Genomic DNA, 53,720 nt, shown 5'->3' on the forward strand with positions numbered 1-53,720 from the left:
ATTTTGCCATGTGTTTTTCAAAAGCAAATCTGTCTCATTAAGTGAAACTTTTAATTCACTCTCTAAAATTGTATAAAATGTTGTGAATTAAATGTTATTTTCTTAACTCTTTAGCAGATCCTTTCTGCCAATTTTACATGTGTCAGCCCACCTGGCAAAAGTGGAGTTTTGCATTTGTCTCTCAATATGGACCATACAGGCCTTTCTGCCAGAAGCAAATGTTTCCACCAAATGGATTCAATATGTGCATTTAATTCAGAGCTTCAATAGCTCAAGTGACTTTTTTTGACTATGAAGTTTCTCGAGCTGACAGAAAAGTCTGGGGAATCATTTAACAAATAACCATGACTCACCATCTTGGTTTAACAACTGTCCTTTCCTCCCACATTTGCTTTAAGCTTTAAAAATTATTGCAACTAATAATAATAATAGTAATAATGATGAGTTATTTACCTCCTGCCTTTATTGCAGTAGCAACTGTGTCGCTGAATGTGGTGTGTATCTTACTGTTCAGTGTTGTATACTTGCATTTTACATGTGTGTCCATGAAGCACTGTTATTTTATATTTTACCAAACTATACAAAAATAATATGGCTCTGTATATATAATTACTTTTTGCTGTTTTTCATCAAACTTTTTCTTTTTTTAGGTTGGGGGAGGAGCAGAGGGAGAGGGAGAGAGAGAAATCTCTAACAGACTCCCTGCTGAGCATGGAGCCCGACACAGGGCTTGATCTCACGACCCTGAGATCATGACCTGAACTGAAATCAAGAGTCAGACACTTAACCCACTGAGCCTCCCAGGTGCCCCATCAACTTTCTTTTCTTTTGAGGTTTATCCAAGTTGATACATGTAGCTCTGGTTGGTCATTTTCATTGCTGTATCTCTCTCACTGTACAGCTCTTTGCGGTTCATTTATCCATTCTTTTACTCATGGACACTCAAAATGTTTCTGGTTTTCTCTATTATAACAACTGCTGCACTGAGCATCCTTGTCTGTGTGGTCTTGTGCACTTGAACCAGAGCCCATCCCAGGGCTTGTCCTTGTGGGGGAACCACTGGGCCATTGAAACAGCTGCCAAATTTTAAGAGAGAGGAAGATACACACACAAAGTCTTGGTCTTCTTCAGGAAGCAGGGTTAGGAAGGACCCTGTATCGTTTTATTACATGAGAGGGTGTGCTCCCCACTTCTTTTCACTACTTTTCTCTCAAATTTGAAAACTGGAAACCGTCCTCATTAGAGCCCAGATTGCAAAGAATTTGTTGGTCAGGACTCAGAGAACGAACTCCTCCTGATGCAGAACTTTCTTTACTCTCTCTTGAAACATGGGGTATTGATTTAGAACGCATTAAACAAGCTACTGAGGCCAATGAGCTTATTCAAGAAAGAAAATGTCTTGCTAAGTGCAATGGTAAATTCAAGATCCTGAATTGTTATGAGCCAAACTGAAGGATGTCCCTGGGCCATTCCTGGGTGAGCATGCTGTGATGGTATCTTTCCCTCCTTCTAGATCAATGTCAGCATATTCCCATCAGCAGATCCCAGGTGATGGATAGGTGGCTTCATTTTAAGAGTCTGTTGGTTACAGGAGTGACCTGTGGCCTTTGCAGAAGAGGTAAATAAATCCTCCTGACATTGCCCCCTCCTGCCTCACTCCAGCCTTGCCATAAATCAATCCTCCCAACTCGAGCACTTCCCAAGACAGGCAGACCCCATGAGGATTGGTTGCTGCCTAGTACCTACCCGTGGTCACCTGAAGTTTCGTCAGCCCCACATGTGAGCACTTGCTGCAAAGGTGTGCCACACCTGGCCCAGACCTTGGCTAGCTTCCCAACGGCTGTCAGGTCCCCAGCCCTGTGGCTTCCAAAGTGTACCGCATGCACTAGGTGTGACAGGTAGCATGAACTAAGGTGGCCTACTGCTAAATCTGTTGCATTTTAACCATTGTTCATTTTTAACCATATTTCACAAATTTTATTGTGAAGGGCAAGGCTAAAGTAAACATTGACGTTCCATCATTAAGTCATTCGTTTTAAAGGAAAAATACCAAATACATAAGGATGCATGTGTCTGTGGCAAATATTATGAAGATTTTATGCAAATGACTACATTTAGAAGACATTGCCTAAGCCAGAGCGTAGGCCAGCCTAGTATACAGTAAGTCACTGAGCTCACCTGAGCATTACACCTAGTGAGTGTTGCTTTGGGCACATGTCTTCAGTCCAGTTCAGAGTCTCAGCTTACCCACCTGGAAAACACAGGAGTTGGACTAGGTCAGTGATTCTCAGCCCTGCCTTCACCTTTTAGTCACTTGGGCAAATTTTAAAATCACTGAGGCCTGGCATTCTGCAGACCAACTCAGTGAATGTCTCTGGGGTTTGGGCCAGACATCAGAACTTTTTAAAAGCTTCGTCAGATGACTATGTGCAGGCAGGGTTGAGAACCAGCAGATATAATGATATCTGAACTTCCTTGCAGATCTAGGATGATTTGATTTTCTCATCCCATGTGTAGACTATAAAGTACTGATTCAGTAACAGTGGAGAAGGCTCATTACCCCCTCTAGGCTCAGCTGTAACGAGTGTGACATTTAACTGCTGTGAAGGCCTGGTCGGCACTGATGTCTGGAAGCTCCCTGTAGAGCTTTATGTGGGCCTTACCTGTTCCTACCATTGTGCATGGTATAGAGTAGGTGCTTAATAAATGTGGGATGAAATAATGGTAGATTGAAGTTCAAGAACACATTTTCGGGATCCCTGGGTGGCGCAGCAGTTTGGCGCCTGCCTTTGGCCCGGGGCGCGATCCTGGAGACCCGGGATCGAGTCCCACATCGGGCTCCCTGTGCATGGAGCCTGCTTCTCCCTCTGCCTGTGTCTTTGCCTCTCTCTCTCTCTCTCTCTCTCTCTCTCAATCTCTCTGTGTGTGACTATCATGAATAAATAAAATTTAAAAAAAAAAGAACACGTTTTCTTAGGACATCTAGGATTAATCACATCATCAGAAATTTTATAACCAAACTCACAAGAGGCTGATTTTTATGCCTGAAATCCAGTTTGTTTCTAAAAGGAGCTCTCAGGGTCCAAGAAGCAGAACCAGTCTTTTTCCCAGTGCAGTCTCTTCTTGGCAAATAAGATCAGAAGGTTGCTCAGTGAGCACAGAATAGATGTTGGATCTTCTAATGTGCCATTGTTACCAAGTTATGGTGATCCGATGGCCTGGCCTCCATTTCTTTAAGGCTATTTCTTTTTAATGGAATTCAGCTCTGCTGGTTATATTAGAAATACCTTTTTCCAGAACCAGAGTGCCTTGCAGACATCCTATTTTCCCTTTTCAGATATTCATGCAGACCACCACCCTGCCATTCACACTCATTACCACAACAGTCTCCCAAGTGTCAGTCTGGCTCAGGTTGAGTTTGGCTGCTTGCTAATGACATACTCAGGACAGGCACTTTAATCTCCTCGGTAAGGTCACACTCCAAGTCACTCTGCAAGATGGGTTACTTCTGGAAAGCTGTCCTGTAGGCAGCTAATCCCATCCTTCTTGCAGCTTGACTTACAGAGATGGCATCTGCTGACCTTTCGTTTTGGGAGCCATCTTATTTTGAGGGCAGTAGCGCTTTGTCCACCGTCTACAATTACCTAAACTAAAAATACTTTGGAGGGTGAACAATCTTCAAGGGGACTTTGTAACCTGGGCTGTATGCCTCTTATTTTGCTACCATATTTCAAGGCAATATCCTTTTTATTGAACTAAGCTGCATGTCACCTGCTGGACCAATATTGCATGTTATAGTTGTTTAGAAGCTAATCTTTATGCTGAGCCTTGTGATTATGTTGCCATATCCCTGCAAATAAACCCAATAATCACATTGCTTGTATTTCCCCTGATAACACCATCACCTCTTGGCCTCAACATACAGAATTAACCACCTTCCCTGTGCGTCGTGAAGGTGAGAGGTGCTTCTTGATGAAGAAGCACTGGCTTCTCTCTTCTCCCGCCAGTGTAAGTCTCCATCCTTCTGTGTCAGCCATGATCCTCCTACGTGCCACCACCATCTCCCAGCTAGTTGTATGATTGGTGAGCTCCCGCATGGACCTAAGATCAGGAGAAGAGAAATGGACTTGTGTTGCACAGCTGCTGGTGTTTGTCTAAAGAAAAACATGGAACTTGATGCTGAGGGTCCAAACTGAATGGTGGATTATGTTTCTACATCTTTGTTTGCCTTTGATTCGATGAGCTGTGTGAGTGTTGCTTAGTTGCCAATAGGTTGCCAGTCCCTTTTTTCAGGCACAAATGTGTTAGGCTCTAGCACTGGCTGCCCCCTGTTTTTTAGGGTGCTTAAATGAAAGGAAGCACTCTCTCCATATAGAAATGTTAGAGTAACCCGAGCACTTGCTCTATATCGAGGAAACTGTTGCTTAAAATAATATGCATTTTTGCCTCCTTTGAGTCTCATTGGACCAGAGGAGGTGCGTGTGTGTGTGTGTCCTGGCACACTAATAAAGCATTTATGGAAGCATATACAAGAAACTGGAAGCCGCAATTACTTTAGGGAAGGTGACTTGATGAACTGAAGTAGGAAAGGGACATTTTTTTTTAAATTTTAAAACCTTTTGTGCTGTTTTAGACTGCTTCATCATCCATTAAATAAGAGATCATAGCTGAAGGATCACACGGTCTTCTGAGCCCCTTTTCTGAGAGTCTGTAATTCTCTTGAATTGAGGATATATTTTGTATTCCTTTCTCTAATCTTTTTAGTGGAATTCAGCTCTGCTGGTTATATTAGAAATACCTTTTTCCAGCATTGCCTGAGAATGGTATTTTCCATGCTGTGAATTCTCTAGGTACATGAGTCTAATCCCTTTATATTGCTGAAGTTTGGAATAACTCTAATGGAATATTTATAAGTTATTTATATTTATCACGTACCTTCCTATCTCCCTTGCTTCTTTGCAGCTTTATTGAGATATATAGTTCAAGTACCACAACATTCACCTATCCAGAGTTGAGAGGCACTTAGCATATTCACAGAGGTGTACAAACATCACCACAATCTAATATTAGAACATTTCAACTCCCCAGAAGAAACTCCATCCCATTAAGCAGTAACTCACTAACCTATTTCTGTCTCTATGGATTTGCCTATTCTGGATATTTCACACAAGTGGAATCCTATAACATGCGGTCTTTTGTTTCTGTCCCTTTACACAGAGAGAATAGTATTTTGCCATTTCCTGACAGTTTGGGCTTCTTATCATTGACAATGCACTCTCAAGAACTTCAAGACTACCAAGGCAGGGAGGCTCTTGGTCTCTATACTCCATGGTCCATTGTGATCAATGGGACTTTGTCAAAGCTCTGCAGCCCAGACCATCAGGCATCCTCTTGGACACCTTGTCATATGACCTTGACTCTCGTTTTAACAATCATGTCCTTTCCAGTCCTCCCACTGGTGCAAATTTGATCTCCATTAGTTCATGACCTGGATGAGACCCCAGGTCCACCATGTCTTCTCTTGACCCAGGCTCATAATATAGCTCAGATGTGAACCTCTTTGGTGCATTTCTGTCCTTCTCCTGGAGTGACTAAAAAGGGCTGAAATCTTCCCATCTTTTATTGCTATCTTGAGTATCTCATATCATTAAGGCAGCTAAATTCCATCTTAGAGATAAATCCCCCACAAGTATTTTATGATCTCTCTGGTTTAAGTGGTGCTAAACCCTTTGATTCCTTATATCCTTCCTCTCCCCTTTCTTAAAATAGGCTGTAGTTGTCATGTCAAGAACTTTACCGACTTCCTTTTTTCTAAAATTGTATAATTGTGAAAGATACTTTCTCTTATTTCCCTTGAAGAGCAATGCATAATCAAAACGTTCTCGAATGCAAACCTCCAGGTGGGGGTAGGGCAAGGGCAGCCCCTAAGTCAACAGGGCACATGTCTGCCAAGTCCAAGAGAATTTGAATGTCTGGTTCAGAGAAAGGCTCTTTGACCTCTGAACTGTCCTGAAAAAGTAGAGTCTCTGTAATTGCTTCCTTTACCTTGTGGTAGGAATGGAGCAAAGAGGGAAGAGCCTTGGGTCTGGGTGAGACTCTCTTAGGGGTTTTTTGTCAGTTTGAGTCAGTTTGGCAAGGAGGGAGTTGTCACCATTCTGAATTTAGCTGGAGGAACATGGCAGGGTCTGGCCGGGAGTGTGTCTTGGTGATTTGAGATTTTGGGGCTTTTCTTAGGCTCAGTATCGGGATAAGCCCTGAAGTTTGGGGCCCCCTTGCCCCAAGCAGCTCTGAGACATCGTGGATCTGGACACCCATGAAAATTCATTCTGTGTCAGGGAAACCACCCCTTCTTGGCCTGCCTTGGGCAGGGAGAAGGTAGCAGGTCAGAGAGCGCCTGACATCGAGCAGATGGTGAGGATCTGCTTGCTGCAGGACCAGATCTCTGCAGTTGAGTCTGAGCAGTTGGTGGCACTGCCTGACAGGAAATGCAGAGAAAGAGCTTCAGCATAGGCTCAGCAGAGAAATGCCGTAACTTAGGATTGATGTGCCCCAGGTGCAGGTGAGTGAGTGGAGAGAATCAAGACATAGGGGATCCCTGGGTGGCACAGCGGTTTGGCGCCTGCCTTTGGCCCAGGGCACGATCCTGGAGACCCGGGATCGAATCCACGTCGGGCTCCCGGTGCATGGAGCCTGCTTCTCCCTCTGCCTGTGTCTCTGCCTCTCTCTCTCTCTCTCTCTCTCTCTCTATCATAAATAACTAAAAATTAAAAAATAAAATAAAAATAAAAATAAAAGACATAGGGGTAAGCCCTGCTACGGGAAGTGAGAACAGAGCCTGAGCTCGAAGTCGTTGCAGATGGGCCCCAGAAAAGAGTTTGGGTGCACCGTGCTCTGGATGACCTGGCACCCAGGGGCTCGGCCGATCGCAGATCTGAGCAGACTGGCAGACAGGACAGGCCCACAGGCCCAAGCCCACCTCCCAGGTAGCCAGAATTGAGGCAGTCCCCGCTCTGCTCTGGGCCTGCCTTGGACCCAGCAGGAGGCTGCGTCTCCATAAGCGGCCCGGCACTGCCCTCTGGTGGCGAACCCCACCAAATGCTCGCTGGCTGAGAAGATCCCCGCGGGAGTCTCGCTGCCTACAACTTCTTAGCAGATGCCCTGGGGGCGGCAGCTTTTGGGCTTTGGGACTAATTTAACTAATTTGCACCAATCCAATCCTGCTGTGACATGAGTACAAATAAGCAGGGGAAAAAATGCACGTTGTGCTGTCTGGTTCCAGCCGTTTCCGCTAGCCTTTAAGAGCTACCACTGCAACACAGCATGTGACAGGCATTGTGCTAGGTCCTGACCTCTAGGACAGGTGCTATAGCTAGCTCCTCATGTTACAGGTGACAAATGAGGCTCCGAGAGGTAGTTGCACCCATGTTGCAGGAATATGACGTTTGGTTCTGGGTGCACCTGACCCATTGATGATGGTATCCCACCTGGGGCTGGGAATGAGAGAGAGGGGAGTGGAGGGGGCAGGGGCACTTCTATTTTATTTATGTTTTACAAATATATTTTAATAATGAATACATATTATTCAGAGAAAGAGTGTGCACTCCAGAGAGTGCCAGCAGGTGGCAGAGGGAGAGGGAGCGAGAATCTCAGGTGGACTCCCATGGAGCACAGAGATGAGGCCCTATCTCACAACCCAGAGATCGTGACCCCAGCTGAAATCGAGAGTCAGACACCCAACTGACTGAGCCACCCAGGTGCCCCTCTGTATGTGGATATAGATATAGATATAGATAGATATAGATATAGATACAGATATAGACATATGTAGACGACATTCTGGATATAGCAGGTGACAAAGGGATACTGCCTGTCAAGCACATCAGGAAGAGGATAACCAGGAAGGCAGGGCAGGGAACAGGTACTGGGGCTCTTCTTCCCTGGTAGACACGGTTTTAGAGGAATATGGTAGCTGTTTCATGACTCCTGCAGAGCCAGGAGAACAAGTGGATCCCCTCTGTTTCTGCAGCATGCAGGCCCAGCGCCTGGAGAGTAGATTTCTCAAGGCAGATGTCAGCCACATTTCAAGGCATTTTGCTGCCACAGGGGCTGCCCCGCTGGTGAAAATGGTAAGGTGCAGGTGCAGGTGCAGTGCCACTGGAGGGGCTGGGAAATTTGTACAGGGGAACCCTTGCTGGGTAGAAGCTAGGTTCTGAGTCCTTAAAGCTTCTGCTGTCCCTCTGTGCCCCAGCCCGTGAGCCCCCCAGCAGACAGAAGTACCCTGGCTCAGTTGGGTGGAGCCTGGTGAGTGGGTGCCTGGGTTCCCACTGTGGGCCAGGTATCTTTTCACCTGCCAGGCAGGACTTAGAAACTACTGAAGCCTCAGGGGAGGGGGAGGGACTGCTCCCCCAGAGGTTCTGATGTCATCAGCCATGGGTGTGGCCCTGGGCCTTGGGTTCTCTAGAGCTCCCAAGTGCTTCTAGAGGGAGTGCATTTCTGTTGGTTTAGGGCCCACCTTGTTTCACTCTCTTTTCTTACACTGAGCCCTGCGGGGGGGAAATTGGGGTGGCTCCAAATGCTGTAAAGAACACTAGCTCAGGGCAGCTTGGGTGGCTCAGTGGTTTAGCGCCGCCTTCAGCCCAGGGCGTGATCCTGGAGACCTGGGATCGAGTCCCATGTCAGGCTCCCTGCATGGAATGGAGCCTGCTTCTCCCTCTGCCTGTGTCTGTGCCTTTCTCTCTCTCTCTCTCTCTGTGCCTCTCATGAATAAATAAATAAAATCTTTAAAAAAAAAAAAAAAAAAAAAAAAGAACACTAGTTCACCTGAGGTGGGGGTGAGGGGAATAAAAAGCTTCCTCCCAAAACAAGAGCGATAGAAGAAACAAGAGCCCAGCCAGCATGCATGAGGGAGTGGTAGGCAGCAATTCCCCTGGGGAAACAAGTTAAATCAAGCCATGCAGGGGGCAGGGGAATGTTCTAGAAGGCCAGGTGACACACAGGGCTGCTGTCTTATAACAGCAGAAACAGCTATTTCTATAGGCCTAGGCACTGGGGCACAAGCCACTGTGCTGCGGGGGCCCAGACTGGGACCCCAGTGAGGCGAGTGAGCGCTGAATTTGAGGAGACACCCAAACACTTGGTCATTGATAAGATTAATGATATTTCCACACAGTATTTTTCCAACTGCAACGAATGCACAAGAATCCACGATGAACCAAATATCAACGTTTTAAATTAAGACTGGATCAGTGTCACTCCCCCCTGCACTCTTTCAGAGTCACCCACCTGGTCACCTTTCCTCCCGCGGGGACCCAGGCGGCTGGCAGAGCAGTGGTGCCACCTAGTGGAGACCCTGGCACCGAGGTGCGGAAGGTGACGCCCAGCCCCCGTCCTGGGGAAGCCTGTCCCTGCGGCTGGTAGGAAACCCGACCTGGGGCCTGGCTTGGGTGGCAGTTGAGGAGGGGCAGCCAGGGACTGTGTGAACACATGGGCCAGAAGGTAGTGCTGCCGGGACCTTATTATTTCCCACGGGCCGGGCACCCCCAGGGCAGAAAGTTCCCAAGACCCCCAGGGTCAGCAGGGCCAGGACCTGTGGGGTGGCCTGGAAGGGGTCACATACCCTGTCACTGTTTCTGATTGTGACGGAAATGGGAAGGGAAAGCTCACCCTGGAACTCAGATTTTGTCACTGCCAGTCTGGCGTTTCTGTAGTAACTAGTTCTGCGTGTGTGCATGTGTGTGTGTAAATGTGAAAACGCACAGTATTGGAGTAGGAACCGTGGTGCAAGGTCAGCAAGGCAATAAGTCACAACTCCTACTTACAGGAGCCCAAGGGAATAAGAACATGTCCCGGGAAATGTGTATAGAGCATCACAGGGGGACCAGTGGTGGATGCAGAGGACCAGCTCGGGCATGCAGGGTGTCAGGTGGGTGTCAGAGGGGACCACTGATGGCATCTGGCCAGACCAGTGACAGATCAGAGATGTTTCATAGGCCTAAGGAGGACCCCACTGTATGAGCCCACGTGAATGCACTCGGCTGTGACGTTGGTTACCTGGAACCCAATGGCTGGTGACCTCCGTGCACCTCAGCTCACGTCTTCCAATCACAACCTTGAAAGCCCCAAAGAGGGGTTCCAGGTGAAGCACCCGAGGCAGGAAGAGACTGGCAGACTTGCTTCTTCCTTTGGCCGTGGAGTGATGAGGGGCATCCAACATGTCCTGATCTCAGGAGCTCAGAAAGGTCTGAAACACAGGACTGTGAACACTTCCTTATGGAGCTGGCTAGAGCCACATGCCAAAAAAAAAAAAAAAAAAATCCTGTGTTCATCTTCAGCCCCCAAATTTCAGGCAATGAATGAAAGGCCATGGGTGGCTCAGGATTGCCACGTGGAACAGAGCCCAGAGGAAGAAGAAGGGCAGATGGGCCCCCGGCCCCTGGGGCGGCAGAAACGGTCCCGGACCACAGTCAGGAGTTCGAATCCCAGCCCGTGGAGCTATCTTGGGGGCCCCTCAGCACCAACAGGGCTGACTCCTGGCAGCCCCACTGGTGTTGTCACTCTGAGCCCTCCCGAGGGGCGCACAGAGGCAGGGGGAGAAGCAGGTGGCAGGAGACACTCTACTTAAGCCCCCCACCCCACCCCGAGTCCGGAAAGGACCTGCTGAAGTCACGGCTGAGATGCTGTTCTTCCAGAGGAAGTGGACTTCTTCTGCCACAGAAGGTGACAATGAGCCCTGGGGGGCGTCACACCTCTGGCCCCAGATTTGTGGCCACAGATCTTATCAGGTGCATTGATTGTCCCCCCACCACTACCACCAATGACACTACACTTAAGACCCTGTTACAGTCCGGATGTTACTCTGGCACTGAAAGCAAGTCACTTAAAACGCAAAAACTCGTGTCATTTTAACTTTCAGACAAGCGATGGTCACATCTGCAGGCTGATGGCCTTTGCTGCCTGCTGGGGCAGCAGTGGAAATGATCGGGAGAGGGCACATCAGGACAGGGCCTAACACAGTGTGCGGCGGCAGGCACGGGCAAGCTTTCTGCCTTTTTAAAAAGATTTTATTTATTTATTCAGGAGAGACCCAGAGAGAGAGACAGAGACACGGGTAGAGGGAGAAGCAGGCTCCCTGTGGGGAGCCCGATGTGGGACTCAATCCCAGGACCCCGGGGTCACGCCCTGAGCCGAAGGCAGACGCTCAACTGCTGAGCCACCCAGGTGCCCCCACTTTGAATTTCTTCCTCAGCTTGATCAGGCACCAGACGCTGAGCCCCAACATTGGGTGGCAAGAGGGGCTCCCACTTCTCTCAGCCTCCTGACTTGACCTGCTTGGTGGGCTTCTCACGGAACCAGATGTACCCCACCCTCTACAGCTCCGAGAGGGGTGCAAGTCCCAAACCTACCTCCTCCCAGAAACCTGTAGGCCCTGCAGGGCCAGGCCGCGGGTAGCCCAGGAGGCCACAAGCTGATGGGCCCAGTGGGGAAACAAAAGAGGAGGAAATCTGGAGTTTCTAGCTGAGGACAGTCATTTGGAAAGCTGGCTTTTGCCCCAGGAATGGTGCTAGGATGCCCTCAAAATGCTACGCCTTGCTCTTCAGGCCTCAACACCTGTTGCCCATGAGACAAAGACCCTCCCACCTCCCGCCCGCAGGCCCAAAATAGGCACAGCTGTTGCAGAGGCTCATCTCACCCAGGGCTGAGGCTGAGCCATATTTGGAAATGTATGTGGCCCCCACCCGCCCCACTCTGAGCCTTTTTTATTTTTTGAAGATTGTATTTATTTATTCATGAGAGACACAGAGACACAGGCAGAGGGAAAAGCAGGCTCCATGCGGGGAGCCCGATGCGGGACTCAATCCCAGGACCCTGGGATCACGCCCTGAGCTGAAGGCAGGCGCTCAACTGCTGAGCCACCCAGGTGCCCCTCCCCACTCTGAGTATTGAGGCCTCAAGACAGGAGCATTTGCTTCTGTTCCTGGTCTGGTCTGCTTTCTTGGGGACTTGTGCTTCTCCAACTCCCTGTCCCTGGGCCCACAGTAGGCAGTTGGTAAATGACAGACGAATGAACGGCATCTAGAGACTTCCAGCAGCGAAGCGTGGGGCAGATGGAGGCTCCGGGCCCCGGGGGGCTTGGGAGCTGCCAGTCTCCAGATGTCACAGGACAGCACCTCACCCCCAAGGGCCTCCTTTTTGATACTTGATTCTCTCTGCAGGCTTAGGAGCTGGTGTGAACTGCAAACACCCCTCCTTTCAGAAGGCTGGCAGTCAGGACGGCTCACAGATTTGTAAAGAGCCCCCTGCTGGCATATGACTGTCTCTTTATTCCTGACACCGGGAGGCAGAGAGCCAGAGTTTCTAGAAAGAACGGGAGTTTTCCCCCAGGGCACGCAGATTCCCACCACTCTATTTTTCCTGCTGGGAACTTAGTTCAGCAGATGCCCTGGGTACCTGTCGTGTGCAGAGCACTGTGCTCATGCTAATGAAATGGGCTTTCTTAGGATCCATAAAATCCTGTCACCTTCCTCCATATCCTATTACCTCTGTGTTCTGGATTGTTTCTCATAATTATTATCACTGGGTAACCCGTGTTGGTGACAACCATCTGCTCTCTGTCTCAGGAAACTAGTGTTGGGTTTCTGATGAAGATGGTCTAAGGATGTCTGACTGTCCCCTGCTCCTCTGACTGTCCTCAGGGCTCCTGACGAGGTTCCACGTCTAACATGATAAAATATCGAGAAGGCCCCCAAATGTCCACGCGCTGGGGCGTCTTGCTCCTTGCTGCCATGGAAAGCATGGTGACATCTTAGCTAAAAATAATCGGTGTCACCCTGGGCCCCTGGCTCCTGGTGACCTGCCCCCCAGGGCAGGAGTGCCTCCGGAATGTCTCAGCATTGCTCAGGGTAACCGGATCCCGGCTCGGCGCCAGCAGGCAGCCTTAAAAGCCCTCGGCCTCAGCTGTTTTAACAGTGGGATTATTGGTAGGGGCAGAAATAGACCTCTGCGTTCTGGTGGCTTCCTCACCCCACATTCCTAGGTGCACCTTGCTTTATTAAGGCTCTCAGCTGTCGCGGTGATCCAGGCATGGAGAAAGGAGAAGCAGCCCTCACCAGCTGCTGGCAGGCCACTACCCAACCGGTGTGCCCCCAAAAGGACATGTTTCTCTTATTAGAAGCTGTGTCCCTCACGCGTCCTTAAGGAGGAGACCATCTGCCAATCATAAATCAAGATTCAGCCTTTCCAAATAAAGAAGGAGCCTACCATCTTCGTCGGCAGTCCCTTTATAGTTGACAGAGATTTCTTCTTTTTTTGTAATCCTGTGCTCGAGCATGTATTTCTTGCGTAACTGAGAACTATAAAAGGTAATAAAAAATAGAAATCTGCTAAGAGATTTGAGGCTCAGTGAAGAATCCGGAGAGTCTGAGGTTTCTGGAAAGTATATGGATTAAGGAGCAAGGACATAAATAAATTGAGGGAAAAAAAACTATAAGAGTGAGGCCATTTAGAAAAAGGAGAAGCCATTTGAAATGGCCCTTGATTGGGAGGTAGAGTGAGCTGAAGAATGAGCTGGAAACGGAGGGACCCTGTACCCTTCCTTTGTTGTCATCCAGTTTGGGGGACCCATGAGCAGAGGAACCAGTCGATATCGTGAATGAGCTGATGATCACCCAAGTTCCTACTAAGGTCATATGGCCCGAGGGAAGGCTGTCTGGATCACTGTGGGCTCAGTTGGTGCAAGAGAAGGGTTGGAGGGGAATGCCTGGAGAAGTTAACACACACAGGCAACAGTCAGAAAGACCAAAAATGCAGATTTTGGGTTTTATCAGCCCAATCCTAATGCACCTCTGCCCTGCACCCCATCTCCCCAGCATTCCTCAAGGCAGTCAGGGAGGCAGTGCTTTGTAGTCTAAGAGTCTTGGGATCTGGAGGGATTCCCAGCTGTGGCATGTTGACCTAAAGCAAGGTACTCTACTTGGGTGTCTTCGTGTGCCAAACGGAGGCATGGCCTGGCTTGTCCTCCCTGCACCCTTCTGTGGGTGAGGTGGGGTAGTGCGTCCTGGGAGCCCCCAGTAAGACACAGTAAATAGTGCCTGAGATCATCTTCCTCCTCTCCATCCCCGGGCAGGGCTCCCCGTCTCCTGCTTGTGCAGCCCCATCCAGGCCCCAATGTGGAATGAGATCGTGTTTCATTCATTCTCTGTGGCGACAAGGCTTGTGTCTTCCACATTCAGGCCTGTCCCTCGCTTCAGGGAGCAGATCCGCTGGCAACACTGGTCATAATGTGAACTCTTAGAAAATCAGTTTTTCTGTTTTATCCTCCACAAGATGAGAGCGTACTGGAGATAGTCATGGATAGCTTTCAGAACCAACGGCTCACCTTGTCCCTAGTGAGAAACACCGTGCACTTTGCAGGTCAGAGGACGTTATTGGGCCCTGCAACAGCACCAGAGGTTTTCTTTTCTTTCCTTAAATATTTTATTTATTTATGAGACACACACAGAGAGAGAGAAAGTCAGAAGCAGGCTCCAGGCAGGGAGCCTGACGTGGGTCTTGATCCCTGGTCTCCAGGATCATGCCCTGAAGGCGGCGCTAAACCGCTGAGCCACCGGGGCTGCCCACACCTGTTTTCATGAAAACACAGGTTTTCATGTGTGTTGCTCCAATTCTGCATAAAATGCATCAGGGCCTTGTCTAATCAATTCTTTTAAGTCTAGAATTCTATAGAATACGTTTATTTCAAAGACGGCCCTCCCTTTCTTCCTCCCTTCTCTTTTCCTTTCTTATCTGTATTTTGGTATGTATTTTTAATAAGGACTATTTCAGGAAACATAATCATAATATCACATTACACCTTGGAAACGAACAGGAACCCCATAGTACTATCAAATACCAAGTCAATATTCAAATTTTACTAACTAGGGTGTGTGTGCGTGTGCACCCTCACAAGGCCCACGCAGAGCGGTTGGTGGACAGGTATGTTAAATATCTTTTAATCTATAGTTCCTCCTTCCAATTCTTTTGTATATTTTTCCTTGCAGCCTATATTGAGAAAACTGGATTTTTTTTTCTCAGTTGACCTCCCCATGTCCTAGAATGTACTAGTTGACTCTTGGATCTCCATCCCCTGCATTCCCTTTGAGTTGGTCAGATTGTGGGGCAGGAATTCTCCACTGGCAATGGTGCCTACTTCTGTCGGGAAGCATATAGTGTCCAGTGGTCTCTATGTTCATGACCCCAGAATTCATCAGGGGCTCGTAATTCATTCCACAGTTGTGATGTTCCAGTTCTTTCATTTCTTTCTTTACCAGTTTGAGGACGCCTGTAGCAAGAAACCATCTGCTTTCTGTGTGGCCCACTTCCCACCACAGGCAATCCGCAAGGGTCCTTGTCATTCTGGACGGCAGTGACCCTCGGCCCGGTGTCCTCGTTGGACTTGTTCTCACCGCAACTCCTCTCAGCAGCGGCCACCCCACAGAGACATGCCACCTTTTAGTCCCAGTGTAGCCAGGGAGTATTGAAAGCAGGTCAAAGAGACAAGATCTTGGAGACACAATTCTCTGAAACCACCCACACACCAAATCTGACATCAATATCGGCCTCCTTTCTAGTGACAGGTCCCAGGAGGCGCTTAGGTCCCAGTCAGGTGCTGAGAACACCCCCCTTCCCTCCCCTGACCTTTGACACCCACTGAGTCTCTCCTCATCTTCTAGAATTGGACAAAGAAAGGAACCCAGGGCAACTATTTCTGACTCATCCCAGGTTAGAAGATTCTATTTCCAATAGTGGCCTAGCCAGAGAATTATTGTGACTTGCCACCATTTTTCCTCTCTCAAGATAAAGACAGGTTTACCCTGGGTAAAGGGTAAGATTTTCTGTTGGGCGGCTTTAAAATAGTGCAGAGGGAGCCCGGGACTCGGTGGTAGATTCTGACAGAGTCTGGGAGGGAGCTGACACGGCCTCAATCATTGGTGTATTCGTGATGGTTCACACAGCATTTGCATGGAGGCTGCCCCACAACCTTGGCTGGACTCCAGGTCCTTCCTGACTGAATGTAGAGGAGGGAAGTCTGTCCCTTGCCCTACGACCCTGTCTAACATGACACAGGGTCTTCCCGACCCTGAGCCTTTGTGTTCCCCTCACACCATCCCGAGAGGCAACTCTTTTGACAAACTCTCCTATCTTCCTCCCCCTGCCAAAGCAGTGGTTAATCTAAGATATTCTTTCTTTATGATCTAATCTCACATTTAAAAGCAATTTCTGGGGGTCTGGGTGGTACAGTGGGGCAAGTGTTCAATTCTTGGTTTCAGCTCAGGTCATGATCACAGGGTCATGAGATCGAGCCCTGTGTTGGGCTCTGTGCTGACTGTGGAGCCTGCTTGAGATTCTCTCTCTTTCCCACTTGTTCCCCCCCTCTCTGTCTCTCTCACTCTCAAAAAAAAAAAAAATCTTATAAATAAATATTAAAAAAGCAACCTCTCCCTGTCCCCAAACACACACACCAGAGGACTTTATCACATCTGCCCACAGACATTTCAACATCAGGCACAAAAACCACCAAGCAATGAACCATTTCCACACAGGGAAGAGAAAACAAATACAGCCTCGATTTGGAAACGAAGCAGAGTTTAATGCATGTGAAAGAGTCCCATGGAAATGAACTGTAATGGCCAGGAACCATGAAAATACACATTTTGCATATTTCCCGTCCTGCTCCAGAAGAGGCTCACTCACTCTTCGCTCTCATGGACCACCATCTGGAAAGAAAGTGGGTGTTTTTGATTATGTCAGGTGGCAGACCCACATTTCTTCCCGTCCCCTCTCCCCACAAGCATTTGGAGTTGCTCGCTGCTGTTTTTCAGTAGGACAGGATATTTGGGGGACCTCAGGAGAATACTTGGTTGCACACGTGGAGAGGGTCACCCCGTAGCCTAAGAACCTGGGAATAAGCTGCATCCTCGGGGACGTCCTACCTCTGGTTATCTACCTACACATAAGGTGACTGCCGACTAGAACCAGCAGAGGGCTGGAAAGATCCCGGCCAGAAACACGCTCCTTCCTTCTCAGGATGGCATTTGCTTTATTGCAACTTGGGTTTTGGTGAAGTTCTTCTCAGCTAAGTGACTTTAAGCCAATCCCTTCCTTTCCTGAGCCTGAGACTGACCAGGTTCTAAGGTTCTTCTCAGCCCAGAAGTGTCTTCTCACTGCGGGCTCTTCCCAGGTGGCCCCGGGGGATGCAACGCTGGTGCACACCTGCTTCCCCAACCGGTGGTGCTGGGAACCACCTACCCTGCTGGAGGTGAAGTCGCGGGTCTTGGCACGAAGCTTATTGACTTGAGATTCTGCAATATCAGCACGTTCTTCTGCCTCTTCGAGCTCATGCTGAGCTTTGCGGAATTTGGTGAGGTGGGCGTTGGCTTGTTCATCCTAAAACCAGAGAGCCCAGGCAGGTTGAGGGGAGCGCGCACCCACCGTAGGGCTCACAGGGAGGGACAGGCCAGGCTGCCGTTCTAAAATCACAGTGTGTCTGACTTACAGCCTCCTCCGCCTGCCTCTTGTAGGACTTGACTTTCACTTGGAGTTTATCCACCAGGTCCTGTAACCTCAGCACGTTCTTTCTGTCCTCTTCACTCTAAAGGCAAGAACACAGCCTGTAGCTAGAAGAGGAGGGGGGAGTCACTTGAGGTCTGGCCAATTTTCTGGGGCAGCAGGTGTCTCCCCCTCTTCTGGAGAGAGAACCCAGGGTGGTGTTTGTGCTTTATAGAGAAAATACCTATCGGGCTTGCTTTCTCTTACCTGGTAAGTTATTTTGTTTTAACGATTTTATTTATTTTTTCATGAGAGACACAGGCAGAGGGAGAAGCAGGCTCCCTGCGGGGAGCCCGATGTGGGACTCGATCCCAGGACCCCGGGATCACGCCCTGAGCCAAAGGCAGATGCTCAACCACTGAGCCACCCAGGCATCCCTTACCTGGTAGGTTAACTCCTTCACCCGCCGCTCGTATTTCCTCAGGCCCTTGACAGACTCTGTGTTCTTCTTCTGCTCCCCCTCAAGCTCAAACTCCAGCTCTCGGATCTGAGGAAACAGTTGGGAAGTTAGTCTGGGGCTGGGGAAGGAGCGGTTGAGGCCAGAGGCCCTGCTGATGCGGGGGGTCATCCCACCATTACCCGCGTCTCCAGTTTCTGGATCTGCTTCTTCCCGCCCTTCAGGGCCAGCTGCTCAGCCTCGTCCAGACGATGCTGCAGGTCCTTCACCGTCTGCTCCATGTTCTTCTTCATCCGCTCCAGGTGGGCGCTGGTGTCCTGCTCCTTCTTCAGCTCCTCGGCCATCATGGCCGCCTGTAAATGCAGACAAAGACCAGGTGCCTTGTTGCTGAGCAGAGCCACGCTAGAGAAGGACAACAGGCAAGGCAGTGATTGAGCCTACCCTTCCACAGTGGAACGTGAGAAGAGCTACGCTGGGGACATAACCCAAGCAATGCCATGGCCAGGGACTGGATGGAAATTTTTGGTTTCTTCCCTTTCTTAAACTGGCCTCCTTGGGACCTTACTCTACCCACGCCTCCCCGCCCTGGCAAATTCTTTATTTCTTGTCACCAGTATGTTTTCAAAGGAACCCAAGGCCTGGAGAAGACCCAGTTGGGACCCGCATGGCAAGTTTGGGGTGAGTGAGTTGTTGGTTTTTTTTGTTTTTGTTTTTGTTTTTGATTTTGTTTTTGTTTTTGATTTTGTTTTTGTTTTTAAAAACACTATTGCTTTATTCACTACCAGCAAGACTGGCCTGCACGGGGTGGTGGATGCGGGGCTCAGGTCAGTATAGGATGTGAGGAGGACGTGATGACTGGGAGGCCGTTTTGAAGGAAAGAAGAGTTCTGGAGGCCGGGCCCAGGAACCCCTCAGATTTACTTCTGGAAATGTGGAGACCTTATTGTAAAGGAGTCATGGCAAGCTATGGTCATGCCACCGGTAAGATTAGGAAATTCTTGGAAATCTGGCTGCCCATCGAGGTGAGGTCCAGTTTCTTCATCATGCCCTTCATCAAGGGCACCACGGTCCTTCTGTGCTTTGTGAAGGCGGCCAGTTCTGTGTTCCTGAAGGTTCCTGTGTCCCAGAGAGTGAGTCTAAGGGAAGGCGGGCGGGGTACCGAGGCCTGCAGAAGCGCCAGCAGAAGAGGTGCAGGGGCCCCACCAGGCGGCAGGTGGCGCTGTGGAGCTGTGGCCGCCAGGGACCAGGCCGCTCAGGTGCAGGTGGGAGGGCTGGCGACCCGCCCTGTGAACTTGGGTGAGACCCCGAGACACCGGCATCTGAGGGTCCCGTTTCCATCTTTGCAATAAGTCAGATATTGCAGGGAAGAAGAGCATACCTCTCTGTGGGCTTTAGAAAAGGACTATAGTCCTTTCTGGTCTTTTTTTTTTTTTTTCCTGTGCTTCATTATTTATCATTATGGCCTTTTAAATGTGCCGGAGGGGATGTGCGGAGTTGGATGGGAGGGGGAGGCGGATTGTAGTTTGGGAGCACAATGCAGCCGCGTGCCCTCCCCGCTCCGGGAAGGCCCCAACCTGCCTAGTGGGAGCTATCTCGGGGTGGGGGAGCAGGAGGGGCTTCAGTGCGGCCGGATGTGGCCGCCACACACAGGCAGAGGATGGGACCCCTTACGTCTGTGATGGCCTTCTTTGCCTTCTCCTCCGCATTCCTCGCATCCCTGCTGGCGTCTTCAACCTCGCTCTGGAGCTGTGTCAGGTCGGCCTCCAGCTTCCTCTTGGTGTGGATGAGGCTGGTGTTCTAGGGCAGGAGGAGCGGTGTCACCTGGTGCGGGTCAGGTGTGGGTCTCTCCCCCCTGCCTGCCGGCCCCTCACCTGGGTGTGCAGCAGCTGCACCCTCTCGTTGGCATCCAGGAGCTCCTGCTCAGCCAGCTTCCGAGCCCTCTCCGTCTGCTCCAGCGACGCCCGCAGCTCCTCCACCTCTGCCTGCAGCAGGTTGGCTCTGCGCTCCACCATGGCCAGCTGCTCCTTGAGGTCCTCCTGGCCCCGGAGGGCGTCGTCCAGGTGGAGCTGGGTGTCCTGGCCAGACAATCAGGGAGAGGAAGGTCTCGTCGGCATTGAGACATTGGAGCCTTGAGTCAAGTCTCTGTTTTTGAGTGTTTGCGGACAGGAGAGGTGTCCCCCCCACCCCCCGAGGAGCTGCCTCCAACCTTGAGCTGCCCCTGCACGCTCCGGAGGTGCTTGAGGGTCTCGGCTGCCTGGCGGTTGGCGTGGCTCAGCTGGATCTCAATCTCATTCAGGTCCCCCTCCATCTTCTTCTTGAGCCTGATGGCCTCGTTCCGGCTCCGCACTTCGGCGTCCAGGGCGCTCTGCATGGTCTCCACCGTCCTCTGGTAGTTCCTCTTCAGCTGCTCGATCTCTTCGTCTTTCTCGGCAATCTTCCTGTCGATTTCTGATTTCACCTGCGTCAGTTCAAGCTGGATCCGGAGGATCTTGGCCTCTTCATGCTCAAGGGCGGCCTTGAGGGAACAAAAATAAAACAGACTAGTGCCAGTGAAGGGACAGAGCCTGCTACACCACTGCCCATTGTGATGATGAAGCTGCATGGGTCATTCACAACTGTAACTCTACAATATTCAAAACTCTCTTAAAAAAAAAAAAGGGGGCACCTGGGTGGCTCAGTCGGTGAAGCTCTGCCTTCCACTCAGGTCATGATCCTGGGGTCCTGGGACTGAGCCTGGTGTCGGCTCTCTGCTTAGTGGAGAGTCTGCTTCTGCCTCTGCCCCCCCTCCCCTGCTCCTGCCCCCTCCTCCCCTCAAATAAATAAAATCTTTAAAAAAATTTTTTTAAAGTCCTCATTTACCTTCAGTGTGGAAATAACATCTCTTTCATCTCTGTTTGTTTCTTATTATACCATCAAACAATAACAATATTGAAATCTTCCTACTTCTTAGGAGCACAAAGCACCTTATGGATACTTTAAATTGATCTAAGGTCTTGTAAAATCTTATTTTCAGACCTATTTTAATGTAATGAGTTTTCTCCAATAGAGCCAAGATAATCCACAGGTTTATCTTATGCCATTTGATAGGAAAGGAGTGGGCCTCGGGATTGGGGCTTGGCAGAGATGGGAAGGCAGGAAGGCAGACACAGAGGGAGGCCAGCTAGCCCCTCCACCTCCTGCCCCCACCATCTCAACCCACCCATCTCCTCCCACCTGCCCCCACCCCCAGGCTGCAGCTCCACCCTGATCCAGGACACTACCCCTGCCTCCATCTCTGCTGGCTCTTTCGTTCTGCTCACCTCTGCTTCCTCAAGAGCCAGCTGGATATCTGCCTTTTCCAGTTCGATCTGCTTCCTTGATTTCTCCAGTTCATGGATGGTTTTACCATTCTCAGCAATTTGTTCCGTGAGGTCCGCAATCTCCTCTGCAAAGACAGAAGGTTAAGTTGCATTTGAGCGCCTCTGCACAGGTTTCCAGGCACGGTAAACACCTACTGAGCGTTTTGTAACTAGTTCGCCATAATTCCAAGGTGGCTGTTTCCTAGAGATAAGACACCGTGTGTAGACAGAGGCTCTGATGTCACCCCATAGGTGATGGGGGCTTTCTGCACATGCACCAACCCACCCGCATGCAGGGCTTTGTGCCTGAAGCCATGCCCACCCGGGCAGGAGTGCCAAGGGGGGCATTGGGCTGTCTCAAACTGCTTACGCTCCAGATTCTTATTTTCTCGTTTCACAGTTTCCAGTTGATCTAAGGCTTCCTCGTAGGCATTTTTCAGTTTGAAGAGCTCGGTGCTCAAGGAACGTGACTCCTTCAGAGAAGCTTCCAGTTCTGCCTGGCTCTCCTCACACTTGGTTTTCCATTCGGCTACCACCTGGAACACAGGCATGGGAGGTGGGTCCTTGGTCAGCTCGTCCCCAAGCTCCTAACTAAGCAAAACACTAAGGTAAAAACTCCTAGAATTGGAGCTTCACTGGGCAGCATGTCTTGCCTTAGCTCCTTGGTTCCATAAATTTACTCAAGATTGGTCAACATATCAACAACAGTTGCCATCTCCAAAAAGCACATGGATCCTCCAGGGAGGAATTCTCTGGGCCTCACTGCCCTTTTCTTACTATGAGAATGGCCCTGCACTTCTAAATATTTCCTTAAAACTTTGGTTCAAATCAACCTTAATGTCATACCTTTTGGGAGGCTTTCAGAGAGCCTCCCAATGGGATCTGAGTTAGATTTACACATGTCAGCCACCCAGACAGACCAGCAGTGTGGGGGAGACCAGAAATGTGTGGAACTGAACGCATGGTAACAATAGGTTTGTGTCTACTGACAATGCTTGATATGGACCTCCACCCCCATCCCATGCCCGGTTCATTTTACGCACGAGGAAACGACAGCCCAGGGAAGCTTGGGAGTTGCCCGAGGCCACACAGCTGATGGGGCAGAGTCAAGACTGGGGCCCAGTCTCCTCCTTCCATGACTACCAGGGGGTCCCCACGTGAAGCATGCAGCTTGCACAGAGCTGACCCCACACCTTGTCAAAATTCCTCTGCTTTTTGTCCAGAGCGGCGGCCAGTGAGTTGGCCCTTTCAACATCAACCATCAGATCCTCGACTTCCCCTTGCAGCCTCTGCTTGGTCTTCTCCAGAGAAGCACATTTAGCATTCACTGCCTCAACCTGTTCCTCCGAATCCTGAAGGCGCTGAGCGAGTTTTTTCCTTAAAGAATGTGAAAGGGAAGCAGACACTATTCAAACCTCGACCCTCTTGAACATCAGTGTTCATCAAGTTGGAATTGCTCATCTGTGTGACTCAAACATCCATTTGCCTTCAAAAGCCCAGAAGAATTTCCTGTCTGCTAAAAACTAGTGATCAATAACCTGCCTTGTCTCTAACCAAGATCAGAGTTGTTTGTTTTAATGCAGTGTGCTAACACCAAGTCCCTCTCATGGAGCACACAGCACTGCATTAAGACACAGAAAAGGTGGGGAAACATCTTGTAACGTAACAAGTAGTTCAGAAGCCAGTGCCATCTATCTTATCATCATTTGAGACCTCTCATTCTTCTACAGGCAAATGGACTCGCATACTTGGCCTCCTCCAACTCCTCGGTGCGCTGGATGGCGTCCGTCTCATATTTGGTCCTCCACTGGGCCACCTCGCTGTTGGCCTTGGACAGCGCCCTCTGCAGCTCGGCCTTGCCCTCCTGCTCCTCCTCATACTGTTCCCGCAGCAGGTCACAGTCATGGCGGGAGGACTGCAGGGCGTGGGCCAGGGCGTTCTTGGCCTGCAGCAGTCAAGAAAGAGGAGACCCCCCCCACCCCAGTGGATGAGTGTTTCCATGTCGTGGACATGATACAGTCCAGGGGTGTTCCTATATCATCACCTACTGAGTCGAGCTGCCCTGTTCTCCTGCAGGTGGTAACTGAAGACCAGACCAAGGAAGCACTCTCTCAAATGAGGTACCTTGCTCTCTTCCTCTAACTGCCTCTTGAGCTCTTCTATTTGCTGGGTAAATGCTTGCTTGCTCCTGGAAAGTTGGGACACAATGCTTTCCTTTTCTTCCAGTTGACGACTCAGTTCCCCTGTGTCCAGAAGGAGATATTTTCACGTTATTCACTTACTCATCCATTCATCGAGTTCCTACTGTGTGTAAGGATCATGCTAAGATCCAGGGAGACAGTAAATGACAGGGTGTAGTCCTTTCTTGGGGGAGATGAGAGGTTTCCATGAGAAAGAAACTGAAGACACAGCCACTAGGGTGTTGTTATAAACTACTAGAAGCCTGGAGTGACTTTTGTCAGTAAAACCCATTGAGAACGATTATAAATTGAAATACCTAAAAAAGTTCAGAGACCTTCCAGTGGCTGGTGTTTCCAGCTGCTTGTTGATTTGTCATTAAGATATTAGTGTCTTCCCTTGGACATTATAGCTCGTAATTTGAAGTTAGACTCTTGGGTAAATATGGTGGGGTCAGGTTTATATGCTTATACAGAAGTAAGAAGGAAAAGGTGGGGGGAGAGGCCTTATGACCCCAGAGGTGAATTCCCCAGATGATTACAGAAGTGGAAACTAAACCTCAACCACAACCTTGGCTGTGGCTGACAGCAAAGGACTGATGAATTCACTGGGATGATGGGCTGGAGGACCAGGCCTGGGTGAGGCCACGTTTTCTAGGTAAAAGCCCCAGATAACGTTCCCCTAAATTCCTTAATTTTTAAAATATTTGTTTATATATTTTGGAGAAAGAGAGAGTGTGTGTGTATGTGTGTGTGTGCGCACACGTGCAAGCAGGGGGAGTGGCGGGGGGGAGAGAGAGAAAGAGGCAGACTCCCCACTGAGTGTGGATCCTGACGTGGGGCTCAATCCTAGGACCCCAAGATCATGACCTGAGCTGAAATCAAGAGTTGGATGCTCAACCAACTGAGCCACCCATGTGCCCTGTTGTCCCCACATATTTGTACTACCCGGAGCCTATTCAAATTGGCTATTTCTTTACCTATTATCTAAGATGCTTGTTCGCAGACCACAGATCTGAATTTGTGTGCAGCAAGAAACAGAAAAGACTTGGGAGTTTGTTTCTAGTCCCATTTATGCCATTTTATTTATTTATTTGAGAGAAAGAGAGTGAGTGAGAGAGAGAAGGAGCAAGGGGATGGGCAGGGGGAGAGGGAGAAGCAGATTCCCTACCGAGCAGGGAGCCTACTCCATCCCAGAACCCCAGGAGCATGACCTGAGCCAAAGGCAGACACTTAATTTAACCAACTGAGCCACCCAGGCACCCCCACTCCCATTTCTGTCATTTAGAAAATTTTGTACCAAGGCATTATTAATGTTGAAAGAGCTTGAACCAGGCCATATTCTGAGTCTCCTCTCATTCCAATCTGCTTTGCTTACTCCTATTTTACCAAACTGTCAATGTTCCCTCCTTCATATTTTGAATGACTTTTTTGAGGGTTGTTCTGATTGCTTCTCTCTGAAAAGATGCTTCCCTAGAGATTCTCCCCCACACAGCACTGCTCTTTAGTGTTGGCCAGTTGCCCTCACTCCCCAGGCGACCAGGAGGCGTGGGCCCCCCCTTCCCATCACTCACCAGCCTCTGTCTGCAGACGAGACTTCTGTGTCGCCAGCTCGCTCATGCTCCTCTGGATTTCCTCATTCTTGCCCCTGGCCTCACTTAGCTGATCCTCCAAAGTTCGGCATATTTTCTCCAGATTGGCCTAAAGTGTTGAGAAGGGGGAGAAAATTGAGTCCATATTCAGACTGGAATGATCCCAGAGACCCAGAGATGTCTCTCATCAAAAGTATGGGCCCCACCCTGCCCGAGCACCTTAGATTTTGACACGCTCTCCACATTGCTGGACAGATCGTCGATCTCCAGCTTGAACTCGCTCTTCTCCTTCTCCAGCTTCTGCTTGACCCTCTGCAAGTTGTCTATCTGCTCCCCGAGCTCGGCCACGCTGTCTGCGTGCTTCTTCCTCAGGGTGGCCAGCATGGCTTCGTGCTGCAGGGTGGCCTCCTCCAGGTCCCTGCGCATCTTCTGGAACTCGGCCTCCCGCTTCTTGTTCAGCTCGATCTGGGTGGAGGTGACACCTCCTGCCTCTTCCAGCCGCTCGCTCAGCTCCTCCAGTTCCCGGGCATAGTCGCTGCGCTGTTTCTCTGTCTTTGCACGGGTCGCCCGCTCTGCCTCAATCTCTTCTTCCAGTTCCTCGATCCGAGCCTGGGGAGGGTGACCATTCACTCATGGACAGTGGGTCCCCAGGGTGACTCGCTCTGGACATCAAGTACAGGCTTGTTTCCATGCTCATTAAGCAAACCAATGTTTGGGCTTCTCCCCCAGGAATAGGACTATTGTTAATTTCTTTGCTATGAATTTTTTCTGCCCCAACATGGTCATGACCCCTGCAGTGACCAACCCAAGATATTGTCTGTTCAGCTGAAATGTTGACCCCAAATACCTTCATGATGTATTTTAAATTATGGAAAGGCTGCTCATTGCTGCTATGTCAGTCCTAGCAGAAAGGAAACTGTGGTTCAGCCCACTTGCTTGAATGGCTTACAGCAGATGGCACCCAGCCCATGTGAGTGACCTTCCCGGGAAAGAAAAGTCCAGGCTGCCTCCTACCTGTAGCTCTTTGATCTTCTTCTGAAACTGGAGGCCCAGAGTCTGCTCGTCTTCCACTTTGCTTTGCAGCTGACTGTATTCAAAATCCTTCCTGGGAAGGGAAATGTGGAACGTGTGAAGACACAATAGCCAGAGACTTGGAAGATTGAAACCAGTGGTTTTGGGACATACTTCTTGAGCCTTTCATCCAGCTGCTGCTTATCATTCTCCAGATCTAATATGGACTCTTGGGCAAGCTTCAAGTCTCCCTCAAGCTTCCTTTTGTTCCTTTCCAGATCTACACGGAGCTTCTTTTCTTGTTCGAGGGAACTTTCCAGCTGCAAAGGGCACCATATCCTTTTGAGAACAAATGCTTTGCACCAGAGGGTTCATGGGGGGCTCTTCCAACTCTGAGGGTCTAGGATGCCCAATTAGCACCATTGACTTACATCATCGACCTGCTGTTCCAGTTTGCTCTTGATTTTGGTCAAAGAATTGACTTTGTCTTCTTCAGCTTGGAGGTCATCCAGGGCCTGCTGGTGGGCCTCTTGGAGGGCCTTCTTCTCCCTGGTCAGCTTTGCAATGGTTTCGTCCAACCCCGCGAGTTCCTCAGTAAGGTTTTTAACCTAAGAAGAGGCCAAGCAAATTATAAGAATAAATAGTCTGATTCACAATGAGCACACGAAGCCAGGAAGAGCCACGGAGAGAGTACCTTGTTCTCTGTGGCATGCTTCTCCTTTTCGACCTTGGCCAAGGTCAGCTCAAGGTCGTCAATGTCTTTCTTGAGCTCCTGAACACTCGTCTTCCAGTTTCCTCTTCTTGGCCGTCAGCTCAGCATTGATCTCTTCCTCATCCTCCGCTCTCTCAGTCACCTCCTTGATCTTGGCCTCCAACTGGAATTTCGCTTTGATCAGCTGGTCACACCTCTCCTCTGCATCCAACAAGTTTTCACTTTCCTTTAAAAAAAAAAAAGGATAACAGTTTCCTTTAATGAGATAAGGCTTGTGATATTCCAGTGCCTTGTTATAAACAAAGTCCTTTAGGAAGCATCCCAACTGCAAAGCAAAACATCCCACCCCAAATCCAGTCTTTCTAAATAATCAAATCTACAAGCAAAGGTAACAAATCCTCAACACATACAGCTTGCACTTGGAGCTGCAGGTCATTCTTCTCTTGTACTAGTGTCACCAGTTTTTCCTCCAGTTCCTTTCTTTTCGCCTCTGATTTGGCAAGCTCGTCTTTGGTTTTCTGAAACTCTTCCTTCATGGTGGCCATCTCCTTCTCGGTCTCTGCGCTCTTGAGGAGCGGTTTGATCTTGAAGAAGAGCTTCATCCAGGGCCAGTGCTTGACATTCATGAAAGCACGGATGTTGTACTGGATGCAGAAGATGGACTCCCTGAAAACACAATATGGGTTATCTCCAGGAGAGGCCCCCACTCCCCATAAAGAGCTCATGTTTGACCAGAGACCCTGCTCCACCTTCTCTGCACCATCTTCTGGAATTCCACACGCATGAGGAACCCTCTGCACACCGCTTGTGTCCGGGTAATCAGTTTGGCCAGGCGGTCATCCCGCATTTCCTCCAGGGTCCCCAGCAAGCCAGCCTTGAAGAACACCTTCCAGGGGAGAAGGATGATATGAGTCTATGTGCTGGAGAATTCCAAGAAGGGACTGTGGGCCAGCATCTGGCAGACCTGAGGCATTACCTTGGTATGTCCAAATTTGTACTGAGTGTGGTCAATGTCAATGGAGGCCAAGAGCTTCTCACAAGCTTTCTTGCTGTCAATGAATTGTCCCTCAGGGATGGCACTGGCATTCAGCACTCGGTATCTGCCATTGTAGACACAGAAAGAATCACAGGCCATTAGCAGAGTCATAAACCTTGGAGACCAATGCATTCAGGCTTGTCTTCTAACAGGCCAGGGTCCAGAGAGAGAAAGAAACTTGCCCATTGTCACACTGCTAGGTGGTGGCCTGGAATCTAAGCCTCCTGAAGCTTAGGGCAGGTCTTTTCCTACCATATCATTTATCAGACAAGCTCCTGAGAAAATGTGGAAGAAAGAAGTATGTATATCTTGGCTGGGAGGTAGGGCAATCATTTGACATGAAGGCCCACACTGCTCTGTCGAAGTGGATTACCAGTATTTCTCCCTCTCAAATTCAAGCATCTACACACCTCAGCAAGAAGTATATAGAACATTTTTATTATGCACCTTTGTTTAAAATCTCCATAGAGAATCCTGTTTGGGAACCCCTTCCTGCAGATGCGGATCCCTTCCAGAACACCGTTACACCGCAGCTGGTGCAGGACGAGGCTATGTTCCATAGCCCCTGAGAAAAGAAGCAAGAGATTTCAACGTCACACAGGATTTCTCAGGAATTGAGCCCTATCTACAGCAGCAGCAGGTGTCTCACCTGGGGTTTTGGTTTCATTGGGAATTATACAGCGCACGAAGTGAGGATGAGTCGTTCTTAAATTTGACATCAGCTTGTTCAGGTTTTCCTAAAAGATGAAATTTGACAGTCTACTGTAGGCTTTTACAAAGATGGAGATATACTGTAATGAAGACTAGGATATGCATTTTCAACTTATCTTGGATTCTAAAGAATGGAATTATTTAACTCTTTAATAGCCCGTGGCTAGAGATACAGGCACATAACTGATACACGGTGAACCAGAAACTAACCACATACAGAATGCTCTCTGAAACCAGTTCCAGAAATGTGTCTGGCTCCACTGGGAGCTTGAGATGCTGTTGCCTGTGTCCCTCAGGCAAGTAGGAAAGTTTGTGATGAGGATTGCTTCCCACCCCCACCCCAGGCCAGCCAACCCAACTACCTGCAGAACAAAATAATTGAATTCTAGACCAACATTTGTTAAACCTCGTTTATATAGCATATATATTTATATATTATTATATATTTGTGTATTTATGTTTTATCATAGTGCCACTCAGCTTCACCAAGTAACAGCAGATTAAGACCACATTACCATTCTTGAATAAACCAGTCAGGATCTCTACATCACTCATCTTAAGATCATTTACACCAATTACAAGCAGATAAACTTGTGTTTTTCTTACCCTGAAAAGGGCAGAGACAGTTTGGAAAGAAGAACCCTTCTTCTTGGCAACTTTCTTCTTTCCACTGTCAGCTGAAAAACATAAAAGATGGCACAACACTGTTATCAGATCTCTAGGGATCTTTCAGGCCTGAGAACTGAGTGGCGGGAGAAAGCATGAATATAAGGCAGTCCGTGGAGTCTGTTACCGTCTGCTGTTGCAAAGGTGGCGTAGAGGTGCGCCAGGAGCCTGTTGGAGGACTTCTGGTACAGCCCCACCACGGTCTCGTTCAGGGGGTCCTTGTTCTTCTCCAGCCAGCCCGAGACACTGTAGTCCACGGTGCCTGCGTAGTGGATCAGTGAGAAGTGCGCTTCGGCCCTGCCCTTGACCACCTTGGGCTTCTGGAAATTGCTGGACTTGCCCAAGTGCTGGTCATAGAGCTTGTTCTTGAAGGAGGTGTCTGTGGCCTTGGGGAACATACACTCCTCTTCCAGGATGGAGAAGATGCCCATGGGCTGGATTAAAGCAAAGCAAAATGCACATAGGGTAAATATGAGCTGCAGGATGAGCCGCAGAATTTAAGAGAAATTACTGGCTGGACAGATCGGACCACCTTCTCAATGAGCTCGATGCAGGCAGCCAGGTCCATCCCGAAGTCGATGAAGGTCCACTCAATGCCCTCCTTCTTGTACTCTTCCTGCTCCAGCACGAACATGTGGTGGTTGAAGAACTGTTGCAGCTTCTCATTGGTGAAGTTGATGCACAGCTGCTCCAGGCTGTTATACTAAAACCAAAATATAGTGTCCACGTGCGAATTTAGGTTGCCTTCAAAATCAAAGACCCGTCCACCTCCCTCCTCTTTGCCTCTGGCTCTGTCAACTCATTTATTCCCTCAGCTACGGGCATGTTCTCAATGTCTAGCCCAGATCTCATCTCTTCCCTGGAGACGTCTCTGAGCTTCCAGCCCGAAGGTGTTTTCTCTGTCTGCCGAGTCCCCACGGTCGGGTCTCTCCTGTGCACCGACCACCGTCTGCTTATTCTGTAGTTACTTTTCCGTGTACCATATATACCTTCTGTTTTCCTCTATAAACTCAAGCTTATCTTTCATTCGCCAGCATGTCTTGTGTCTGGAAGACACCAAATATATGCTCTTATGGCTGGCTATATGCTTCTAACCTAGAACCAGCAGGATATTTATGTAAATATTGTGCGATTGGCTTATCAGATTCTCTGTATGCTTGGCTCTTCCTAGGTCAATAATTGCATTTGAGTTCTTTCTTTTATTTGTTTAATGTCCTTTATAAAATTCCACTTGTTGCACGTCTTCTCCTCTCTTGGAATTATACAGCCCTCCCCACAAAAGCTGCTTCCCTTCTACTTGATCCGCCCGACAGTTTCCTACCAGATGTGATGCTCTGACATGTCGCTCACCTTGACATCTTCCCTAGAGGATCGTGATGACCCATCCATCCCTCCATACAAAGCCACATGCCATCATGAAAGTAGGGAACCCAGACCTCAAAGATCTCAAAGCCTGCGATGTCCAAAACACCAATGAAGTGTTGTCTTGGCAGCTTCGTGTCCAGTTGCTGGTTGATGCGAGTGACCATCCACAAGAACAGCTTTTCGTAAACTGACTTGGAGAGGGCGTTCACAGCATGGTGAACCTGCCGGGGAAAGAGCACTGGTGTCGGAGGGCAGCGGCCACCGGGAGCCTGCGTTCCTGCCAGCCCTGAGGCGACCGCTTACCTGATCCACTGTTTGACCTTTGGTAACATACTCATTCCCGACTTTCACCCTGGGGAAGCACAGGGCTTTCAGGAGGTCAGAAGAGTTCAGGCCCATGAGATAGGCTGTTTTGTCGGCCACTGCCAGGGAAAGAAAGATGATCACAAAGGGGCACCCCTTATATTTGGCAAAGTAGGAGAACCACTTTGAAACATGATGCAGGTGTTTCAAAGCTTGGGGAAGCTTGTCTCGGTTGTTTTACAATCTTTTGTTTTTTTTTTTTTTTTTTTTTTTTTTTTTTTTTTCAATCTTTTTGTTTTTTAAAAAAGATTTTATTTATCTATTAGAGAGAGAGAGCAGGTGCACACAAGCAGTGGGAAGGACAGAGGGAGAGGGACAAGCAGACCCTCTGCAGAGCAGAGAGCCCACGATATGGGGTTCAATCCCAGGACCCCAGGACCCCAGGATCGTGACCTGAGCTGAAGGCAGATGCTTAGCCAACTGAGCCGCCGAGCCGCCCCTTATACCCCTCATCATTAAACCACTTGTGTGTGGCCAGTGGAAGCTACGTCACTTTGAAAGGTTATGGGAAATGAATATGAAAATTCATATGAGAATATGAAAGGTTTTATGGGAAAGCAAGCAGGACTGGGTTCCAGAAAGCCCTGGTCATATCTCATTGCCTCTGAAACAGGCCCATTCTGGTAGTTGAGCAAATGGGGGGCAGTAATGCTGTGCATCAGAGCCCCGGAGGGATTCACCCTTCCTGGTGGAAGGAGGACTCATTGCTTTCAAAAGAGGCACCAAATGATCTCCACTGGCCACCCACCCACCCAGCTCTGGCGAACGGCTTGTGGTTATTTTGTACCTTCAGTGCCATCCGGCTCGGCCTGCTCCTCTCGCTGCTTCTGCTTGAACTTCATGTTCCCGTAGTGCATCACGGCCCCCGTGAGCTTATAGAGCCCAGACTTCTCTTCTGGGGTGAAGCCCAGGATGTCAATGGCACTCTGACATTCAAAGAACAGCATGTTAGTCAATCAACCCTTGTGACGGAGGAGGAGCACCTTGCAGCGCCCTCTCCCTTCTACTTACATCTGTAGCCAACAGCTCCTCTGCATCGTCAATGCTGGCCACCAGGATTTCACCCTGGCTGATGAACGGGTAGTCGTAAGGGTTGGTTGTAATAAGCAGCAGCTCTGAAATGAGAAATGTCAAATAAAGAGGCCCCACGGATGCAAAGGAAACATCCACCCATCAACATCTGGGACTTGAGCTCCTAGATTCTGGGCTGAGACCTTCCCTGCTGGAGCCCAAACTGAATTTAGAGTGAGAAATCTCCTCCCAGGCAGCCTCACAATCCACAGGCTGCGGCAGAACGGACAGTAGGGGAAGTCCAGGCAGCCTGGCCGGGCTGCGTAGATTAAGAGCCCCAGAGAGGACCCAAATTTAGGCTTCCTTGCTCTGTGCGTGGATGGCGCCTATTAGTGTAGGCTGGGGAAAATTAAATAAGGGAAGCTGGGTCAGGGAGGAGCCCACCCTGAGGGGAAGCGCAGGTGGTTTGGTATCATCATAGCCTTTTCCAAACTCGTTGAAGGGCTGAAGCCTGTTTCCAGGCCCTGGGGCCAGAAGGCGGAGCTCGCACAGCCCGAGCGCAAAAGAAGGTGCCTGTAGGCCTGTGTTGGGTGTAGGAAGGGGCCTGGTGAGGCTGTCGGCCTGGTCAGAGGCTGGTTCCTAGGTCAGTAGGGGGCGCCGGACGACAATGAAACAGTCGTTCAGCAGGCGTGCAGGGGCCCGGGCTGGACTCCGTCCTGGGCTAATCTTCCTAATCTCCGTGTCCTTCACCCGGCACATCCCCTTCTGCAGCCCCTCCCGCTTCTAAAAGAAGCTTCCCCTGTGGGCTGCCGCGTCTCCGTGGAGAGGCAGGGGCAGCCCTCCCGGTCCCACGACGTCAGAGCCCGACGCCTCACCTATGAGCTCAGGCTTCTTGTTGGAAAGAATCTGGTAGAAGATGTGGTAGCTTCTCTCCGCCTTCAGCTGGAAGGTCACCCTAGATTTCTCCAGCAGATCTACACGCACAGACAGGCAGTTTCCCCAACCGCCCCACCTGCCCCGCGACGCCCCCACCTGCCCTGCGATCCACTTACAGGTTTCGATATCTGCAGAAGCCAGTTTCCCAGTGGTTCCGAAGTGGATTCGGATGAACTTGCCCTGTGAAGGAGGGGTGGGAAGGGGGGACCAGTGTCTCCAGAAGTTCCTGCTAGCCTCCTGGGCCACTGGGTGAAAAGGCGCTTTATTCCCTTACTTAAAAATTTTTTTAAAAAGATTTCATTTATTCACTCATAAGAGACCCAGAGGCACAGGCAGAGGGAGAAGCAGGCTCCATGCAGGGAGCCTGCTGTGGGACTCGATCCCGGGACCCCGGGTCATGCCCTGGGCCGAAGGTGGCACTAAACTGAGCCACCAAGGATCCCCTTCCTTACTTAAAATTAAGCGTGTCCTCCTCCTCCTCCTCTTCTCTTCTCCACCATGTTTGATTTGCCAATTCCTCCAAACACCTTGCCCCCTCACCCTCACCCCATCCAGTCCTAAAGTGACAGAATGACTTTTTCCAAGATGTAAATCAAACTGCATCACTTCTCAGCTCAAAGAATCACTCAGTAGCTTCCTGAATACAATCCACACCCCCCACCCCACGGGCCCGCCAAGGCCTCCATGCTGGCACATGACCCACCTCTGTCTACCTCTTCTCTCACCTCACGGGACGCGCCTCCTGCCCACCTTTGCAGCCGCCACACGAGCCCTCTCAGGTCCCCTGACTACACCAGGCCCTGCCCCACCGCAGAGAGTGTGCGCTTGCTTTTCCCCATGTCCCTCCTCATCCTGTAGATCTTGGGGTTCACAGGCCAGCCTCCTGCTCTCCCCAGATGCCTGGGGAGACGCTGCCCCCAGTTACTCCATCACATGCCCTGCTTACTGAGCTTCTCACGAAGGCTTCATTATCTGAAATTGCCCGGTGGCTGTGGTTCATTCTGTCGCTGGCCTGTGGCCTCCGGGAGGACCGGAACCCTGCTTCCCCTGAAGGCCCCAGAGAAATCCCAGCTGACCTGAAAACTCAGACTCACAAAGCGGGAGGAGTTGTCATTCCTCACGGTCTTGGCGTTCCCGAAGGCCTCCAGCAGCGGGTTGGCGCTGATGATTTGGTCTTCCAGGGTTCCCTAATGCAAAGGACCAGGGGAGGAAGAAGCCACAGATGACACTGGGAAATGTTCCCCGGCTCTGCTTCTGCAAGTGCCCCTGCTGCCTGTCACATCATGACAGCCTGTCCCTCATCCCTCTGTCCCTGGCCTTCCGGTGGGAGGATCCACCAAATCCTCAGCTTGGCTCAGCTGAAACGCTTTTGCTATTTCCAAAATATTTATTTATTCCAGAGACAGACACACAGAGAGAGGCAGAGACACAGGCAGAAGGAGAAGTAGGCTCCCTGTGGGGAGCCCCATGCGAGACTCCATCCCAGGACTCCGGGATCATGACCTGTGCCGAAGGCAAAGTCTCAACCGCTGAGCCCCCCAGGCACCCCTCCTTGTCTGTCTTGATGTAAAACTCCCTTAATGCTTCAGTTCCTTGCTTTCCTCCAGTGAGACCAGTAGATCATTACCGGCGGTAACCTATCTGTTTTGAAAAGCGAGTATCACTACAGATTTCTTTAAGTCGGTTCAAAGAATAAGCTCCCCAAGCTGCTCCCCCAGATGACCTTCCTTAGTTAAGGCCCTAGAGTCTTGCTTTTTAGAACATCTCAGGATCTAGGCCTGGAAGATTGCCCACACACCGGGTTGTCTGCAGGAACTGGCTGTCTGAGGACTTCAGATCCTGGCCTGCCCTCACCCCCCGCTGTGAAGTTAAGGCAAAGGTCACAGGTGGAAGGGCAGCAAGCCTTTCCCTGCCCCCACCTTCATTTTGGAGTCCTTCTTCTTGGCGAGGTCTCCAGTGGCTGCAATTGTTGCAAAGTACTGGATGACCCTTTTGGTGTTCACAGTCTTTCCTGCCCCGGATTCTCCGCTATTTGGAGTGATCAGGAGAGACAGAGAGAGAGAGAGACAGAGACAGAAACAGAGAGAGAGAGAGAGAGATGTGTCCTGTTGGTATAAACAGCCTCCCCAAGATGTCACACAAAGGCCTGGACATACCCCGAGCCACATGAGACACACGCCTACCAAATAAATGTGAGAAAGTACGTGGAGAGGCAGAAGCCCAAGGGAAGCTTCATCGTGGGCTGAGCTGCCCGGGCAGTGGGTGATTCCAGTTTTCCAAGACCTTACATATACCCTCTTGTGTGTGCATCTCCATCTCTGCCTTTTCATCACAGACTCTGCTCTGTTTTTCTTTTTTCTTTTTAAATTTTATTTATTTATTCATCAGAAACACACAGAGAGAGGCAGAGACACAGGCAGAAGGAGAAACAGGCTCCCTGTGGGGACCCCGATGCAGGACTCGATCCCAGGACCCCAAGATTCACAACCTGAACCGAAGGCAGACGTTCAATCACTGAGCCACCCAGGTGCTCCCTTCTTGTTTTTTGGAGAGAGAGAGAGAGAGTAAGGGGAGGAGGGGCAGAGGGAGAGAGAGAACCTCAAGCAGACTCCCCATTGAGTGCGGAGTCCGACTGAGATCATGACCCGAGCTGAAATCAAGAGTCAGATACTTAACCTGACTGAGCCACCCAGGCGCCCCTACTCGAAGAACTTTCTAATTAATAGAATCCAGTAAACGGTACCTTTGCCTCCTACTTTGGAGACAAAGAGCCACGGCTCCCAAACTGCTCTGTGTCTTAGGTACTTACGTGATCAGGATGGACTGGTTCTCACGATCTGCCAAAGGAAAAAACAAGACAGAGTTGACAGCGATATAAGGAGCTTCCCTAGCCCCACTGCGACCCTTGTCAAGTGGTCACGGTTCACTACACCAGGCCTCTTCCCTATAGTGTTTTGTGTGGTCCTAGGGGCGGCTGGGAGAGCCTCCTTCTTGACAGTGACCCTCAGAGGAGAAGCCTTTGCTTCAGACCAGCCAGTGGCTTTTCATCCCACTCGCCTGTTAGGCTTCATCTTCAGCCCTCAAAAATGTTGGCCTCTTATTTTTTTTTTATTTTAAAGATTTTATTTATTTATTCATGAGAGACACACAGAGAGAGGCAGAGACACAGGCAGAGGGAGAAGCAGGCTCCCCAAGCCCGATGTGGGACTCGATCCAGGACCCCAGGATCATGCCCTGGGCTGAAGGCAGATGCTCAACTGCTGAGCCACTCAGGAGTCCTTCATACCTTCATATGTTTATTTTTGTTTTTGTTTTTTTAGATTTTATTTATTTATTTGAGAGACAGAGCACAAGCAGGGGGAGCTGCAGGCAGAGGGAGAGGATAAGGAGACTCCCCGCAGAGCACGGAGCCTGATGCGGGACTCGATCCCAGAACCCTGGGATCATGGCCTGAGCCAAAGGCAGATGCTTCACCCACGAATCCCCCCAGGCGCCCTTGTTTCCTATTAGTTTCACCAATGGTTACATTCAATCCAATCTTCCTAGCAGGGCTTGTAGGGCCTGAAAAGGTCTGGCCTCTTCCAGCCTCTTTAACTACCCCAACTGTCCGCCCTCCGTGCTGGAGGACACGCGCCAGCCAGCAGCCCCCTGCCGGCCCCCACAGAGACTCACCAGTCAGCATGAACTGATAGGCATTGTCAGAGATGGAGAAGATGTGGGGCGGGGCCTCCTGGCGTTTCTTGCCTCGGTAGCCCTCCACCACCTCGGGGTTGTACACCGGCAGCCACTTGTAGGGGTTGACAGTGACACAGAAGAGGCCCGAGTAGGTCTACGGGAGCGTACAAGATGCGTGTGCGCGTGTAAAACCCTTGGCCTTTGTCACTCTGTCTCTTTACTCTAACCTTGTAAAGGAGGGATGGGTTTCTCTCTATAGATGAGGCCGCCCTGCCACCAGCAGGTGACACTGCCCAGGCCCAGCCCTCAGCCTGGCTCTCCTGGCCCGTCCCCACTCCCCCTCTTGCGGCCTCTCTTCTTACTGATGCCCCCTTCCTCTCCCACCTGCTGCCTTTCTCCTTCTCCTCCTTTCCTCCACCTTCCCCTCTTTTGTTCCACGGCCTCGTCACCCACACCAGCACCCCCCCCCCGGGGACCATGGGCACTGACATAGATCATCCAGGACGTGTAGCGGTCCTTGAGGTTGTACAGCACGGCCGGCTCGTTCAGGTGCGTCAGCATGGCCATGTCCTCAATGCGGTCGAACTTCGGGGGGTTCATCGCATATACGTCCTCTGGTTTGACTACCAGGGTCTGAGTGGGAAGAGGTTCGGTGACTACCTAGTGTCCTCCATGTGCCTTGCCCCTGGTTTTAATTTTCTTGTCCGTCTCCCACAAAGAGCCTGGGTCCCAAGGGGCAGGCGCTGGGGACAAGGTCCCTCGCGGGAGAAGACAGGGACGCCGGGCGGCTCAGGGTGGCTCTGAGGGCCTGTGAATGTGTCTGCACTCTGGGATTTTGCCTTTGTCTCTCTGCAGTGGTCCCATCTCTGGGCGACCTGCCTTCAAGCAGGGACTCACTTAAACCAGCCCATGCCGCCAGCCCTCCCTGTGAAGGCTCTAGACTGTCCTAGGTTCTCATTTGTTGGGCCTGGCTTCCAGGTTGGCAAACCCACCCTTGACCCTGACACCTGACAGGTGCAGAGGGCCAGCCCCCGGGAGCATCAGGGCCTGGTGACGTGGATGAGTGATTCCTACTGCCTGCTTCCTTCACACCCAACCCGGTGACACTATGCTCTCTTCTTCAGATTGTCTTTTTTCTTCTCTGAATTGTTTTTTTTTTTTTTTTTTTAAACTTTTCTCAGAACACTTCCAGATGCTTCTGGCCTCGATGCCAGAAACCAGTGAAGTCCAGGATTTCTCCCAGCAGCCCCACCACGTTCTGGCCAGAAGGGGGTACACTTCACTGCTCATGGCCTTCCTGAAATAGGGAGGTTGCCACTTCACATGGAGCCTGGGGTCCACTAGGACCCCTTCCCTGCTTTCCCTTCCTTCCCCCGCTAGATGGCAACTGCTAGAAGAAGTAGGGAAACCCAGGCTACCAAAGGAGAGTGTTTTACTGCAGGAGGGGTTCCCAGCCCTGCACCCTCGCGATGCCCTTACAAGGATGTGAACGTTGGCAAAGGCTCCTGAACACGAATTGCTCTGAGTGGCCACATCCGGGTTCTCCTCCTACCCTGCAGCCCAAGGACAGCGGGGAAGCTGAGGCAGGGAAGCCACGTGGGGCATCCAGGTGCCAGAGCCACCTCGGGGGACCTCGCGCGGCCCGTGGAGGGCGAGTTTGAGGCTTACTCGGTTGTCTTCCGTTTCCACCGTGACCTTCCCGTCCTGGGAGCTCTTAATTCTCCCCTTGGCGTACTCCTCCTTTGAGTCGACCACAAAGCAGTAGGTCTTGGCGTCAAAGGGCTGGTTCTGAGCCTCGATCCTCTCCTTTTCCGACTTCCGGAGGAAAGGAGCGGCGATGCCGAACACTTCCATTTCCGTGTCACTACTCATGGTGCCGCTGGAAGGCAGATGGGCATGTGACCTCGCCGCCACCCCGCTGGGGGCTGTGTCCCCTCAGCTCTGCCTGCCAGTGGCTGCCTGGTGAGCGGAGGACCCGAGCCCGGCACCCTCCATCCTCTGGGCTTCACCCAAGTGCGCGAAAATTGCTTGTGCATATTTGCCCCGTGGCTTTTTAATTTAATTTAATTTAATTTTATCTTATTTATTTGAGTGTGAGAGAGAGAGAGAATGAGAGCACGAGCAGAGGGAGAAGGAGAAGCAGAGTCTCTGCTGAGCAGGGAGCCCAATGCAGGGCTCGATCCCAGGACCCTGAGGTCATGACCTGAGCTGAAGGCAGATGCTCAACTGACTGAGCCCCCCCAGGGGCCCAGCCCCATGCTTTTCCATGCTAGGGCATAGAGCACAGGTGACCCAAGCTCTTGGGCTTGCTGTGGCCTCGATCGGATCCTTCTGATCAGATGGTGAAGTGTCCCCAGAGAACTCACCTTCCTGACCTGCAAACCCCAGGTGTTGCTGAGGGGAAGCATTACAAATAAATAGCAAAAAACATAAAACAGCACTCTTCCAAGAGGGTGTGCTAAGTGGCAAGTAGCTAAGAAATATTTGGACCCTTCTGAGTCCAGGGGGCCGCCTCCTCACATGGGAAAACCAGCTCTTGCTCCCTTGAGTTGCTCAGACTAGAAGCGCCCTCGGATGCCAACAGCCGGAAGGTTCCTCTCCGGCCTAGGTTGTGCTGTCTGAGCTCTCGGAGACTCCGTGCCTTCAAGGGCACTGGGAGGTTACCCGGAGGCTTCCAACAGCCCGGGGACCCCATCTGCTTCCTTACCTGATGAGTCACACCCACAGGCAGGCAGCGCAGAACTGTAGCCCCGGAAAATCAGACCTGCAACAAATATGCAAAAGCAAAAGTCAGGACACACGGGGCAGCATCCGGTGCAGCTCTGAACCCGCTCTTGCTGGGATGGCTCCAGAAGGATAGGGGCAAGCTGCAGGAGCAGGTGGGTCGTGACACACAGGGAAGCCATCAAGGCCGCAAATCCCCCAAGGTCCCATGTCGGGCTCACAGGTCCCCTGTGAGGGGCTGGCAGGAGGGCCGGGGCCCTGAGAGGAGCTCGTGGTTCCAGCCAAGGTCAAGTGTCCCCGTCTTCGGGGAACAGAGAGAAATCTCTGACCGTGGCTCCTCGCCACACAGCAGCGTAGCCTCACAGGGACCGGGCCCTGGACAGGCACCCAGCCCCGTGGGTGAGGAGAGGGTTAGGGGAAGGCACTGCATCCCCTTGGCCCTCCACGTGGATCAGAGAGGCCGAGAGGGGACAGCGGGCCATGTAGACAGGCCGTGTGTGCAGATGGATCCTGCCCAAGAGGGTCCGCGAAGACGAGGCCGTGGGGAGGCGGCAGGAGGGCCTGAAGGACCCTGCTTCGGTGGGTGCCGGAGGCAGAGGGGGATGGCCGTTTGGGCCTGAGACATCCAGCTCCACATCTAGCCATTCTTCCCAAAGCCAGGCAGGGCCACGCTTGCACGCCCGGCCACACCGAGTGTCCTCTGAGGCCCAGGGGCGGGGACGGGGCCCAGGAGGCGCTGTGACTTACCTCCGCCCAGGAGAGAGGGAGCTAGAGAGGGGCTGCTGCCGCAGGGCTTTTATAGGCCCCCGGCCAACCCCCCCGGCTCATTCCTTCTCTATATTTGGAAAGAGAGTGACCGACACCACACGCTGAGAACCAGCTCCTTCCTCACGTTTTTGGTCGTTGCCAAGGGAAAGGTATATATAGAAATGAGCAGGATCCCTAACCATCTTCCAGCTGTAGAAGTGGGAAGTTTGAGATGCCTTTCCCTGGGCTTGGGGCCCGCACCACCTCGCTCGCTCACCCTGATGGATGGAAAAGTTAAAATCTTCTGGGAATTGTGAGCAAGGCTGTTGTCCCAACGCAGGGACATGACAGGGCTGTGTGACTGTAAAACTCGGGCCAGGAACAATAACAATGACAAGACCATTATATAATAAGATGATAAGACCATAATAATAATTCCTCCTCCTCCTCCTCCTCCCTCCCCTTTCACTGTGTAACTTTCTGCCCTATTAGTATCATTATTAACTTAATCCTTTTCGAAGCCCAGTAGAACCAACAGGGACACGCATGCCAGGGAGCTTTACCGGCAGCCAGTATTCTCAGCAACAGCTGCTGCAGGGCCTGTAGTTATTAAGATATATTATCCATCGGGGAGCACCAGCTGGTGGCCCGGCTGGGGGGCGAGGGGGAGCCATGGGGCCTGCAGAGGGAGGGGGTGGCCGGGGGGGCCTTCCGACACATGTGCTTGTTTCTAAATCGAGATCGGAAAAATAAAACCTCAAGATGAGAGTAAAGTGGGATTTGAAGCTTTCGCTTAATCTCTTTCAGCTTTTTTGTCTCTTTTGTCCACCTCCCTCCCTTCTTTTCTCTGGCCAAACCCTTGGGAGGGTGGCCGGGTGGGCATCCTGTAGCTAGACCTGCGGGTCAGTGTTCCCACTTGAGAACGGGAGCTGTCCCCTGGCAACCCTCCCGTCCTGTCGCACTCGAGCCCAGACATGGGGGCTATGCAGGGTGCGGGCTGGGGGCACAGGGCCGCAGTCCTCAGGATGAAGGGACATTAGCGGCTAATGACACAGCCACTGTGTGCTGGTCCCTGTGCCCGGCACTTCAGGAAGGTACAAAGGAAACGGGAAATGCAGCCTTACTCTGAACAGTTTACACTCTAAATGATGCGTCAGTTGTTTTCAAGATTTAGGCAAATTCAGATTGTCATAACACACTTGTGAGCGGCCACCAGGGCAGAAAGTGGCTACCCCGCCTGCCTGCCCCTCCAGCCTGCTGGGATGGCTGTGTTTTCCTCCTCCTCCTCCTCCTCCTCCTCTTCCTCCTCCTCCTCCTCCTTCTTCTTCTTCTTTTCTTCTTCTTTTTTTTTTTTTTAATATTTTATTTATTTATTTAGGATAGTCACAGAGAGAGAGAGAGAGGCAGAGACACAGGCAGAGGGAGAAGCAGGCTCCATGCACCGGGAGCCCGACGTGGGATTCGATCCCGGGTCTCCAGGATCGCGCCCTGGGCCAAAGGCAGGCGCCAAACCGCTGCGCCACCCAGGGATCCCTCTTTTCTTCTTCTTCTTCTTCTTCTTCTTCTTCTTCTTCTTCTTCTTCTTCTTCTTCTTCTTCTTCTTCTTCTTCTTCGGATTTTGTTTATTTATTTGAGACAGAGCATGAGCAGGGAGGGGCAGAAGCAGATGGAGAAGCAGGCTCCCCTGCTGAGCAGGGACCCCCGAACCCATGCGGAACTCAATCCCAGGACCCTGAGATCATGAGCTAAGCCAAAACCAGACACTTCACCGACTGAGCCCCCCAGGTGCTCCTTTCCCTGCCCCTTCTCTTCCATTTTGGACTAGGATGCCCGTCTCTGGAGCCTCACCTCAGGCAGAGAGAAAGCACTGGCGCTCCTGGTCTCCACCGGAGCCCCCAGATACAGTGGTCACCTTGGAGCCTATCCTGCCTGCTTGGTGACATGTCAGTCTGCCATGTCGTTGGGAGGCCTGGTTAGTACTGTCTCCCCTGGGAGCGGGGGTGTTAGCAATCCCAAGGGGTCAAGCACCAGTGAGAGCGGCCCTGGCTGCTCCAGGGTCGTGGGTAGCAGGGTGGGCTGTGCTGGGCTGGGTGCTTGCTGTTCCTTCTCACGCTCTGAGAGTGGCTGGTAGAGACCTTGTGGGACTTTGGGTTTTCCTTTTTGCAGTCACCCCTTTACCCATCCCTCTGTCCAACCATGTCCATACAGCCCTCCAGGAAGCAGAGGGAACATGGATTCCTTTGAGTGCCTTGTAAAAGAGCACCCATCACATGGCCATGCTCAGCACCAGTTCTGACATGTCGACGGCTTCCATCCCCAGCTTTTCCAGAATCATCAGCCTTTCTCCCTTCTCTCCATCACATTTGTGGTCATAGGATCTGACGTGTCACCTGAGCGGCTGCTAACCAAGCTCTGTCTGCATGTGAGGTCATGGAAGGAGGGGATGGACTCTGCTCTCCAGAAGAAACCCCCTGGGAGGACAGAAGAAGTGACAAAAAACAACCTCCAGCACAGGAAACAGCTTCAAAACTAGACATCAGGAATCAAAAGACCTGGTCCTCTGGAAAAATGTCTCTAGGGGAGGGAAGAACCGTGTGCAGGTGTGACCATGGCTACGGGAGTGCAGAGCTCTGGAGTCGGAGGGGCCGGCGTCTGAGCCCAGCAGCTTACTCCTTGTCAACTGCTGGGGTGGGGGGGCTTGGGCCATACTTCTTGGAGCCTCCATGATCACACCTGTAAAATGGGGACGCGGGAGCTGCCTCACAGGCTATGGATGTGCATTCAGCAGGCTGTGAAACCATCAGACATACCATGGCAGGTGCTGTGTTGGACACAGCATAGACGTTTCAATCTTCTGGATCTGAAGGCTTCCATGTGTTTTGAGGCAGCACAACCGGTTTTGTTGATGATCCTGAGTAGATTGTACTGAATATCTATTTACTGATATGAAGAGTGGAGGAAAGGACATATATAATATGAATATTGTAAGATGTCCAAAGAGAGAGAAATCTCAGACAAAGTCTGGGGCGAAGCTAACGCTTTGCTGGTGTGACATCTGTCCTCCAATCCAGGGAACAGATGACTTATCAGTGTATTATTAGGCAGCTTTTCGGGAACAGGAGGATCCCTTGTTCCTTCAGCCCTCACCCGGCTAGAGTTAATCCCCACAGCCAGGGCAGAGAGCTGCCTTTATTTGTGGATGAGTTGGAAACAAAAAACTGTATCATGTCTCAAGAATGCTCGCTGGCTTGGAAGGCAGTAAGGGAGAGCCGCTGGACCCCCCTTCCCAGAACCTGGCTGTTCCTCTCCAGCCGCTTCCCTCTGGTGCTGTGTGATGTCCCCTGGGTGAGGGTATGTGGGGCTCCAGCTTTACAGGGGGCCTGGCAGGGCCACTCTCTGCCAGGGCATGAAGTCAACATTGAGAGTAGATGCCTCCTAGATCAAGGACCTTCTCCATATCCTGCGGCGAGGGAGATTAAGTGTCACTGGAAGCAAGGCACTTGGTCATGCTGGGCCAAGACCGCTCCTGGGACCGGGGTGAAGGATGGGGGTCCTACACCGATGCCCAGAGCCCCGGTCAGAAATTCAAGCAGAGAGGGTCCCAAGCTATTCTTGAATATAATTCAACAAACACCCATATTTCCCAACTTTCTGTTACGAAAACCTGCAAATGCACAGCTAAATTTGGAGCCTAGTAAAGGAACACCCAGGACTCTAATGCTGCTGGGTTTGATGGCAACGCCGAGCTATGTAGGAACCACCTCACTGTGCATGTGGGAGGAGTTCAGGGGGATGGACGGCTCAGGAGTTAGGACGTGAGCTAGAACTTCAGAAAGTCAACCAGAGCAAATTGCTTACAAATGTCAGATCTTAATCTGATAGGGAAAGCAGGAGTAGTGCTAAAAGGTGAGCAGGTGAGGGGCCAACCCCCATCCTGAAAGCATAAGGAGAGGGCAGGATGGGCAAAGACAGGGTGAGTCCCGTATCTGAAGTGGGGCCGCTGTGCTGCTGTAGATTCAGGTGATTGATGGGCCCTTGTGGTTGGGAGTGTGGGGCATGACTGAAGTGGGAAGGAATGCCTTGAGCTGATTGGGAGAAGATGGGCATTCCAAGGGAAGGCACAGGCATGGCCCAGGGCCTTGCCAGGGGATTTGGGGACAGGAATGAACAGTAATGCAGGGGTCAGAACAATGCCACAGAGAAGGAAGCAGGTAAAAGGGCATATGCATGCGGGGCATGGAAGGCAAAGGTCAGAGACCACCAGGAGCTTAGGGGTAGGAGAACAAGGAGGACAAGTGGTACAGAACAAAGAATCTAGAGAATCTGGAAGAAAGGTGGCCAGTTTGGTGGTTGCAGTTGGTTAAGATTTATAAGCAAAAACTTTTTAAAAAGATTTTATTTATTTATTTATTTATTTATTTATTTGGAGTTTGAGCTGGGAGGAGGGGCAGAGAGAGAATCTCAAGCAGACTCTGTGCTGAGGGGCTCGATCCCACAACCCTGAGATCATGACCTGAGCTGAAACCAAGAGTCAGATGCTCATCCAACTGAGCCAACAAGGTGCTCCTAAGGCATAACCTTTAAATCTAAAAATAACACTGGATTTTAATTTTAAATTCTTTTTCAAATTCAGCTATACCTTAGAGTCACCTGAGGAACTGGTATTAAAAAACAAAAAAACAACAAAATTCTGCATAACCAATTGGAAGACATGACCTCATATTGCAGAAGAGTCCACGGCAACAAAAAACAAAATGCTGAAGCATAAACTTAACAAGATATGTGCCAAAGCTTTTTGGTAATACTGAAACACACAAAAGTGGATTTTCTTTGCTACTGGGTAGGATTAATCAATATCACAGAGACCGATTATGCCCAGATTTATATATAAATTAGTGCAATCCCAATAAAAACACTAATAATTTTTTTTTCTGGAGCTAGATAGTTAATCCTTCATTTCATGTAAGCAAAACCTTGAGAAAAGATGTCATAAGCAGGACACTCTACCTGATACTAAAACAGACCCTGTAAAGTCTACATATTGAAGAGCATCATCCTGGTACCTGAAGAGGCAGATCTATCATAGGAACATAGTAGAAAGGTCAGAGAAAGGCCCAAATATATATGAAAATGTGATTTAGGATGAAGGCGGCATCTCAAGTCCATGGAGCAAAGATGGAGTCTCTAATAAGAGTTGGAAAAGATAAATTTGGATCCATACCTCACGGCACATACCAGATGAAGGAACAAATGTGTGAGGTTCAAATGTAAAGAACGAAACAAACATTAAGAAAACATGGGCGAAATCCTTTACAGTCCAGGAATGAGAAGGGCATATCATGCCTCAAGGTTCAGAGCAGTAAAGTAAAAAAATTCGGAGACTCAGCATCGTAACAGTTAAAATTTTGTGAGTCAAAAGACAAAAAGCTAGCAGAGCCAAAAGACAAATGACGAATAAATAATAATAAAAAAAAACAAAAAAGACAAATGACAAACTGGGAGAAAATATTTGCAATTTAAATCGCAAAGGGCCAATCTTCTTAATATATAAATTCTTAAAAGTTGAGAAGAAATAAAAAACCCTCAGAAACAAATGACAAGCAGACAACTCACAGAAAAAGATATGCAGGTGATGTTTTTAAAGATAGGAAAAAACGTCTATCTTTGTATTAAAATTGCACTTTCTTTTAATCCCTGTCAAAACACCATGGACTTTCTTCAGAGTTGGAACAAATCATCTTAAGATTTGTGTGGAATCAGAAAAGACTTCCTGAATAGCTAGGAGAATATTAAAAAAAGAAAACCGGAGCCGGGGGCATCACAATGCCAGATTTCAGGTTGTACTACAAAGCTGTGGTCATCAAGACAGTGTGGTACTGGCACAAAAACAGACACATAGATCAATGGAACAGAATAGAGAATCCAGAAGTGGACCCTCAACTCCATGGTCAACTAATATTCGACAAAGCAGGAAAGACTATCCACCGAAAAAAGGACAGTCTCTTCAATAAATGGCGCTGGGAAAACTGGACAGCCACATGCAGAAGAATGAAACTAGACCTTCTCTTACACCAGACACAAAGATAAGATGGATGAAAGATCTAAATGTGAGACAAAAATCCATCAGAATCCTAGAGGAGAACACAGGCAACACCCTTTTTGAACTTGGCCACAGCAACTTCTTGCAAGATACATCCACGAAGGCAAAAGAAACAAAGGCAAAAATGAACTACTGGGACTTCATCAAGATAAGAAGCTTTTGCACAGCAAAGGATACAGTCAACAAAACTCAAAGACAACCTACAGAATAGGAGAAGATATTTGCAAATGACGTATCAGATAAAGGGCTAGTTTCCAAGATCTATAAAGAACTTATTAAACTCAACAGCAAAGAAACAAACAATCCAATCATGAAATGGGCAAAAGACAGGAACAGAAATCTCACAGAGGAAGACACAGACATGGCCAACATGTACATGAGAAATGTTGGAGAGGCTGTGGAGAAAGGGGAACCCTCTTGCACTGTTGGTGGGAATGTGAACTGGTGCAGCCACTCTGGAAAACTGTGTGGAGGTTCCTCAAAGAGTTAAAAATAGACCTGCCCTATGACCCAGCCATTGCACTGCTGGGGATTTACCCCAAAGATACAGATGCAGTGAAACGCCAGGACACCTGCACCCCGATGTTTATAGCAGCAATGTCCACAGTAGCCAAACTGTGGAAGGAGCCTCGGTGTCCATCGAAAGATGAATGGATAAAGAAGACGTGGTCTATGTATACAATGGAATATTCCTCAGCCATTAGAAACAACAAATACCCACCATTTTCTTCGACGTGGATGGAACTGGAGGGTATTATGCTGAGTGAAATAAATCAACTGGAAAAAGACAAACATTATATGGTCTCATTCATTTGGGGAATATAAAAAATAGTGAAAGGGAATAAAGGGGAAAGGAGAGAAAATGAGTGGGAAATATCTGTGAGGGAGACAGAACATGAGAGACTCCTAACTCTGGGGAACGAACAAGAAGTAGTGGAAGGGGAGGTGGGTGGGGAGTTGGGGTGACTGGGTGATGGGCACTAGTGGGGGCACTTGGCAGGATGAGCACTGGGTGTTATGCTATATGTTGGCAAATTGAACTCCAATAAAAATTTTTTTTAATTGCACTTTCTTACCAGTGAAAGTGGAGAAAATCCAAATGCTGGGCAACAGATCCTCTTGATGAGCTGTGATGGAACACGCACTCTTGCTTTTCTGGTAGGCTAAAAAGTGTGCACCGGCCATGGAGGAGAATTTTCAAAAATTCACAATATTAAATATGCAGGTTTCCATTGGCCAAGCAGAACCACTTCTAGGAACCCACCCCAAAGACAGACTGTCTACAAACAGTAAAATGTAAACGCCAGATTATTCATTGTGGCACTGAACGTAATAGTAAAACCCTGGAAGCAGCCCAAGGATTTATCAATAGGATGCTCACTGATTAAATTATGCTAAAGCCAGATGAGGGATTATGTAGATCTCTGGCTCTGCAGCCATAAAAAGAAATAGAAAGATCTCTATGAATGAACCAATATGGACTAATTTCCAGGATACGTTGTAAGTGAAAAAGAAAAGGTCCAGACAGTTGTATTGAAGGGAGATAGAAGAATGTCTATACATATCTGCTCATTTTTGCAAAAGGAAACATAAGAAGGATCAACCAGAAACTAATAAAAATGGCTACTATTGAGGGGAAATAGGAACTTTGCCTTCTCATATGGCTTTGACTTTTGAGCCATGTCAGTGGTTTATATGTTCAAAAATAAATCTAAATAAAAAAGAAAGGAAAAAAGCAATTTTCCCAGAATTAAACACAAACAAAACAAATAAGTCTAGTGTATATCAAATTCATATCATACCTGCACATAGAAAAGACTTAATTTTGAAAAATTTTGTGCACATTCTTAGGGAGATGTATTCAAAGCATAAAAAGAACTGTGAAGAAGTTGAGAACCCTTCTCACTAGGTCTGTTATTAGTTGTAATACTGGATTATAGTTTGAAACAATTTATAGGGACACCTGGGTGGCTTAGTGGTTGACCATCTGCCTTTGCCTCAGGGTGTGACCCCCAGGTCCTGGGATCAAGTCCCGCATTGGGCTCCCCACAGGGAGCCTGCTTCTCCCTCTGTCTGTGTCTCTGCCTCTCCCTGTGTGTCTCTCATGAATAAATAAACAAAATCTTTTTTAAAAAATGAAACAATTTATATATTTTTTGATAATGCAAATAGCTCCATGATAAAATATTCATTTTATGAGAAACCAAGATTTCACTCTAAAGAGGAAAAAGAGGGCAGCCCGGGTGGCTCAGTGTTTTAGCGCCATCTTCAGCCCAGGGTGTGGTCCCGGGGTCCTGGGATCAAGTCCCACATTGGGCTCCCCTCAGGGAGCCTGCTTCTCCCTCTGCCTGTGTCTCTGCCTCTCTCTGTGTGTGTCTCATGAATAAATAAATAAAATCTTTAATTAAAAAAAATAAAGAGGAAAAAGTATAAAATAAAAGGAGGTGAGAAAAACCCAGCCATGTTAAGTTGAATTGGACCTATTAGCATTAACCCACTGGAGTATCTGAAAGAACGATGACTTTATTTGACTATCAATTGCCTGAATAGGAAATAACCCCTGAGTCCTAAAGTAAGACCGGGTGGAGGGGTTGGCGTATGGAGGAAGGGAAGCTCTTCCATCTTCTTCGCAGAAGGCCGTGAACAGACTGGACAGAATGAGATGAGAAGCATCATCATTATGGCACCTCCATTCTAGTTGGTCCACGCAAGGATCATGACTGCTGCTAAAAGCACTGGGGGAGCGTTAGGGAGAAGGATATTCAGCGCTGGAATCAGGAGATGGAACAGAGCACCGCGCATCACATCCTGCCAGGACCACCTGGCATCCCAATGAGGGGATCCCTGTAAATACCCTCCACGGAACCGCCCTGCTGGGACGTCTAACCCGAGTCTACTCAAGCCTCCGGACACAGTGTCATGTCTTTGGAAAGTAGAGACAGGAACAGATGAGTGACACCACGAGGAAGAAACCATCAGTCAAATCCAAAATGCGGGACCCTCCACAGGAAAAAACAAAAACAAAAACAAAAACAAAACAAAACAAAACCAAAAAACTGTCTGAGATAGTCTGAAACGAGTCAACATTATCTTTTTTAAAATCCACTTTAGGGTAAAAGAGACCCCAGAGATAGAACCAGATGCCGTGCATGAACCTTGGTGAGATCCTAGATTGAAAAAAAAAAAAAAAAAGCAACGATGTTTGGGAGAGAGGGAAGAAAGAACAATCTGGAACCATCTGGAAACGGATTTTGGGGACAAACTGAGGCAATCTGAGCATAAACTAGATATTAGATATTACATATGAAATTATTCTGAATTTTCTTAGGTGTGAAAATGCCACTGTCATTATGTGGGGGGCTCCAGCCAGAAACATGAGTCCTCCAGGACAGGGACCTTCTCTCTAGCAGAATAATTCGCTGAATAAGCAGGTTCTGGGGTCCTCAGGACACGGGAGTGACAATGAGCAAAGAGATCCTTTAGAAACAAGGTAGCCCCCAGATCTTGTGGGAAAACGTTCCCCTTCGCCAAGATTTTTTTCTCATAGTAAAATCAATATTCATATACATATTTAAATTTTATAGGAAAATGCAAGATAATGAAGGCAAATCGTAGTTTCCCTGCAGAGCCTAACAACCGCTAATATTATATATCACTTCCGAAGATTTTTATAGGCCTATCCATATTTATCCTTTCAAAATAAACAGGGGAGATGCATATGTATTTTTATTAAAGCAGCATATGCTCACTGTAAGAATGAAATGATACTGGGCAAAAATGTATTTGTAATCAACTTTGTTTTTACGTGATGTCCTTGGGGACATCGTTCTACGTCAGGAACTTCAGATTTGCATCATCCTTTCTAATGGTGCCATGCAATTCCGTCATGCAGGTGTGCCACAATTAATTTAGCAAAAGCCCGCTTTTTAAAATATCACAGTGGCGGACATCCTTGTATCTTTGAGCATTTATCCAATCATTTCCTTAGGATACGTTTCTAGAACTCGGATTATTGAATCTAGTGCTTTGGCTTCATTGTGACCATGTCACCATATCAACTTCCCGAAGGATCGCATCTACTTATTTTCCACCCCCCGCCCCCTGCAAGCCCACCTTCCCCACCGTGTAAGGGTTACTTCCCCCCATCTCTGCCAACCCTGGGTATCATCACTCTCGTCTGTGCCACTTTTATAGGCAACAAAAATGTAACTTCCTGACGTCTTAGCTCGTTTTCCTTCTATTATGCATGAGATTAAACCTTGTCGGCTTCTGGTCGTTTGTGGTTCTTCTATAAATAGTCCTCGTGGCCTTTGTCTTTCTTCTCGTGAGATGTTAACATTCTTCTATTTTAAGAACCTTCATATGTCAAAGATTCTGGTAATCTCTTGTGTATATTGCAAATGTTTTCCTCATTTGTTCCTTATCTCATCTGAGCCTCGCAGCAATCCCGGGGCGGCGGCAGCGGGGCGGCGGGGTCGGCGAAGCAGGTGGAATTATTCCCACTTAATTGACATAGAAGCTATGACTCACTGGGGAATATTTGGGTTTCCTTGCTCGGAGCCTGGCATGCCAGGCTGTCCTCCTGCTCCAACAGAGTCCCGACGGCCTCCTTGAGGATTCTGGGAGAAATTTCTCCTATCTGGATCGAAGTTTGGTCCTCAGTTTTTCCTTTTTTTGTAAAAAAGAAAAAAAAAATGGAGTTGGATCTAATGCTCCCTTACATTCTCTTTAGCTCTCCTATCTTTCGATTCTGTGATGTGAAGCACAAGAGCGATCCGCTGGGATGAGGGCATTGTCTGTCTGTCTGTATCCTCCAAGCGCGTATGGGGTGCACGGGAGGCAGCTGGGGTGTCTTTTCCACATATGAATTGCAGGGTGAGTGTCCACGATGGTGCATCGCTAGGAGCATTTCCTTCCTAGACCTGCAGGGGCTGGAACTGGGAATGGGACTCTGGCCCTGTCTCTCCCCAGTCAAAAGCAGCTCCAGCATTTCTGTGTCACGGCTGTACCTAGTATAGCACTAGGGTACTAGGTCAGGGTATCTACTCCCTCTTCCAGTGACACCCACCCCCCACCCCCGCAGACATCACTAGTGGATTGTAGCATGTGCCATCTGAGCCTGGCCACTGCTTCAAAATCCTTGGCATTGTCCTATAGGAAGCAATGACTGCTTAAAATTGACCAGAGTTCAAAAAGGGTGTTGCCTGTGTTCTTCTCTAGGATTTTGATGGAATCTTGTCTCACATTTAGATCTTTCATCCATTTTGAGTTTATCTTTGTGTATGGTGAAAGAGAGTGGGCTAGTTTCATTCTTCTGCATGTGGCTGTCCAATTTTCCCAGCACCATTTATTGAAGAGACTGTCTTTGTTCCAATGGATAGTCTTTCCTCCTTTATCGAATATTAGTTGCCCATAAAGTTCAGGGTCCATTTCTGGAAAGAAGATGTGGTTTATGTATACAATGGAATATTACTCAGCTATTAGAAATGACAAATACCCACCATTTGCTTCAACGTGGATGGAACTGGAGGGTATTATGCTGAGTGAAGTAAGTCAGTCGGAGAAGGACAAACATTATATGTTCTCATTCATGTGGGGAATATAAATAATAGTGAAAGGGAATATAAGGGAAGGGAGAAGAAATGTGTGGGAAATATCAGAAAGGAAGACAGAACGTAAAGACTGCTAACTCTGGGAAACGAACTAGGGGTGGTAGAAGGGGAGGAGGGCGGGGGGTGGGAGTGAATGGGTGACGGGCACTGGGGGTTATTCTGTATGTTAGTAAATTGAACACCAATAAAAAATAAATTAAAAAAAAATAAAAAATAAAATTGACCAGAGGATAAACCATTTGTCTTCCTGACACTAGGATATTTTTCCTAAAGATCATTTTCCTATTACAAGACTGAACTATGTTTGTTAAGGCAGCTTTAGGAAATAGATCCTCAAAAGTAGGGAAATAAATATAACCCATAAACATACCATCATTGTTGATGCCAGTTTGGTGCATATTTTTTGGGGGGTTTATACAAAAGAAAATGAGATCAGAAGTCGGCGGCTTACGTATTCACTTCAGGTATATACTGCGTGTCTTTCCATATCACTAAACACTAGTCAACGGCTCCCTTCCAGTGGCCCATGGGCGGGCACTCCCTCAGGGGGTACCACAGCTCATTCACCCCTGTGGCTGCGCACCTTACCGATCGCCTGAAGTTGCTCACCCTGGTCGTTCTCTGTTATTTACACTTTCCATGAGATCTGCTGCTACACAAACATTGCAGTGACCAAACCTTTGTGCGTATCTGTGGTTCCTTCCATGGGTAAGCGCATCCAGATGGAACAGTGGGCTTGCTGAGCGGTGACAAACTGCCGTCCAGAGAGACCGCCACGGTCCCAGGGGAGGGCCCACTTCTCCACACCCTCACACTCCCTGAATGACATCCTTTTTTAGCATTTCAACAGCCTGAGAGATAGAAAATCCACTTTTAAAATTTGTATTTGATCATCAATCATGCTTTTTTTTTTTTTTTCTTGAACGGCTATTAGCTATTTGCTATTCTCCTTCCCTGAGCTGCCTAATGTTTAGATCCTGTGCTCAGCTTTTCCTTGGGGTGTTATCTTCTATTTCCTTAAGGACCCATAAACATTCCTTATAGATTCAGTGATGGAAAAAAAAAAAAAAGATTCAGTGATGGTAGCCCTCCGTCACTATACCTTTCTGATCGAGCCTAACAACGACTTACCCTATGCTTTCTGCCCTTAGAGTCATGCTCACACAAGCTTGCTCCACTACTTTGGTCCGCCTTTCCTGCTTGCAGAACCAGGGGCCGTTAGATCTGAAACGGGAAGCCCTGGGCTCTTTCTGACGCACTGGTTTCCAGGGTCAGGGGCACACATGATTGGACTGTGGGAAGGAAAAACTCCTCTATTTAGATGTATGTGCATTTTAAATTTTTATAGGGAGATAGAGCAAACATGCATAAGATATACAAGCATGTACGTGTTTAGTTTATAGAACAATTAAACAAATACCTGTGTACACATCACTTAGGCTAAAAATATCATTTATTTGCTATCTCAGCCTTTCACATTTTTTTTTAATGTGTTATGTCTGGCAACCACTTGCCAGGTTTATCCATGCAGTAGTATGTGTATATAATTTATAAATCAGTATATGTACATGTATTGGAAGATGCACGTCACATTTTTTTTTTACTTAAAAAAATTGTTGGTCAAAAAGGTTGGAGGGACACCTGGGTGGCTCAGTGGTTGAGCGTCTGCTTTCAGCTCAGGGCATGATCCCGGGGTGCTGGGATCGAGTTCCGCATCAGGCTCCCCACAGGGAGCCTCCTTCTCCCTCTGCCTGTGTCTCTGCCTCTCTCTGTGTGTCTCTCATGAATAAGTAAATAAAATCTTTAAAAAAAAAAAACAGTTGGAGAATGCTGCTCAAGTAACTGTGTCTGTTTTGGGGTTCCTGCTTGAGCTCGTCTGCGTGCTCCTGGCTCCCTTTGCTCACTGCTTTGCATGCGTCGTTTCCATGTGCGCATGGCTCAGGGCAGCTGCTCCTGGCCTGGCTG

General features: G+C 49.2%; 1 protein-coding gene and 1 long non-coding RNA gene across 9 annotated transcripts; one reads left to right on the forward strand and one right to left on the reverse strand.

Annotated features, from left to right (window-relative positions):
* The first annotated feature begins 15,523 nt into the window (after nt 1–15,523).
* Nucleotides 15,524–20,413, forward strand: LOC112647372 (uncharacterized). Of its 8 annotated transcripts, none has more exons than XR_007410756.1 (6): nt 15,524–15,859; nt 16,578–17,400; nt 17,533–17,968; nt 18,283–18,658; nt 18,766–19,970; nt 20,276–20,403. It is a non-coding gene; the product is annotated as an uncharacterized LOC112647372 (long non-coding RNA). The 8 variants fall into 8 exon arrangements; XR_007410759.1 differs by lacking the exon at nt 20,276–20,403 and having other exon boundaries at nt 15,529–15,859; nt 16,578–16,762; nt 16,857–17,400; nt 18,766–19,693; XR_007410758.1 differs by lacking the exon at nt 20,276–20,403 and having other exon boundaries at nt 15,529–15,859; nt 16,578–16,762; nt 16,860–17,400; nt 18,766–19,693.
* LOC112647367 (myosin-3) lies at nt 16,604–39,340 on the reverse strand. The gene is given in 41 exon segments (XM_035716694.2): nt 16,604–16,751; nt 17,284–17,421; nt 17,531–17,626; nt 17,966–18,070; nt 18,163–18,333; nt 19,651–19,776; nt 19,851–20,054; nt 20,186–20,494; nt 21,279–21,403; nt 21,688–21,853; nt 22,511–22,694; nt 23,066–23,262; nt 23,442–23,560; nt 25,069–25,195; nt 25,306–25,695; nt 26,101–26,191; nt 26,272–26,417; nt 26,529–26,705; nt 26,792–26,869; nt 26,871–27,035; nt 27,220–27,475; nt 27,559–27,695; nt 27,786–27,909; nt 28,293–28,410; nt 28,495–28,582; nt 29,163–29,233; nt 29,350–29,656; nt 29,755–29,925; nt 30,659–30,808; nt 30,891–31,009; nt 31,738–31,876; nt 31,962–32,065; nt 32,837–32,935; nt 33,014–33,077; nt 33,992–34,084; nt 34,817–34,925; nt 35,707–35,734; nt 36,570–36,726; nt 37,062–37,205; nt 38,241–38,451; nt 39,280–39,340. Coding segments are annotated over 40 exon segments (5,823 nt in total). The 5' UTR covers nt 38,445–38,451; nt 39,280–39,340; the 3' UTR covers nt 16,604–16,724.
* Between the last annotated feature and the right edge of the window lie 14,380 nt (nt 39,341–53,720).

Source organism: Canis lupus, chromosome 5 (assembly GCF_003254725.2).
Source record: "Canis lupus dingo isolate Sandy chromosome 5, ASM325472v2, whole genome shotgun sequence".
Lineage (NCBI taxonomy): Eukaryota > Metazoa > Chordata > Mammalia > Carnivora > Canidae > Canis > Canis lupus.